Source organism: Mobula hypostoma, chromosome 6, assembly GCF_963921235.1.
Source record: "Mobula hypostoma chromosome 6, sMobHyp1.1, whole genome shotgun sequence".
NCBI lineage: Eukaryota > Metazoa > Chordata > Chondrichthyes > Myliobatiformes > Myliobatidae > Mobula > Mobula hypostoma.
This window is the reverse complement of record NC_086102.1, coordinates 102,229,572-102,301,660: the sequence shown is the minus strand read 5'-3', so window position 1 is coordinate 102,301,660 and position 72,089 is coordinate 102,229,572. Positions and strand designations below refer to the sequence as shown.

At 45.6% G+C, this 72,089-nt stretch overlaps 1 protein-coding gene across 1 annotated transcript; it reads left to right on the top strand.

Moving 5' to 3' along the window:
• Nucleotides 1-12,549: 12,549 nt before the first annotated feature.
• Nucleotides 12,550-66,838, top strand: LOC134348735 (cytochrome P450 27C1). Its single transcript, XM_063052538.1, has 10 exons — nucleotides 12,550-12,571; nucleotides 13,158-13,489; nucleotides 32,491-32,681; nucleotides 39,461-39,654; nucleotides 46,959-47,168; nucleotides 51,636-51,799; nucleotides 53,128-53,294; nucleotides 56,431-56,509; nucleotides 57,150-57,353; nucleotides 65,868-66,838. Exons 1-10 carry the CDS (start codon nucleotides 12,550-12,552, stop codon nucleotides 65,982-65,984), a joined length of 1,680 nt encoding a protein of 559 aa, XP_062908608.1. The 3' UTR covers nucleotides 65,985-66,838.
• The last annotated feature ends 5,251 nt before the right edge of the window (nucleotides 66,839-72,089 follow it).

Below are 72,089 nucleotides of genomic sequence, written 5' to 3'. Positions count from 1 at the left end.
TCAGGATGAGGCTTTTCATTCTAGGATGAGGGAGATGTCTTCCTTTTTTAAAGAAAGGGGCTTCCCTTCCTCCGCTATCAACTCTGCTCTTAAACGCATCTCCCCCATTTCATGTACATCTGCTCTCACTCCATCCTCCCGCCACCCCACTAGGAATAGGGTTCCCCTGGTCCTCACCTACCACCCCACCAGCCTCCGGGTCCAACATATTATTCTCCGTAATTTCCGCCACCTCCAACGGGATCCCACCACTAAGCACATCTTTCGCTCCCCCCACCTCTCTGCATTCCGCAGGGATCGCTCCCTACGCGACTCCCTTGTCCATTCGTCCCCCCCATCCCTCCCCACTGATCTCCCTCCTGGCACTTATCCTTGTAAGCGGAACAAGTGCTACACATGCCCTTACACTTCCTCCCTTACCACTATTCAGGGCCCCAAACAGTCCTTCCAGGTGAGGCAACACTCCACCTGTGAGTTGGCTGGGGTGATATACTGCGTCCGGTGCTCCCGATGTAGCCTTTTATATATTGGCGAGACCCAACGCAGACTGGGAGACCGCTTTGCTGAACACCTACGCTCTGTCCGCCAGAGAAAGCAGGATCTCCCAGTGACCACACATTCTAATTCCACATCCCATTCCCATTCTGACATGTCTATCCACGGCCTCCTCTACTGTAAAGATGTAGCCACACTCAGGTTGGAGGAACAACACCTTATATTCCGTCTGGGTAGCCTCCAACCTGATGGCATGAACATCGACTTCTCTAACTTCCGCTAATGCCCCACCTCCCCCTCATACCCCATCTGTTGCTTATTTTTATACACACATTCTTTCTCTCACTCTCCTTTTTCTCCCTCTGTCCCTCTGAATATACCCCTTGCCCATCCTCTGGGTCCCCCCTCCGCCTTGTCTTTCTTCCCGGACCTCCTGTCCCATGATCCTCTCGTATCCCCTTTTGCCTATCACCTGTCCAGCTCTTGGCTCCATCCCTCCTCCTCCTGTCTTCTCCTATCATTTTGGATCTCCCCCTCCCCCTTCAACTTTCAAATCTCTTGCTCACTCTTCCTTCAGTTAGTCCTGACGAAGGGTCTCGGCCTGAAACGTCGACTGTACCTCTTCCTAGAGATGCTGCCTGGCCTGCTGCGTTCACCAGCAACTTTTATGTGTGTTAATTTATACAAGAATTGATTTGGAATCATCGAATTCCATCTGGTACTTTAGAAATCTGTATGGTCCATTTCTATATTTCTCTCCAAAAAAGAAATTGAAAATCCGTTAAGATGGTGGCACACTTGGTCACATAACCTCCCCATGTCCCACAAATGGTGCAAATGTTCATCTTAAACACTTTCCTTGTGATTGAAAACCCTGTTGGACATTGGTAATCCAAAATACTGCAAATCTGGTTCCTTGGTTCATTAGCGAGAGTGACAGTGGGGGAGTTGTGGGTTCTTGGTTGTTGCACAGACCAGCCTTCATGCCACGGCGTTTCCTGTCAGGTCACCTGGGGAATGAAGTACCAGAGCACCTGGGGAATGGGAGAGAACTGGGGTGCTGTGGGAGAACTGGAATGTGTGCTAGGGTAGGGGCTAACCCGTACCGGTAGCTCTCCTGCTGGTGCTGCTCTCTTGTATTCATTCCCGGAAGACAAGCTGATCGCCTTCATCTGCAGCTGACCCAGCGTGAGATGAGGAACTACTGCATCTTTGTCCTTACAGAAACGTGGCTCCAGGACAACATCCCATGCACCCTCAATGGTCAGGCCATTATGTTGTGACTGCATGTGTTATCATAACTGTATGTGCTGTGTGTGACTGCATTACAGTGTTTTGCACCTTGGCCACAAAGAAACAATGTTTCATGCAGCTGTATAAATGTGTATGGTTGAATTACAATCCAACTTGAATTCTGGATAAGGAAATTCTTGTTCATCTCTGTTCTAAAGGGACGTCCTTGTATTCTCAGAGTTACTCATTTAAGAATGGGAAGAGGCAATTGTGTTTTACTCAACAGATCATGAGCCTTTGGAGCTCTCAAAGAACAGTGGAAGAAGATTCCTTCAATATTTTTAAGATGAGGAAGAAACTTTCTTTTAATAAGCAAAGGGTCCTCTGCCTATGACCATAAGAAACTACAGAGTTGTAGGCACAGTAAAGACCATAAGACCATAAGACATAGAAGCAGAATTAGGCTATTCGGCCCAGTGACATTCTCCACTATACCATCATGACTGATTTATTATCCCTCTCAACCCACTCTCTTGTCTTCTTCCCGTAACCTTTTTATGCCCTTACTAATCAAGCACCTATGAATCTTCACTTTAAATATATCAAACGACTTGGCCTCCACAGCTGCCGGTGGCAATGAATTTCACAGATTCACCACTCTCTGGCTAAGGAAATTCCTCCTCATCTGTTCTGTGAGTCTCTCTCACAATAGGAAGAATCCTCTCCCATCCTCTCTATCCAGGCCTTTCAATCTGCAATGTTTCAATGAGATCACCCCTCATTCTTTTAAATTCCAGTGAGTACAGGCCCAGAGCCATTAAGCACTCCTCAAACGTCAACCATTTCATTTCTAGAATCACTCTTGTCAGCCTCCTCTGGGCCCTCTCCAATGTCAGCACATCTCTTCTCAGATAAGGGTCCCAAAACTGCCGCAATAATCCAAGTGCAATCTGACCAATGGCTTATAAAGCCTCACTATTACATCCTTGTTTTAATTTTCTAATCTACTTGAAATGAATGCCTATATTGCATTTGCCTTCCTTACCACTGGCTCAACCTGCAAGTTAACCTCTAAGGAATCCTGCACAAGGACTCCCAAGTCCTTTTGAACCTTGATTTTTGAATTTTTTCCCCATTTTGAAAATAACCTATGCCTTTATTCCCTTCCACAAAGTGCCTGACCAGACTCTTCCATACACTATATCCATCTGCCACTTCTCTTCCATTCTCCCAATCTGTCTAAATCCTTCTGTAAGCCTCTCTGCTTCCTCAACACTACCTGCCCGTCCATCTATGTTCATATCTTCCACAAATTTGGCCACAAAGCCATCAATTCCACCATCCAAATCAATGGCATATAATGTGGAAAGAAACCATAAAGCAGCCAACATAATCAAAGAGACCTCCCACCCTGGATGTTCCTTCTTCTCCCTCCCATCGAGCAGGAGATACGAAAGCCTGAAATTACATACCACCAGGCTCAGGGGCTCCTATTATCCCACCTTTTTAAGTAGAACAATTCCCTAGTACGTTTAGATAGACTCTTAACCTCACAGTCTACCTTGTTATGACCTTGCACCTTATACCTCCCTGCACTGCACTTTCTCTGTAGATAGAATAACATAGAATAGAATAGAGAGTTTTTGTCATTGCTTAAGACAATGAGATTGTGGTGCTACTCCAGTCCATAAAAACAGATATTTACAATGCATTCTGGTACAACTTAATTAAAAAAAACAATTCCCGTATTTACATGCAACAAGTGACTATGATAATCCATAATACTCAAAGGCCATTGGCAAACCGAGGTGTAGCATTATTCAGCTGCACAAATACCCTTAGGTAGAAACTGTTTTTCAGTCGAGCTGTCTTAGCTAAGAATCTTCTGTATCTCCCACCAGATGGCAGGAGATTGAACAGATTGAACTGGGATGGGAAGGGTCTTTAATGATGTTACAAGCCTGTCATAGGCATCGAGAGTTGTAGATTGTCACCAAGTCCAGGAGTCGAGTTCCAGTGATGTGCTGAGCTGTCCAAATCACCCATTAGATTGTTTTGTGATCCGACTCACTGCAGCTAGAGTATCACGCTGTCATTGCATATGCCAGTATGCTTTCTATCGCACATCAATATAAGTTGGCCAACAATTTTTGAGGCAGATTAGCTTTCCTTAAGCCCCCCAGGTAGTATAGTTACTGTTCTATCATCCCTTCTACCGAGGTTGTATTCATGGACAAAGAGAGCTCCTTGGTGATGTTCATCCCCAAAAACATGAAACTGGAGACCCTTTCCACTACTTCACCATTTATGAATAGTGGGACTTGTTTGGGACCTATTGCCTTCTGGAAGTCAATTATCATTTCTCTTGTCTTCTTGATGTTGAGTGATAGGTTGTGATTCCTGCACCAATAGGACAGTTTCAGCACCTCCTCCCTATAAGCAGATTTATTATTGTTTGTGATAAGGCCAATCGCAGTTGTGTTACACTTTATTCAGCACCTTGATATTGTTTTACCTTGTACTACCTCAACTTCAGCACCTAAAAGCCTGGAACAAAAGCACCAAAGAGTCTTACAGAAGATTCTGAGGATCAGCTGGAAGGACAAACTCACTAACACCAGCATACTGGAGTAGGCCTACATGAGAAGCATCCCCACTATGATAAGACAACACCAACTCCAATGGATAAATCATGTAATTTGGATACCTATCTCTCATCTCCCCAAACCAAGCCTTCACTCCCAGTTGAAGGAAGGTCAGTGAGCCTTGGTGAGCAAAGGAAACTCTTCAAAGATAACATCAAATTCAGCCTGAAGAAATTCAACATTACATCTAAAACTGAGAAGATATTACATTCAATAGATACACCTGGAAGAAGTCTATTCAAGAGGGAGCTGTGAGAATGACCTTCACTCTAGCAAAGAGAACAAGCAGCAGCTGTAAAGGAGAGACTGAACAACCAAAAGACCCAGCCACTACCACAGCCACCATCTTCTCCTGCCCACACTGCACCAGAATATGTGGATCTCAGATAAACCTCTATAAGCCACCAGAGGGCCCACCAATAGACAACTCCTGAGAAGAACATCACACTCAACTTGAGTGATGGCACTATTACTATCTCAATGCACTGTATAATGATTTGATCTGTATGAAGAGCATGTATGACAGACTTTACACTGTAGCTCAGCACATGGTAATAATAAACCAATGGACTATTATGAGCCCAGTTTCATAGAGCATACACAACCCTCTCAGCCCAGCGTTCCTTCCACCCACAAAGCAACCTAATCCTCTGTGGTGTTGGGGCAACCTGACAGTCCATGGAGTGTGGGAGGAAACCCAGACAAAAATGCAGATTGGGGTTGAACCCCCGTCTCAGCCACAGAATCAGACCAACATCCATTCCAACCATCTCATCTAGTCCCATTTGTCCACGATTGACACATATCCTTCCAACTTTTCCTATCTATGGACCTGCCTAAATGGCTTTTAACTGTTATTGTCTCAACCACTACCTCCAGTGGTTCGTTCCCCATACACACAGCCTTCTGAGTGAAGCGGTTCCCCTTTCAGTTCATTTACAAATCTTTCTCCTCTCATCTTAAACCTCTGCCCTCCAGTTTTAACTTCCTGTTGCCCAGAAAAGAAACTGTGTGCACTCCCCCAAGATGGGGGGCGGGGGGGTGTGCAGCAGTTCTACCGACTACACCTCACCATTTGGTCTCAACACGTCCAATGAGATAAGTATTGCCAGTCACTTTGGAGACAAAGCCTCTACCTACCTGGATTTGTCCATCACCTTCATCCCTTCTTCGTCCACCAATTATCTCAGGCCCCTGTCTCACCCGGCAACTACCTCCTCTTTATACTGGCCATCTCCCCTCCTCACTTAGCCCTGATGCATTGTCTCGAATGCAAATATTGATAACATGAATGTTTAATTCCGACTCTTCTTTTATTGTTGTTTAGCATTTCCTTTTGGACTTCCTCGGTCAGCACTACGAAGCTTCGTACTGTTTATTGTTTTTGCACTTGTTCCTGTATTTGTATTGGTATTGATTACCATCTACACAGAGTTTGTAGTTGTGTTGATCGTTACCACATCCAGTACTTGTCGTTGTATTGATCGTTACCACGTACAGTGTTTGTAGTTGGATTGATCGTTGCCACATACAGTGTTTGTTGTTGTATTGATCATTACCACATACAGTGTTTGCAGTTGGATTGATCATTACCACGTACAGTGCTTGTATTTGTATTGATTATTGCCATGTACAGTGTTTGTAGTTGGATTGATTATTACCTTTGCCAGAAAAGCAAGCGGACATGGTCAAGAGGTTCAGTTGTTGTGCAAACCAAATCTCAGAATGGGGAGGAAATGTGATCTAAGTGACTTTGATTGTGGAATGATTGTTGGTGCCAGACAGGGTGGTTTGAGTATCTCAGAAACTACTGATCTCTTGGGATTTTAACACACAACAGTCTCTAGAGTTTACAGAGAGCTGTGCAAAAAACAAAAGCAGTTCTGTAAGCAAAATGCCTTGTTAATGAGAGAGGTCAGAGGAGAATGGTCAGACTGGTTCAAGCTGACTGGAAGGTGACAGTAATTCAAATAACCAAGCTTTACAACAGCACTGTGCAGAAAGGCATCTCTGAATGCACAACATGTCGAACCTTGAAGTAGTGCGGTGGCTCAGAAGAGCAAATAGGTGAAGAGGATTGCAGTGTCAACAGGAGATTCCATAGTCAGAGGAACAGAGATGAGGTTCTGTGAGCACGATAGAAACACCTGGATGGTACGATGCCTCTCTAGTGCCCAGATCAGGTCCATGGCATTCTCAAGGGCAAGGATGAGCAGCCATAAGTCTTGGTACATATTGGCACCAATATCATCTGTAGACAAGGTGAGCAGGTCCTGAACAGAGATTTCAGGGAACCAGGTCAAAAGCTGACAAACAAGAACTCCCGGGTAGTAATCTCTGGATAGCTGCCCATTCCACATGCCAGTGAGGGTAAGAATACTGTTACGTACACTGTAACTGGGTTGCCAAACCAGCAGAAATGGACCACTTAGTTGGAGTCTGGATTACTGGAACTAAGGAAGTTTTATTAAAGAAATAAGTAACACAGTACTCTAATCATAAGGATATAAATGCGACGGGTTAGCAATGATAAAACACACATGTCCACAGAACTAGGATAATAGGATCAATCAAGCTCTATCGCAGTCTAGGGGTAAAATGATCAGTCTCAAGTGACGCAGAGTTCAGTTCAGCTCAGTACAGTTCGCAGTAATCGCTGTTGTGCCATTGGAGAGAGAGAGAGAAAGAAAGGGAGAGCGAATGATGATATGCAAATCGAATTCAGACAGACCTTGATGTTCCTCCGCAGTTAGCTTTCGGGCGAGCCCTTTTTAATGTCTTCTGAGGTCACCGACTGTGACCCCTCCGTTCCGGATATGATCGTTCTTCTGCGGTGAACCCGGCACCCAGGCAAGGGTGGACACACACACCAGGTTCCCGCCGATCGTACCTTTTCACCCTGTGCGTTTATGGTCGGTCCCGCGACCAGACCTCCAAACTCCTACCAACTTGTGGGGGCACACCGCACTTCCAGGGTCTCGTTATCTCGTGATCTCGTGGTGTCTGTCTTGCCTTAGCGAACCTGTTCCTTTTATCCCCCTGCTGGGGTATCGCCTGTCCATCAAACTTCAAACAGTTCAGGTTCAAAGCAACCAGTCTGTCAATACTCAGAACTGTGTCTCTTTTCGTTAATCTCTCTCGCCTCTCATTAACATTTTGAACGTTTCTCTATTTGTCTCTCTTATCTCTCTCATCCACATCAATCTTCTGATAACTTGGTTTTTCGTCACAATATGATGAATTGGAAGGTGAATGCATGGCTGTGGAACTGGTGCAGGGGGCAGGGGTTCATTGGGATCTCTTCTGGGAAAGGTATGACCTCTACTAAAAGGATGGGTTACTCCTGAACCCAAGGGGATCCAATATCCTTCCAGGCAGGTTGGTACAATTGTTCAACTAGGTTTAAACTCATTTGGCAGAGGGATGAGTGACAGTGCTAAAGATGAAGTGGTTGGTTTATAAACAGAGGCAGTGTGTAGTGAAACTCCCAGCAATAACAGGCTGATGATAGGACAAAATTGCAGCCATCAAGATGAATTACAATATAAAAGGTGGACAAAGTCAAAAAGGGTGAATATAGGACCAAAAGTGTTATATTTGAATGTGCGCAGTATATGGACAAAATCAAAAAGGGTGGATATAGGGCCGAAAGTGTTATATTTGAATATGCGTAGTATATGGAATAAGGCAGAAGAACTTAAGATATAGGAGCAGAATTAGGCTATTTGGCCCATCAAGTCTGCTCCACCATTTCATCATGGCTGATCCAGTTTTCCTCAATCCCAGTTTCCTGCTTTCTCCCCGTATCCCTTCATGCTCTGACCAATCAAGAATCTATCAACCTGTGCCTTCAATATACATAAAGGCTTGGCCTCCACAGCTGCCTGTGGTAAAGAATTCCACAGATTCACCACCCTCACATCATAGGAAACATCCTCTCCACATCCACTCTATCAAGGCTTTCACTATTCAATAAGTTTCAATGAAGTCACCCCTCATTCTTCTGAATTCCAGTGAATACAGGACCAGAGCCATCAAACATTCTTCATATGACAAGCCATTCAAACCTGAAATCATTTTTGTGAACCTCCTTTGAACCTTCTCCAGTTTCAGCTCATCCTTTCTAAGATAAGGAGCCTAGAACAGCTCACAATACTCCAACTGAGGCCTCACTAGTGCTTTATAAAGTCTCATCATTACTTCCTTGCTTTTATATTCTAGTCCTTTTGAAATGAATGCTAACATTGCATTTGCCTTCCTCACCATAAAATCAATCTGCAAATTAACCTTAAGGGAATCCTGCACAAGGACTCCCAAATCCCATTGCACCTCAGTATTTTGTATTTTCTCTCCATTTAGAAAACAGTCAACACTTTCATCACTTCTACCAAAATGCATGACCATACACTTCCCGACACTGTATTCCATCTGTCACTTCTTTGCCCAATCTCTGAATCTGTCTGAGCACTTCTGTAGTCTCTCCACTTCCTCAAAACTATATGCCCCCCACCTATCTTCATATCATTTGTAACAAAGCCATCAATTCCATCATCCAAATCACTGATATATAATGTAAAAGAATTGGGCCCGACACAGACTCCTGTGGATTACCACTGGTCACTGGCAACCAGCCAGAAAAAGCTCCCTTTGTTCCCACTCTTTACCTCCTGCCAATCAGCCACTGCTTTATCCATGCTAAAATCTTTCCTGTAATACCATGGGTTGTAGTTTGTTAAACAGCCTCATCTGTGTCGCCTTGTCAAGGTCCTTCTGAAACTCCAAGTACACAACATCAACCAATTCTCTTTTGTCTATCCTGCTTGTTATTTCTTCAAAGAATTTCAACAGATTTGTCAGGCAAGATTTTCCCTTCAGGAAACCGTGCTGACTACAGCCTATTTTATTATGTGCCTCCAAGTACCCTGAGACCTCATCCTTAATAATCGACTTCAACATCTTCCCAACCACCGAGGTCAGACTAACTGGCCTATAGTTTCCTTTCTTCTGCCTCTCTCCCTTCTTGAAGAGTGGAGTGATATTTGCAATTTTCCAGTCTTCCAGAATCATTACAGCATTGAGAAATTCTTGAAAAATCATTACTAATGCCTCCACAATCTCTTAAGCCACCTCTTTCAGAACACTGGGGTGGACACCATCATGTCCAGGTGACTTATCTACCTTCAGACTTTTCAGTTTCCCAAGAACCTTCTCTCTAGGAATGGTAACTTCACACACTTCATGACTGCTGACACCTGGAAACTTCCACCACACTGCTAGTGTCTTCTATGATGAAGACTGATGCAAAAGCTGTGTAACTTGCAGCACAGTTACAGATTAGCATGTATGATGTCGTAGGCATCATTGAAACATGGCTGAAAGAAGATTATAACTAGGAGCTTAATGTCCATGGATACACATTGCATTGAAAGGACAGGGAGCAAAACAGAGGGAGTTGCTCCATTGGTAAAAGATGAAATCAAATCTTTAGAACGTGGTGACTGTGGGTCGGCATGTACAGAATTGAATCACTGTGGATAGAGCTAAGGATCTGCGCATTTAAAAAGACCTTGATGGGTGTTATATACAGACCCCCAAACAGTAGTAAGGATGGGAGATAGAAAATGCATGACAAAAGGGCAATGTTATGATAGTCATGGGGAACTTCAATATGCAGGTAGATTGGGAAAATCAGGTGGGTTCTTGATTCCAAGAGGGGCAATTTCTAGAGCACCTACGACATGACTTCTTAGAACAGCTTGTGGTTGAGCCCACGAGAGGATCAGCTATTCTGGATTGCATGTTATGCAATGAACCTGAATTATTTAGAGAGCTTAAGGTAAAAGAACCCTTTGGGGAAAATGATCAAAATATGATCAAATTCATCCTGAAATTTGAGAAGGAGAAACTAAAGTCAGATGTATCAGTATTACAGCAGTATTAAGCGAATTACAGAGGCATGAGAGAGGAGTTGGCCAGTATTGATTGGAAAAGAACACTGGCAGGGATGATGGCAGAGCAGCAATGGCTGGAATTTCTGGAAGCAATTTGGAAGGCACAGGATATACAGTATACATCTCAAGGAGCAAGAAGTAGTCTAAAGGAAAGATAACACAACAGTGGCTAACAAGAGAAGTCAAAGCAAACATAAAAGCCAAAGAGAGGACATATAATAGAGCAAAAATTAGTGGGAAGCTTTTAAAAACCAACAGAAGGCAACTTAAAAAGTCACTAAGAAGGTCAAGATGGAATGCAAAAGTAAGCTAGCTGATAATATTAAAGAGGATATCAGAAGTTTCTTCATATACATAAAGAGTAAAAGAGAGGTGAGAGTAGATATTGAACCACTGGAAAAAGATGCTCAAGAGGTAGTAATGGGGGAAACAGAAATGTCAGATGAACTGAGTAAGTATTTTGCATCAGCCTTCACTGAGAAAGACAGAAGCAGTATGCTGTAAGTTCATGAGTGTCGGGGACAAAAGTGTGTGTAGTTGCTTATTACTAAGGAGAAGGTGCTTAGCCTGAAAGATCTGAAGGTAGATAAGTCACCCAGAGCAGATGAACCTTAGGGTTCTGAAAGAGGTGGCTTAAGATATTGTGGAGGCATTAGTAATGATCTTTCAAGAATCACTAGATTCTGGCATGGTTCTGGAAGATTGGAAAATTGCAAATGTCACTACACTCTTCAAGAAGGGAGAGAGGCAGAAGACAGGAAATTATAAGCCAGCTAGTTTGACCTCAGTGGTTGGAAAGATGTTGGAATCAATTGTTAAGGATGTGGTTTCAGGGTACTCTGAGTCACAGGATAAAATAGGTTGCAGTCAGCATGCTTTCCTCAAGGAAAAATTTTGCCTGACAAATCTGTTGGAATTCTTTGAAGAAATATCAAGCAGGACAGACTAAGGAGAATCAGTTCATGTTGTGTACTTGGATCTTCAGAAGGATTTTCAAGGTGCCACATGAGGCTGCTTAACAAGCTACAAGCCCATGCTATGACAGGAAAGATTCAAACACGGATAAAGCAGTGGCTGATTGGCAAGAGGCAAAGAGTGGGAATAAAGGCAGCCTTTTCTGGTTAGCTTCTGGTGACTAGTGGTGCTCCACAGGGGTCTGTGTTGGGACCACCTCTTTTTACACTATTTTTCAATGATTTTGATGGCTTTGTGGCAAAGTTTGCAGATACTAAGATAGGTGGAGGGGAGGGTAGTTTTCAGAAAGTAGAGAGGCTACAGAAGGACTTTGATAGATTGGGAGAATAAGCAAAGAAATGGCAGATGGAATAGAGTGTTGGGAAGTGTATGGTCGTGCATTGTGGTAGAAGAAAGCGTTCACTGTTTTCTAAATTGAGATAAAGAATGAAAATGTCTGGTGAGAGACTCTAAGGCCAGAGGTCACAGCCTCAGAATAGAGGGGTGTCCTTTTAGAATGGCGATGAAGAAGAATTTATTTAGCCAGAGAGTGTTGAATCTGTGGAATTCGTTGGCATGGGCAGCTGTGGAGGCCAAGTATTTATGTATACTTAAGGCAGAAGCTGACAGATTCTTGATTGGTCAGGACATGAAGGGATATGGGGAAAAAGCAGGAGACTGGGGCTGAGGAAAATTGCTCAGCCATGATGGAACGGCGGAGTATATTCGATGGGCCAAATGGCCTAACTCTGATTTTATAACGTATAGTCTTCTAGACGGGCTGCAGTAGCAGAAAACCATGAACAGACACTCAGTGGCTACTTTACTCGGCAAAGGAGTATACCTCTGTCAAATCGACTCTCACCCTCCTTCACTCCAGTGAGAAAAGCCCGAAATCTATTAATAAAAAACTAATGCTATATCTGATATCTGAAATTCCTTTGCCTCCAACAGATGCCGCTCGACAGGTTGAGTTCTTTCAGAAGCTTGCATTACCGATTCTCGTTTCAAAAACCTTGCAGCAGCGTCACAGATTCAGACGCATACGACATAAATTAAACTTAAATTACAAACGTTTGTATATGACACTGAAGATAAAGTGCGTGCAGACCAAGTCATTTGTACTAAGAGAAACACAACCAGAGACAAGTCTATTGGTGTCCATTGAAAATCAAACCAGCAGTCTTTCTCTGCACCTATGCTGCCTGAACCGCCGAGCTCCTCCAGCTCCTTTGTGTGTTAATTCCTGCCTGTAGCAGCGAGAAGAGGATATGGCCCGGAAAACAATGATAGGTAACATAATCACGAGGAATTCTGCAGATGCTGGAAATTCAAGCAATACACATCAAAGTTGCTGGTGAACGCAAAGATGCTGCCTGGCCTGCTGCGTTCACCAGCAACTTTGATGTGTGTTGCATAGGTAACACAATGCTATCCTGATGAAATCTTGGCACGAAACGTCAACTTTTATTCCCTCCACAGAGCTGCTGAGTTCCTGCAGATTTTGTGTGTGTTTCTCTGGATTTCCAGCATCTGCAGAATCTCTTGTGTTATTAATGATAAGGTGCCACTTTCATGAAGTAGCTCCTCCTGTAGGTGCTGTCCACCTTTCCGAAAAAGTGTAAACGCTCCGTTGCGCTTTAGCGCCAGGAGATCCTTTGCGGGAAGCTGGGAGAGTAGGTTTCTTTCTGGGGGACCAGGAGCCTTTGACAGTGCCGCACTACCTTAGCGGGGCAATTTCTTGCTCAACGCCGATGAGTTGGGATTGGAACCCACCACGTTCTGACGGAGAAACGGGAGGACCACCCATTGTCCGGCTCCCCTCACGTGGGCCAGGCCCGGCTCTCTAATAAATGAACGAAGGGACTTGTTTTGAGAGGAGAGGAGAGGAAGGAAGAGAGGAGTTGTTGGCAGCAAGGAAGAGTGATGACTCGGTCCGGTATCTGGTTCATCCTAAGGAGAATAATGGCTTTGACTCGGCTCCCCGGTGTAGCCAAATCCTCTCGGAGAGGGGCCTCGCCCAACGGGGCAGTGGAGTCGAAGAACACAAAAGATGCCGAAGGTTCTGAGACCTGCGCAGGCTGCTCGGCGCCATCCGGAACCAGAGCGCTGCGGGTCAGAGGTTTGTCCGAAATGCCTGGACCCAGCACGCTTCGTAACCTGGTCGAGTTGTTCTGGGGAGACGGCTTTAGTAGAATACACGACATTCAAGTGAGTCAGAAAGTGTGCGAGTTGTGTGAGTAATCAATCTTAGTACTTTTGTGCGCCTTATTTAACCCACCCAGTGGACCTCTGTCGCGAGAAACATTAACCGGGAGAAATTATACGTGTGCTCTCTGTGTGGACGCTTCGAACACTTCGAACTTTGTCGGGACAAAGAGACTTGCAGGAACACAGGTTCGAGTCTTTTAACCACATCGCTGTTCCGCGGTAATTTTTAAACATTCCCTCACCATTGGTTTGCTTTAGTTTGGGAAAAAAAAGTTTTAAGAACCATTTGAACGCTGTGCATGAAGTTGCCCCCCCGCCCCCTGGGATTGAGTGAGTGAGGATTGGGTTACTTCTGCAATCTAGCGCAACACTTCCCGCAGCTTCCTGAAGCTCATGTATTTTTAATTAGTTCTTCAGTCTTCGATTCTTGATTTTGTGTGTGTGTGTGTGTTTCCATCAGCACTTTACCTTTTCCACCATCACCTCCCAGCTTCTCATTTCACCACCCCTCCCCCTCCACCACCCCCACTCCCCCTCCCCCTCACCTGGTTTCACCCATCACCTTCCACCTCCCTTCCAGCCCCCCCCATCCCCCCATCTTCTTATCCTGGCCTCCTCCCGCTTCCTTTCCAGCCCTGATGAAGGGTCTTGCCTGAAATGTTGACTGTTTAGTCCTTTCCATAGATGCTGCCTGACCTGCTGAGTTCGTGCAGGGTGTTGTGTGTGTTAGTTACCCTTTGCCTTCCCTCCCCAGTTCATTTGCAGACTTACACTGTTGGTTCCACTTCTAAGTTTTGCTGACAAGTTCACTCAGCACTGCAGACTTGTTCTTACATAGGATCACGCCATAGACCCTATGAGCCCTTTGGCCCATCTAGTGCATGCCAGACCATTGATCTGCCTAATCCCATTGACCCACACTTGGACCATAACCCTTCATAACCCTCCCATTCATGTACCTATCCAAGTTTCTCTCAATTTTGCAATCAAACCCAGTTCCATGCTCTCACCACACCACCCTTTGAATGAAGTTCCCCTCATGTTCTCCTTGAACATTTCACCTTTAACCCTTAACCCATGATCTCTGATTCGAGTTTCATTCAACTTCAGTGGACAAAGCCTGTTTGCATTTACCATATCTATTCCCCTTATAATTTTGTATCCCTAAAATGTTGATTTAAGGGATTGAATTTAATTGCAAGTTCCTTGCCTTGTTCTACCGCCACAGAAAGCCTCTGGCTTTCTCACTCCAGCAGACCTCAACAGGCTCCCACCTCTGAACAACAAAGGTGATCTTTGAACAAGAGCTTCAATGTGTGCTCCAGATCTTATGGAGGTCTGTAGAGTCGTTGAGCAATGCAGCATGTAGGCGCAATCCGTGGAAGTACGTTTGGGACAGAGATGAGGAGTTTCTTTAGCCAGAGAGTGGTAAATCTGTGGAATTCATTGTCACAGACAACTGTGGAGGCCAAGTCATCGGGTGTACAGTCGGCCTTCCTTATCCGCGGGTTCCGCATGTGCGGATTCAAACAGCCGCTGATCAGGAAAACCCGGAAGTTCTGTCTCCAGTACTCATTGCTTGAGCATTTTTTCTAGTCATTATTCCCTAAACAATACAGTATAACAACTATTTACATCGTATTAGGTATTATAAGTAATCTAGAGATGATTTAAAGTATATAGGAGATGTGCGTAGGTATATGCAAATACTATGCCATTTTATATAATGGACATGAGCATCCTCGTTTTTTGGTATCCGCAGGGGGTTCCGGAACCAATCTCCCACGGATAAGGAGGACCGGCTGTATTTAAAGCGGAGGCTAAAAACCAAATCAGAATCAGGTTTATTATCACCGGCATGTGTCATGAAATTTGTTAGCTCAGCAGCAGTTCAATGCAATACACAATGTAGAAGAAAAAAATGAAATAAGAAAATCAATTACAGTAGACATATATTGAATAGATTAAAAATCGTGCAAAAAACAAATAATATATGTTAGAAAGTGAGGTAGAAATGGGTTCAATGTCCATTTAGGAATTGGATGGCGGAGGGGAAGAAGCTGTTCCTGAATCGCTGAGTGTGTGCCTTCAGGCTTCTGTACCTCCTACCTGATGGTAACAGTGAGAAAAGGGCATGCCCTGGGTGCTGGAGGTCCTTAATAATGGACGCTACCTTTCTGAGACACCGCTCCCTGAAGATGTTCTGGGTACTTTGTAGGCTAGTACCCAAGATGGAGCTGACTAGATTTACAACCTTTTGCACCAGACAGTGATGCAGCCTGTCAGAATGTTCTCCACGGTACAACTATAGAAGTTTTTGAGTGTATTTGTTGACACACCAAATCTCTTCAAACTCCTAAAGAAGTATAGTCGCTGTCTTGCATTCTTTGTAGCTGCATCGATATGTTGGGACCAGATTAGGTCCTGAGATTTTGACACCCGGGAACTGGAAGCTGCTCACTCTCTCCACTTCTGATCCCTCTATGAGGATTGGTATGTGTTCCTTCATCTTACCCTTCCTGAAGTCCACAATCAGCTCTTTCGTCTTACTGATACTGAGTGCCAGGTTGTTGCTGCGGCACCATTACACTAGTTGGCATATCTCACTCCTGTACGCCCTCTCGTCACCACCTGCGATTCTACCAACAATGGTTGTATCGTCATTAAATTTATAGATGGTATTTGAGCTATGTCTAGCCACACAGTCATGATTATAGAGAGAGTAGAGCAGTGGGCTAAGCACACACTTCTGTGGTGCATCAGCGAGGAGGAGATGTTATCACCAATCCGCGCAGATTGTGATCTTCCAGTTAGAAAATCGAGGATCCAATTACAGAGGGAGGTACGGATGCCCAGGTTCTACAACTTCTCAATCAGGATTGTGGGAATGATGGTGTTAAATATTGAGCTATAGATGAACAGCATCCGGATGTAGGTGTTTGTATTGTCTAAGGTCGTGTGGAGAGCCATTGAGATTGAATCTGCCATTGACCTATTGTGGCTATAGGCAAATTGCAATGAAGCAAGAGTTCAGTCCAGTCATAACCAACCTCTCAAAGCATTTCATCACTGTAGATGTGAATGCTACCGGGCAATAGTCATTAAGGCAACACACGCAAAAAATGCTGGTGAATGCAGCAGGCCAGGCAGCATCTGTAGGAAGAGGTACAGTCGACATTTTGGGCTAAGACCCTTCATCAGGACTAACTGAAAGATTCAAAGATTCAAAAGATTCAAAAAAAACTTTGTCATTCTAACCGTACATCAGCTCTGCAGGGCAGAATGAGACAGCGTTTCTCAGGGGCAGTGCAATCATAACATAACAAATGCAACACTAAATAATAAACATAACAATAAATAGTAAAACACAACAGCCACGTGTCAGTTAAATCAGTTATAAGTGTCCAGTGCAAGTTAAAAGTGTCCAAAGCAGAGTCAGGTGGAGCAGCTATTTAGCAGTCTGACTGCCTGTGGGAGGAAGCTGTTTAGTAGCCTTGTGATTTTAGTCTTGATGCTCCTGTAACATTTGCCTGATGGCAGAAGAACGAACAATTCATGGGGAGGGTGTGAGGGGTCTTTAATGATATACTGTGTTTTCTGGAGGCATCGACTCTGAAAGAGGTCTTGGACAGAAGGTAGGGAGACCCCAATAACCTTCTCTGCTCCCCTAACCACCCTCTGCAAGGCTTTTTTGTCGACAGCACTGCAGCTGGAGTACCAGGTTGTGATGCAAAAGGTCAGCACACTCTCAACCACGCCTCTGTAGAATGTAGTTAAGATGTAAGTGGGGAGTGATGCTTGTTTAAGCTTCCTCAGAAAGTGCAATCTCTGCTGGGCCCATTTCACAATCCCAGGTGAGATTGCCCGAGATCTGCACCCCAAGGAACTTGATGTTTCCACTCTCTCCACTGTGGAGCCGCTGATGCTGAGGGGTGTGTACTCAGGCTGAGACCGTCTGAAATCAATGATCATCTCCTTGGTTTTGGTGACATTAAGCATCAAGTTGTTATCCCTGCACCAGCTCTCCAAGTGTTTGACCTCCTCCCTGTACATTGTTTCATCTTTTCTGCTGATGAGCCCCACCACTGGTATCATCTGCAAATTTAATGATCAGGTTCTCCTTGAATCTGGCTGCACAGTCATGTGTTAGCAGTGTAAACAGCAATGGGCTAAGGACTCAGCCTTGTGGGGATCCAGTGCTCAGTGTGATGGAGTCAGAGATGATCCTGCCAACACGGACTGACTGTGGTCTCTCTGTCAAGAAATCCAGAATCCAGCGACACATGGCAGTGTTAAGGCCAAGCAGCGACAGTTTGATGGTATTGAATGCTGAACTGAAATCAATGTACAGGATTCTGGCATGTGTCTTTGTTGTCCAAGTGAGAGAGAACTGTGTGCAGTGTGGTGGATATTGCGTCCTCCGTAGAGTGATTTGGACGATAAGCAAACTGTAGAGGATCCAGTGATGAGGGGAGGCTGGCTCTGATATGAGGCTTGACAAGCCGTTCAAAACATTTCATCACTATGGGGGTCAGTGCAACGGGATGGTAATCGTTCAGACAGGCTACAACTGATTTCTTTGCTACAGGGATGATTGTGGAGGTTTTGAAGCATCTGGGGACAATAGCTTGACTAAGGGAGATGTTGAAAATGTCTGTCAGGACATCTGCTAATACATCAGCACATTCCTTGAGCACACGTCCAGGGATGTTGTTGGGACCTCCCGCTTTTTGTGAAAGAAGAGATAGTAAGAGATTTGAAAGTGGGGGGGGGAGATCCGAACTGATAGGAGAGAACAGGAGGGGGAGGGATGGAGCTAAGAGCTGGAAAGTTGTTTGGCAAAAGGGATACCAGGCTGGAGAAGGGAGAAGATCATGGGACGGGAGGCCTAGGGAGAAAGAAAGGGGGAGGGAAGCATCAGAGGAAGATATAGTGAGAGGGACAGATGGAGAAAAAAGAGAGAAAGAAGGAGGGGGGATAATAAATAAATAAATAAATAAATAAATAAGGGATGGGGTAAGAAGGGGAGGAGGGGCATTAACGGAAGTTCGAGAAGTCAATGTTCATGCCATCAGGATGGAGGCTACCCAGACGGAATGTAAGGTGTTGTTCCTCCAACCTGAGTGTGGCTTCATCTTTACAGTAGAGGAGGCCGTGGATAGACATATCAGAATGGGAATGGGACGTGGAATTAAAATGTGTGGCCACTGGGAGATCCTGCTTTCTCTGGCGGACAGAGCGTAGGTGTTCAGCGAAACAGTCTCCCAGACTGCATCGGGTCTCACCAATATATAGAAAGAAACACACACGGTTGTATACAGACTCCTTACAGACAGCAGCAGGAATGAGCTCAGGTCACTCATGCAGAAATAACATTACGCTAACCACACGGTCATCTGTGCATGGAGCCAAAAGAAGTCGGGGGCGGGGTTTAAGGTGGGTTCTTTTGCATCTGTAGTTATTCATAAGACAGACATAGAGTCTATAGGAGTGAGGAAAACCAGCAGCAAGGTGATGGACCCTATACAGATTACAGAGGAGGACGTGCTTGCTGCGTTGAGGCAAATTAGCGTGGATAAACTCCGAGGACCTGATAAGGTCAGACCTTTTGGGAAGCTAGTGAAATTTCAGGTGCTCCAGCAGAGGTCTTTAGAAAGTCCTTAGCCATGGGTGAGTTGTTGGAGAATTGGAGGACAGCTAATGTTGGTTTGTTCTTTAAGAAAGACTCTAAAAATATGCTGGGAAATAAAAGGCCAGTGAGCCTGATGTCAGTAGAAGGAAAGTTGTTGGAAGGTTTTCTGATGTACCCGATATGTATTTGGATAGATGAGTACTGATTAGACGTAGTCAACATGGCTTTGTGCATGGTAGGTCGTGTCGATCGAATCTTAGAGTTTTTCGTGAAGATTACTTTTTATTGTATTTGAGATGGAGTGTGGAACAAGCTCTTCCAGCCTAATGAGTCTGCACTGCCTAGAAACTCACCCATTTACCACCAACCTAATAGAAACATAGAAACATAGAAAATAGGTGCAGGAGTAGGCCATTCGGCCCTTCGAGCCTGCACCGCCATTTATTATGATCATGGCTGATCCTCCAACTCAGAACCCCGCCCCAGCCTTCCCTCCATACCCCCTGACCCCGTAGCCACAAGGTCCATATCTAACTCCCTCTTAAATATAGCCAATGAACTGGCCTCAACTGTTTCCTGTGGCAGAGAATTCCACAGATTCACCACTCTCTGTATGAAGAAGTTTTTCCTAATCTCGGTCCTAAAAGGCTTCCCCTCTATCCTCAAACTGTGGCCCCTCATTCTGGACTTCCCCAATATCGGGAACAATCTTCCTGCATCTAGCCTGTCCAATCCCTTTAGGATTTTATACGTTTCAATCAGATCCCCCCTCAATCTTCTAAATTCCAACGAGTACAAGCCCAGTTCATCCAGTCTTTCTTCATATGAAAGTCCTGCCATCCCAGGAATCAATCTGGTGAACCTTCTTTGTACTCCCTGTATGGCAAAGATGTCTTTCCTCAGATTAGGGGACCAAAACTGCACACAATACTCCAGGTGTGGTCTCACCAAGGCCTTGTACAGCTGCAGTAGTACCTCCCTGCTCCTGTACTCGAATCCTCTCGCTATAAATGCCAGCATACCATTCGCCTTTTTCACCGCCTGCTGTACCTGCATGCCCACTTTCAATGACTGGTGTATAATGACACCCAGCTCTCCTTGCACCTCCCCTTTTCCTAATCGGCCACCATTCAGATAATAATCTGTTTTCCTATTTTTGCCACCAAAGTGGATAACTTCACATTTATCCACATTAAATTGCATCTGCCATGAATTTGCCCACTCACCCAACCTATCCAAGTCACCCTGCATCCTCTTAGCATCCTCCTCACGCTAACACTGCCACCCAGCTTCGTGTCATCCACAAACTTGGAGATGCTGCATTTAATTCCCTCATCCAAGTCATTAATATATATTGTAAACAACTGGGGTCCCAGCACTGAGCCTTGCGGTACCCCACTAGTCACCGCCTGCCATTCTGAAAAAGTCCCGTTTATTCCCACTCTTTGCTTCCTGTCTGCTAACCAATTCTCCACCCACACCAATACCTTACCCCCAATACCGTGTGCTTTAAGTTTGCACACTAATCTCCTGTGTGGGACCTAGTCAAAAGCCTTTTGAAAATCCAAATATACCACATCCACTGGTTCTCCCCTATCCACTCTACTAGTTACATCCTCAAAAAATTCTATGAGATTCGTCAGACATGATTTTCCTTTCACAAATCCATGCTGACTTTGTCCGATCATTTCACCGCTTTCCAAATGTGCTGTTATCACATCCTTGATACCTGACTCCAGCAGTTTCCCCACCACCGACATTAGGCTAACCGGTCTATAATTCCCCGGATCACTGGACAATTTACAATTAACCTATTAACTCTACATCTTTGTACTGTGGGAGTAAACCTTACAGGTGGCTTTGGAATTGAACTCAGAAATCCATTGTCCCGAGCTGCTAACTGCATGGTGCCAGGAAAGTTGATGAACATTGGTCATTGTCCATTTGGACTCGAGCAAGGATTTTGACAAGGTTCCACATCAAAGGCTGATCAAGAAGGTTCAGTCAGTTGGCATTCAGAATGAGCTGGTAAGTTAATCCCTGGTCCATTTCCAACACCTCCCTCCCCTTTCTAGATCTTTCTGCCTCTATCTCTGGAGACAGCTTATCCACGGATGTCTACTATAAGCCTACTGACTCTCACAGCTATCTGGACTATTCCTCTTCTCACCCTGTCTCTTGCAAAAACGCCATCCCCTTCTCGCAATTCCTTCGTCTCCGCTGCATCTGCTCTCAGGATGAGGCTTTTCATTCTAGAATAAGGGAGGTGTCCTCCTTTTTTAAAGAAAGGGGCTTCCCTTCCTCCATCATCAACTCTGCTCTTAAACGCATCTCCCCCATTTCACATACATCTGCTCTCACTCCATCCTCCCGCCACCCCACTAGGAATAGGGTTCCCCTGGTCCTCACCTACCACCCCACCAGCCTCCGGGTCCAACATATTATTCTCCGTAACTTCCACCACCTCCAACGGGATCCCACCACTAAGCACATCTTTCCCTCCCCCCGTCTCTCTGCTTTCCGCAGGGATCGCTCCCTACATGACTCCCTTGTCCATTTGTCCCCCCCATCCCTCCCCGCTGATCTCCCTCCTGGCGCTTATCCTTGTAAGCGGAACAAGTGCTACACATGCCCTTACACTTCCTCCCTTACCACCATTCAGGGCCCCAAACAGTCCTTCCAGGTGAGGCAACACTTCACCTGTGAGTCGGCTGGGGTGATATACTGCGTCCGGTGCTCTCGATGTGGCCTTTTATATATTGGCGAGACCCGACGCAGACTGGGAGACCACTTTGCTGAACACCTACGCTCTGTCCGCCAGAGAAAGCAGGATCTCCCAGTGGCCACACATTTTAATTCCATATCCCATTCCCATTCTGACATGTCTATCCACGGCCTCCTCTACTGTAAAGATGAAGCCACACTCAGGTTGGAGGAACAACACCTTATATTCCGTCTGGGTAGCCTCCAACCTGATGGCATGAACATCGACTTCTCTAACTTCTGCTAATGCCCCACCTCCCCCTCGTACCCCATCAGTTATTTATTTTTATACACATATTCTTTCTCTCTCTCTCCTTTTTCTCCCTCTGTCCCTCTGAATATACCCCTTGCCCATCCTCTGGGTACCCCCCCCCGCCTTGTCTTTCTTCCCGGACCTCCTGTCCCATGATCCTCTCATATCCCTTTTGCCAATCACCTGTCCAGCTCTTGGCTCCATCCCTCCCCCTCCTGTCTTCTCCTATCATTTTGGATCTCCCCCTCCCCCTCCAACTTTTAAATCTCTTATTCACTCTTCCTTCAGTTAGTCCTGACGAAGGGTCTCGGCCTGAAACGTCGACTGTACCGCTTCCTAGAGATGCTGCCTGGCCTGCTGCATTCACCAGGAACTTTGATGTGTGTTGTAAGTTGATTAGACATTGGTTTTGTGGGAGAAGTCAGAGAGTGGTTGTAGATGGTTGCCTCTCAGATTGGAGCCTGTGACTAATGGTGTGACACAGGGTCGGTGCTGGGTCCATTGTTGTCTATCATCTAGATCAATAATCTGGATGATAGTATGTTAAACTGGATCAGCAGATTTACGAATGACACCAAGATTGGAGGTGTAGTGGTTAGCAAGGAAGACAATCACAGCTTGTAGCAGGATCTGGGCAGGCTGGAAACCTGGGCTAAAAAATGTCAGATGGAATTTAATGTAGACAAGTGTGAGGTGTTTTGCACTTTGGGAGGACAAACCAGAGTAAGACCTAAACAGTGAATGGTGGGGCACTGAGGACTGTGGTAGAACAGAGGGATCTGGGAATACAGGTCCATAACTCCTTGAAATGGGTATCACAGGTAGGTAGGGTCATAAAGAGTGCTTTTGGCAAATTGGCCTGCATAAATCAAAGTACTAAGTACAGGAGATGGATATTGAAGTTGTTTCAGATATTTATGAGGCCATACTGTTGTGTGCAGTTCTGGTCACCAACCTACAGGAAAAATATCAATAAGTGTGTAAGAGTGCACAAGAAAATTAACAAGGATGTTGCTATGACAAGAATCTGAGTTATAGGGAAATGTTGAATAAGTTAAGACTTTATTCCCTGGAGTGTTGGAGATTGCAGAGAGATTTGATAGAGGTATACAAGATTATGAGGGGTATAGATAGGGTAAGTGCAAGCAGGCTTTTTCCACTGAGGTTGGGTAAGACTAGAACTAGAGGTCATAGGTTAGGGGTGAAACATGAAATGTTTACAAACATGAGACGGAACTTCTTCACTCAGAGGGTGGGACAAGATGCCAGTGGAAGTGGGGGATATGGTTTGGTTTCAACATTTAAGAGAAATTTGGGTAAGTAAATGGGTGGGAGGGTTAAGAAGGGCTATGGCAGGTAGATGGGACTAAGCAGAAAGCAAAGTTGGCATGGACTAGATGGACTGAAGGGCCAGTTTCTGTGCTGTAGTTGTCTTTGAGTAAGTGACTTCATTGCATTATCAACCTTAATTTACAAGCTCAGATATCTAAGGTGAGACTTGGCCATAGTCTTCTAAGGCATGGTAAAGGTGCTGCCCATTAAAGAACAAGAAAGTCTGGTAAAAATAATTGGGAATGGCAATGTAAGCCCTCTATTAAATCCCATTATCAAAGCAGTTCAACATCATTCATTTTCTTGCATCGAAGGAAATAGAAGGTTTTGGGCTTAATGCAAGTAAACGTGATAAATGTACACTCAGTGGCCATTTTATTAGTCACCTCATTAATGCAAATATCTAATCAGCCAATCACTTGGCAGCAACTCATTATGTAAAAGCATGTAGATTGTTGGTGCCAGATGGGGTGGTTTGAGTATTTCAGAAACTGCTGATCTCCTGGAATTTCATTTCATGCACAACCTCCCATCATCCTCAACATCGGTGCCCCCCACCCCCACTCCCCCCCGGATGTGTGCTGAGCCCACTGCTGTACACTGCTGCACGGTCAAACACCCGAGCAGTCTCATCATCAAGTTCACCGATGTGTGCTGAGCCCACTGCTGTACACTGTGCTCACACCAAATTCCCGGGAATGCACATCACACACAACCTCTCACGGTCCCAGAACACATCCCATACAGTCAGGAAAACTCACCAACACCTCTGCTTTCTGAGGAGGCTGAAGAGAGCTGGACCTTGCATGTCCATACTTATGTCATTCTACAGATGTGTAGTGGAGAGCACCCTAACAAGCTTCATCACTGCTTGGTATGGAAATTGTACTGTTGCGGACAGGAAGGCCCCACAATGGGTAGTCAAAGCTGCCCAACACATCACCAACACCAGTCTGCTCGCCAACAAGGACAAACAGTATATACAGAAAGGTGTCAGAAAAGGGCCAGTGTCATCATATACATGAATATAGTTAAATGACAAGAAGTTTGACTTTACTTGAAGGATCCCACCCACCCTGTTTGTCCCACTCCCATCAGGGAGGAGGCTACGTAGCATCCACACCAGGATCCCCAGTCTCAAAAACAGTTGCTTTCCCCAAGCAGTAAGGCTGATCAACTCCTCCACCCACTAGCTCCACCACTACTTTATTATTTCTCATCAGTCACCTTACGTGTAGCCTAGAGATACCTCATGGGCATATAATCAATCCATGTATGTAAGCTATCAGATGTATTTATATTTTTGTGTATTTTTTAGAAAGTAGTTATTGTGTTCTTTATCTTTTGTGTTGCCTCAGATCCAGAGTAACAATTATTTCATTCTCCTTTACACTAGTGTACAGAAAATTACATTAATCTTGAATCTTGAACTTTGAATCGTGTTAACAGTCTGTAGAGTTTACAGAGAACAGTGTGAAAAACAAAAAATATCCAGTGAGTGGCAGTTCTGTGGGTGAAAACACCTTATTAATGAGAGGGGTCAGAGGAGAATGGCCAGACTGGTTCAAGCTGACAGGAAGGTGACAGTAACTCAAACAACCACGTGTTACAACCGTGGTGTGCAGAAGAGTGTCTCTGGACACACAACACTTTAAGGTGGGTGAGTTGTAGCAGCAGAAGATCACGAACATACACTCAGTGGCCACTTCATAAGCCAGAAGAGGTTCCTAATAAACTGGTCACTGATTGTAAATAGATTAACGGTCAGCATGGATCTGATGGGCCAAAAGGCCTGATTCTGTGGTGGACAACTCTATGTGCAAACATTTCCACAGAGATGACCAAAAAAATGTATGTTGGAGTTAAATAACATGTTTGTGAGGCCATGCTTGGAATACTGTGTTCAGTTTAGGTTGGTATCTGTGGAAAAGACACCTTTAATCTGTACAAAGTGCAAAAGAGATTAATGGGGACGTTGTTGGGATTCAAGGGTTTGAGTTACAGAGAGAAGTTAAGCAGGAGCAGGACAGGTCTCTGGCACTGAGCCTGGTTCTGTGGTGCAGAAGGGAAAGAGGAAAATGAGGAATCCGGTAGTCATAGGGGATCCCATAGTGAGGGGAACAGACCGGAGGTTCTGTCAGTCTGATACAGGTACCCGCATGGTGTGTTGTCTCCCGGGTGCCAGGGTACGGGATGTCTCAGATCAGGTGCAGAGTATTCTGAAGGGAGAGGGTGAACAGCCAGAAGTCTTGGTACACATTAGTACCAATGACATAAGTAGAAAAAGAGAGGAGGTCCTGAAGAGAGAATTCAGGGAGTTGGGTAGGAAGTTGAAAAGCAGGACCTCCAGGTTAGCAATCTCAGGATTGCTGCCTGTGCCACGTGCTAACGAGTGCAAGAATAGCATGATCAGGCATAGTAATGCTGAGAGACTGGTGTAGGGGGCAGGGCTTCGGGTTCCTGGATCACTGGGGCATCTTCTGGGGGAGGTACGACCTGTACAAAAAGGACACGTTACACCTGAACCCAAAGGGGTCCAATATTCTAGCAGGCAGGTTTAATAGAGCTGTTAGAGAGGGTTTAATCTAATTTGGCAGGGGGATGGGAACCGGAGTGATAGGGCTGAGGAAGGGGAAAACAGAAATAAATCAAAGATAGTGACAGAGATGATAGAAAGGACAGGCAGGAGATGAGGCATAATCACAGCTGGTGGGATGCGTTACAGGGCAATAGATGCGTGGTGCAGTTAAAACAGAAAGCAACAAATACTGGACTGAGAGTGTCGTATTTGTATGCACACAGCATAAGAAATAAAATGGACGATCTTGAAATTCAGCTACAGATTGGCGAGTATGATGTGGCCATCTCTGCAACTTGGCTAAAGGATGACTGCCATTGGGAGTTGAATGTGCTAGGATATATGGTGTATCGGAAAGATAGGTTAGTAGACAGAGGGGGTGGTGTGGCCCTGTGTATAAGAAATAATGTTAAATCATTAGAAAGAGATGACATAGGATCAGAAGGTAGAGAGCCTCTATGGGTTGAGTTAAGAAATGGCAAGGGTAAAGGGACCCTAATGGCAGTTGTATACAGGCCTCCAAACAGCAGCCAGAATGTGGATTACAAATTACAGCAGGAGATAGAAAAGGCATGTCAGAAAGGCAATGTCATGATAATCATTGGGGATTTTAACATGAAAGTGGATTGGGAAAACCTGGTCAGTACTGGACCTCAAGAAAGAGAATTTGTAGGGTATCTAAGGGATGGCTTTTCAGAACAGCTTGTTGTTGAGCCCACTAGGGGATCAGCTGTGCTGGATTGGGTGTTACGCAATGATCCGGAGGTGATAAAAGAGCTTAAGGTAAAGGAACCCTTAGGGAACAGTGATCACAATATGATCGAGTTCACTTTGCAATTTAAGAAGAAGAAACTAAATTCCAATGTGTCAGTATTTCAGTGGAATAAAGGAAATTACAATGGCATGAGAGGGGAACTAGCCAAGGTTGACTGGAAAGGAACACTAACAGGAAGGACAGCAGAGCAGCAATGGCTGGGGTTTCTGTGAAAAATGAGGGAAGTGCAAGACAGGTATATTCCAAATAAGAAGAAATTTGCGAATGAAAGGACACTACCGTGGCTGACAAGTGAAGCCAGAGTAAAAGCAAAAGAGAGGGCATACAAGGAAGCCAAAGCTAGTGGGAAGATAGAGAATTGGGAAGTTTTTAAAACTTGCAGAAGGAAGCTAAGAATGTCATTAGGAAGGAAAAGATGAATTATGAAAGGAAGTTGGTGACTAATATCAAAGAAGATACTGAAAGCTTTTTTATAAAGTGTGCAAGAGAGTTGAGGGAAGATATAGAACCAATAGAAAATGATGCTGGAGATATTGTAATGAGAGATGCAGAGATGGCAGAGGAACTGAATGCGTATTTTGCATCAGTCTTCACAGTGGAAGACATCTGCAGTGTACAGGACATTCAAGAGTGTCAGGGAAGTGAAGTTGGTGCAGTGAAAATTACGACTGAGAAGGTGCTCAGGAAGCTTAATGGTCTGAGGGTGGATAAATCTCCTGGACCTGATGGAATGCACCCTCGGGTTCTGAAGGAAGTAGCTGGAGAGATTGCAAGATTGTGAAAACATTAACAATGATCTTTCTCTTTTCTTTTTAAATTTATTTTTATTTGGATAAGGAATTCACAAATATCATGTACTTTTTTCACACATATAACCTTTTCCATTTTTTTATATGTATAAAACTATAATTATTTATACATTCTTAAGTACACATTGAGATGATATAAAAGCAAATTAGACACTTAAATAGATAATTATGTACTGTGGTAATTCTGATCTATTAGGCTAAGTAATGGTATTAGTTGTTAAGAAAAATGGTAATAGTTTCCATATAACTCTTCTGGACCATTTCCACTGGTCCAAAATGTTGTATGTAAGCCTATGTAACAACCATTGTAGGTGTTTATATCCTAACTTGTTCATGCTTGCTCCTGCCCGCAGACATAATTATCCAATCCCTACGTACTTATTTACTTAATTTTTTCATTTTTTATCCCTTTCCCAAATCTTTCCCTTTACTTGTGTTAATTCTCTATTTTCCAAAAGAAAACAAAAAAAAAAGACATTTAGACTAGGGGTGCTTACGTTAGCAATATTACTGTGTTGATGAGAAGAGCTGTATAAATCATTAGGAGAGTCATCTAAAGTCTGCTCGCATTGGAGTTATATATTCAATCCATTTATTCCAGATTTGATAAAATTTTTCTTTTTGAATTCTCAGGGAGTAAGTCAACTTTTCCATTTTAAATATTTCCAAGATAATTTCGTGCCAATCTTCTAATGAAGGTGGTATTGGATTTAGCCACTTTCTAGTGATTGATTTCTTACTTGCCGCTAAGAGGGCCTGCAGCAACTTTATATCTTCCTTCTGTTCAAGAAACAATACATGCCCCAAATAGAGCGTCTCAAAGTTCAGAGGTATCTGGGACCTAAGTACCTTAACTAATGTTCTATGAATATCTTCCCAATATAGACTTAATTTAGGGCAATCCCAGAAAATATGAAAATGATTTGCCTCCTTGGAGCCGCACCTTCTCCAACACGTCACGTTTGTATCTTTATATTTTTCCTGATATGGGTCTTGAAGTATCTTATAATGTTTTTCCAACAATGTTCTCTCCAAGTCAAAGAATTAGTCGAGGACCATTGAAAGCTGCAGATTTTCCCCCAAGCCGCCTCTGAAAGTACCAACCCCGCTTCTTTCTCCCACTTCTCTTTGCAAATGTTACTCCGCTATTTAAGAAGGGTGAGAGGCAGCAGAAAGAAAACTATAGACCTGTTAGCCTGACATCAATGGTTGGGAAGTTGTTGGATTCGATTGTTAGGGATGAGATTACAGAGTACCTGGAGGCACATGACAAGATAGGCCAAAGCCAGCATGGTTTCCTGAAAGGAAAATCCTGCCTGACTAACCTACTGCAATTTTTTGTGGAAATTACAAGCAGGGCAGACAAAGGAGATGCAGTAGATGTGGTGTACTTGGATCTTCAGAAGTCCTTTGACAAGGTGCTGCACATGAGGCCGCTTAGTAATATAAGATCCCATGGAATTACAGGGCAGTTACTAGCATGGGTGAAGCATTAGCTGATCAGCAGAAAACATAGAGTGGGAATAAAGGGATCCTATTCAGGCTGACTGCTGGTTACCAGTGGAGTTCCAAAGGGGTCGGTGTTGGGACCACTGCTTTTTACGATGTATATCAATGATTGGAACTATGGTATGAATGAATCTGATGCTAAATTTGCCGATGATACCAAGATAGGTGGAGGAGCAGGTAGTGTTGAGGAAACAGAGCTCCTGCAGAGAGACTTAGGTAGTTTAGGGGAATGGGCAAAGAAGTGGCAAATGAAATACATGTTGGAAAGTGTATGGTCACACACTTTGGTGAAAGAAATAAATGGGCAGACTATTATCTAGATGGGAAGAGAATTCAAAATGCAGAGATGCAAAGAGACTTGGGAGTCCTTGTGAAGGATGCCCAGGTTAACCTCCAGGTTGGGTCGGTGGTGAAGAAGGGCGAATGCAATGTTGGCATTCATTTCTGGAGGTATAGAATATAAGTGCAGGGATGAGATGTTGAGGCTCTATAAGGCACTCGTGAGACCACACTTGGAGTATTGCGTGCAGTTTTGGGCTCCTTATTCCAGAAAGGATATACTGAGATTGGAGAGGGTTCAGAGAAGATTCTCGAGAATGATTCCAGGAATGAAAATGTTGTTGTATGAGGAACATCTGGCAGCTCTTGGGCTGTATATCCTGGAGTTCAGGAGAATGAAGGGGGATCTCATAGAAACGTTCCAAATGTTAAAAGGCCTGAACAGGTTAGATTTGGCGAAGTTATTTCCCGTGGTAGGGGAGTCTAGGACATGAGGGCATGACTTCAGATTGAACGACGTCCGATTAGAACAGAGATGTGGAGAAATTACTTTAGTCAGAGGGAAATAAATCTGTGGAATTTATTGCCACAACCGGCTGTCGAAGCCAAGTCATTGGGTGCATTTAAGGCAGGGATAGATAGGTTCTTGCTTAGCCAGGGCATCATAGGGTATGAGGAGAAGGCAGTGTAGAGGGGATGACTGGAAGAATTGGATCAGTTCATGATTGAATGATGGAGTAGACTCGATGAGCCGAATGGTCTACTTCTGCTCCCATATCTTATGGTCTTATAAGGAACTAAAGGGGGAAATTATGAAAGCCAGGAGGAGTCATGAAAAGTCCTTGGGAAGTGAGATTAAGGTGAATCCCAAAGCATTCTATACAGACATCAAGAGCAAGAGGATAACTAGGGAGAGGGTGGGACCACTCAAAGATAAAGGAGGGTAACAATTGCTTGGATGCAGAGAATATCAATGAGGTACTAAATGAGTATTTAGCTTCAGTATTTACCAATGAAAAGGTTATGGAGGATGAGGAGATCAGTGCTGAGTGTATAAATACATTAGGGCATTTAGAGGTCAAGGAGGAGGAGGTGTTGGGTCTCCTCGTGAGTATTAAGATGGATAATTTCCTAGAGCCTGATAGGATTTGCCCCAGGTTATGGAAGGAGGCAAGAGTTGAGATTGTTGGGCCCTTGACCAGTATCTTCATGTCCTCTCTAGCCGCAGGAGAGGTCCCAAGGGACTGGCAAATGGCTGATGTTATATCTCTATTTAAGAAGGGAGCAAGGAAGACTCCTGGAAACTATAGACCTTGCTGGCCTCGTCTTCTGCCTAGTCCCAAATACTCACACCCAAACCGTATCCCTCCAATCCCTTCTCATCCGTGTATCAATTCAAACTTCTCTGAAATGTTGCAATTGAAGCTGCATCTACTTCCACTGGGAGCTCGTTACACGCTTGCATCACCCTCTGAAGTAATTTCTCCACATCTCTGTTCTAAATGAAGAAGATCCCCCTCAGGCTCCCATTAAATATTTCACTTTCATCTCTAACCAGTTACCCCTAGTTCTAGTCTCACACAACCTTAGTGCAAAAAGCCTGCTGGCATTTACCCTATCTTTACCCTTCATAGTTTTGTATACCTCTGCATTCCAAGGAAGAGAGAAAAAGCTGAAAGGTGATCTGTGGGCCAGGTTTTTTTACACAGAGAGCATTGGGTATCTGGAACAGGCTGCCTAGGATGGTGGTGGAAGCAGATACAATAGTGACCTCTAGGAGGCTTCTAGATAGACCCATGAATATACAGGAAATGGAGGGATATGTCCTGGTGAACCTTCTCTGCACCCTCCTGTAAAGGATGGACAAAGAATGTTTGGTCATAGACACCTCTCTGTTAACTTTAGGAGAGTCCTCTTCAAAGGCACTGTGAGAGTCTCCTCACCAGAAGGACTTTAGATAGAGGAGCTTGGGCGGGTACATGGATTAGAGGTGTTTGAAGGGATATGGTCTGGGTGCAGTTCGATGGGTCAAGGCAGAAGACCGGGTCAGTATGGAAATAATTTTGTAATGTCAGATGGTTATGACTGAGGAAGAACAGAGAGCACTGAAGAATTATGATTCGGGGATGAGGTGTTTTATTTGGATAATGCAAGAGGGAAGGAAGTGGTGGAGTGCAGGTGAGGTACAGGTATCTGGGACTCCTAGCAAGTTAGAATATGAATACTTGGAATACTGTAAGTAGTTCTGGTCGCCCCCATTATAGAAAGGATGTGGCAAGCTTTAGAGAGGGTGCAGAGGAGATTTACCAGGATGCAGCCTGGATTGGAAGGCACGTCTTATGAAGATAGGTTGAGCAAACTAATGCTTTTCTCCTGGAGCGAAGGAGAATGAGAAGTGACTTGAAAGCGGTGCACAAGGTAAGAGACACAGAGCAAGTGGACAGCCAGAGACTTCGTCCCAGGGTGGAAATGGCTAATAAGATGGACATAATTTTAAGGTGATTGGAAAAGGAGGGTGTCAGAGGTAATTTTATACAGATAGTGGTGGGTGCATAGAAGGCCCTGGCAGGGATGATGATAGAGGCAGAAGCATTGAGGACATATAAGAAACTCTTAAATAGGCCATGTATGGTAGAAGAATGGAGGACTACCTAGGACAGAAGGGTTAGATTGATTGTAGAGCAGGCTAAAAGTTCTGCATAACGTCATGAGCTTGAAGGGCCTGTAATGTTATTCCTTTCCACAGATACTGCCTGACCTGCTGAGTTCCTCCAGCATTTCAGACATGGGAGCAGAATTAGGCCATTCAGCCCATCGAGTCCATTCTGCCATTTCATCATGGCTGACCTCAGATCCCATTCAACCCTATACACCTGACCTCTCACCGTATTCCTTGATGCTCCAACCAGTCAAGAATCTTTGTGTGTGTGTTGCTTTGTACTGTGCTGTGTTTAATGTCTCTTCTAAGAACCGAAGTTTTCTTTAAGGTCAAGTTTGCAAAGACTAGGCCTACAGATGACAGAAGTCTCTTACTAACCTTGCAATGATTAAATCCTTTTTTTGTGTTGTAGCTCCAGCACACACAGCAGTATGGCAAGATCTTTAAGTCACACTTTGGACCTCAGTTTGTAGTCTCCATCGCTGATCAGGACATGGTGGCCCAGGTGCTGAGGGCTGAGGGAAGAGCCCCTCAGAGGGCCAACATGGAGTCGTGGCAGGAGTACAGACAACTTCGGAAAAGGGCCGTGGGACTGATATCTGCGTAAGTAGAGACTGAGTGCCTATGGATTGTTTGAGTAAGCTTTGGAACTAAGTCTTATGGTCTTTGAAGTTTAGCAGTTAAGTTGAAATGATGCCATTTGTGAAATTAAAAGAAAACAAACTTCTGGGCAAGCTGAGTGGGTCGGGCAGCATCTGTGGAGGGAATCGGACCGTTAATATTTCCAGTCAAGACCATCCACCTGACTTCTCACCCTGAAACATTGATTGTCCATTTTCCTCCACAGGTGCTGCCTTCAAGATTGAAAATTAAAATTTACTCACCACGTGTACATCGAAACATAGAGTGAAATGTATCATTTGTGTTAACAATCAACGCACCCGAGGGTGTGCTGGGGGCAGCCCGCAACTGTCACCAACGAAGTATGCCTGCCGGGCTGGGCAGAACAACACAGAACACAACAAGTGACATAACAGTAACAGCAAAACAAGTTCCATTCATCCCTCCCACCAACCCCTCCCCACCCCACGCACACACATACCGCCCTCCAACCCCACGACAGGCCTTGTTTGGCCTCCAGCCCCCAGCAAACTCTGACTCAGGCTTGCTGACAATGTGCTGTGCCTTCTGCTGTGGATTTGCAGACTCTGGCCCTAGCCGTCGGGCCCTGACTTACAGACTAACCATCGACTCTCGAGCCTCAATCGTCCGCATTGACTCCAGGACCTGCTGGTCACCAAACTCTGGGCTCACCAATGTCTGGACCCTGCCCACCACCCCCCCCCCGCCAAATCTAGGCCTCAAATTCTGGTCTTACAGATTTGCAAACCCAGAGGGTCATCGGGACCTGCTTGGAACTCCTGCTCCAGAACTTGTTGACCCTATTGTGGCTCTGGATTCCTGCATCTGCAGTCCTTTTGTCTGCATTCGCAATAATGCAATTTTTTTTCATGTGTGTTTTTGTTTCCTGTTGCAGTGGTTAAGAACGTATAACAGTACAGTAGGAGAATAGGCCCTTCAGCCCATGATGTTGTGCCAATATGACTGAACCAGGGACACCTAATCCCATCTGCCTGCATGTCATGCATATCCTTCCATTCTCTGTTTACTCATGTGTCTGTCTAATATCCTCAAATGCCTCTATCAAATTTGCCTCAGCACTATCACTCTCTGTGTAAAAACAACACATGCCCCTCCCATTTCCATTGAACTTACCCCCCTCTCACCCTGAATACTGACCCACTAGGATTAGATGTTTCAACTCTTTGAGAAAGATACAAGCTCCCAATGCCTCTCATAATCTTATAACTTGGGCATTGTTTAATCAGTGCAGTTTGTGGATTAGACTCGTTGTTTTCAGAGGACTCTGCAGTTCATGTTTTATGTGTTTCTGCTTGCTCCCTGTTTTTTATTGCTATTTTGCGTGAAGATGTTGAACGGCCTGCAGTCAATGGACGACACGGCGCTAAATTGAACTGAACTAAACATTCCTTGATTGTTGTTTTTTGCTTGTATTTTGCTGTTTGCATGATTTGTTCTTTTTTTGCACATTGGGTGTTTGATATTTTCTTTGAGCAGGTTCCATGGTGTTTCGTTGTTTCGTGGCTGTCTGTGGGAAGATGAATCTCATACTTTGAATCTTGGAGTAAACGTCTGCCAGGTCTCTAGAGTAAACAATCCTGCTAGCTGTGACTTTTGCTTCTGCTCCTGAGACCTTTGGGATCAAGGTCTGCTCCAGGGACCAGAGCGCAAAATGAGTTGGCATGCTTAGCACTGGTACAAAGTTAGTGGTGCATTTGTTTCAGGGGAGATTATAAACTGAGAGTTCCTACCTGTTCCCTTTTCTAAATACAAGTGATTTAAACCACTTGGGAAAGAGCAGGGGAGATCTGATGAGATCTGGTACGTTGCCAAAGACTAGCCAGTTTCTACAGTGGAGAGCGTTCTGACTGGCTGCACCACTGTCTGATATAGAGGCTCCAATGCACTGGACACTCAGCAGGCTCCATCACCAGTACAATCCTCCCCAGATAGAGGACATCTTCAAAAAGTGGTGCCTCCAGAGGAACATCCATCACTTGTCCCTCACCATCCAGGATATGCCCTCTTCTCACGACTATTTTGCTGGGGGCTGGAAACTGGAGCCCCAGGTCAGTGGTAAGAAGGGTTGGACCAGGAGGTAGATATCAGAGGAAGTATTAAAAGGCAAAATTGAAATAACAGGCATGATGAGTCAGATAGTTTGAAGTGTGTATATTTTAATGCTAGGAGTATTATGGATAAGGGTGATGAACTTAGTGCATGGAACTACGATGCTGTAGCCATTACTGAAACTTGGTTGAGAAAGGGTCAGGAATAGGTGATTAATGTTCCAGGTTTTCGAAAGGATAGAGGAGGAGGCAAAAGAGGAGGAGGGTGTTGCACTACGAATCAGGGACAACATCACAACAGCCCTGAGGGCAGACATAATGGAGGGGTCAGACACTGAGTCCATTTGGGTGGAACTCAGGAATAGGAAGGGGGCAATCACACTGATGGGATTGTACTGCAGACCCCCTAATAGCAATCAGGGCATTGAGGAACAGATATGTAATCAGATTAAGGAACTGTGTACAAATAAGAGGGTTATTGTCATGGGGTATTTCAACTTCTCTCATATAAACTGGGTCCTTCTTAGTGTAAGGGGTTTGAGTGGTGCAGAATTTGTTAAATGTATCGAGGAAGGTTTACTAAATCAGTATGTGGATGGTCCAATAAGAGGAGGGGCCACACTGGACCTGGAGTTGGATAATGAGCCTGGTCAGGTGACTGACCTTTCAGTGGGTGAGTAGTTAGGGGACTGTGACCACAACTCCTTATCTTTCAGGATAGCTATAGATAAGGAGAAGTATGGTCCTTGTGGGAGAGTTTTAAATTCGAGTAGGACAAATAACGTGGGCATTTGGCAGGAACTAAGAAGCATTAATTGGGAACAGTTTTTTTTGTAGAAAGTCCACATCAGACATGTGGAGGGTGTTTAAAGATCAATTGCACAGAGTACAGGAAAGGTATTTTCCTGTTAGAAGGAAGGACAGGGATGGAAAGATAATAAAACCTTGGATGTCCAGAGAGGTGATGAATTTAGCCAAGAAGGAAAATGGAAAAGTAGTTAAAGCTTTGGAAGTCAGGATCAAACAAAGCCCATGAGTATAAAGAAACCAGAAAGGATCTAAAGAAGGAAATTATGAAAGCCAGCAGGGGCCATGAAAATTCCTTGGCAAGTAGGATTAAGGTGAATCCTGAGGCATTCCATACATACCTCAAGAGCAAGAGGATAACTAGGGAGAGGTGGGACCACTCAAGGGAAAAGTGGGTAGCATTTGCTTGGAAGCAGAGAATGTGAGTGAGGCACTAAATGAGTACTTTGCTTCAGTATTTATCAAAGAAAAGGATATGGAGGACTAGGAGATCAGTGCTGAGTGTATAGGTCCATGAGAGGTCAAGGAGGAGGTTGGGCCTCCAAGTGAGTACTGAGGTGGATACGTCCCCAAGGCCTGATGAGATTTACCTCAGATTATTGAGGGAGGCCTTGGATGTTTAAGAAGGGAACAAGGGAAAATCCTAGGAACTATAGACCGATGAGTCTCACATCAGTTGTAGGGGAAATTGCTGGAGAAAATTCTTAGGGAGGGGATATATAAGCATTTGGAGGCCCATGGCCTAATTGGGGAGAGCCAGCATGGCTTTGTGCTTGGCATGTTTTGCCTTACCAACTTAATTGCTTTTTTTTGACAAGGTAAAGGGAGAGATTGATGAGGATAGGGCAGTGGATGTTGTCTACATAGATTGTGGTAAGGTGTTTGACAAAGTCCCCATGGGAGGCCAATCCAGAAGATTAAGATGCACAGGGTCCGTGATAAATTGGCTGTCTGGATTCAGAACGGTCTTGTTCAGTTGAACATATGAGCAGATGGAGTTTAACCCAGATAAGTGTGAGGTGTTGCACCTCGGCAGGGCAAACTCACAGTGACAGTATATTGTTAAGGGCAAGATCCTTTACAGTGTTGTTGAGCAGAGAGATCTCGGGATCCAAATTCATAGCTCCTTGGAAGTGGCTACACAGGTCGATAAGGTGGTTAACAAGTCCATAAGACATAGGAGCAGAATTAGGCCATTCAGCCTATTGAGTCTGCTCCACCATTCCATCATGGCTGATCCCAGATCCCACTCATCCCCATACACCTGCCTTCACACCATATCCTTTGATGTCCTGACTGACCAGGAAACAATCAACTTCCACCTTCAATATATACACTGACTTGGCCTCCACCGCAGTTTGTGGCACAGCATTCCACAGATTCACTACTCTCTGGCTGAAAGAAATCTTCCTTACCTCTGTTCTAAAGGGTCGTCCCTCAATTTAGAGGCTGTGCCCTCCAGTTCTGGATACCCCAACCAAGGGAAACATCCTCTCCACATCCACCCTATCTAGTCCTTTCAACATTCGGTAGGTTTCAATGAGATCCTCTCTGCATTCTTCTAAATTCCAGTGAGTACAGACCCAAAGCTGCCAAATGCTCCTCGTATGTTAACCCCTTCATTGCTGGAATCATCTTCGTGAACCTCCTCTGGATTCTCTCCAATGACAACACATCCTTTCTGAGTATGGGGCCCAAAACTGTCAACAATACTCCAAGTGCGGCTGACTAGTGCCCTATAAAAGATCAGCATTATCTCCTTGTTTTTATATTCTATTCCCCTTGAAATAAATGCCAACATTGCATTTCCTTCTTTACCACAGACTCAACTTGTAAATTAACCTTCTGGGAGTCTTCTACAAATCCCTTTGCACCTCCAATGTTTGAACCTTCTCCCCATTTAGATAACGCTGATTAAAATTCATTTGGATGTCTGTGGTGTGGATGCGAATCAGGAGGTGTGAAAGTTGTATATAGTTTCAAAGAAAGCATTGTCCATACATTGTAAATATGGAGTTGTCCTTTGATGTTTGGCACATAAAATATCTAGCCCCATGTTGGGCCAGCAAGACCTTTCAACCGAAAGCCTCTCCGTATGATGCCTGCTGTACCTTGTTTTGTTGAATAAAGAAGCTGCCTTGTATCTACCAGTAATTTTCCCCGGTGACTTAATTCACGCAGCACATTTTACCTTTTACCAAAATGCATTATCAGACATTTCCCAACACTGTAATCCATCTGCCATTTTTTTGCCCATTTTTCCAATTTGTCTAAGTCCTACTGCAATCGCATTCCTTCCTCAGCACTACCTACCCCTCCACCTATCTTTGTATCATCTGCAAACTTTGCCACAAAGCCATCGATTCCAACATCCAAATCATTGACAAACAATGTGAAAAGTAGTGGTCCTAATACTGACCCTTGAGGAAAACCACTAGTCATTGACAGTCAACTGGATAAGGCCCCTTTTATTCCCACTCGCTGCCTCCTGCCCGTCAGCCATTCCTCTATCCATGCCAGTATCTCTCCTGTAATGTCATAGCATTTTATCTTGTTAAGCAGCCTCATGTGTGGCACCTTATCAAACGCCTTATGACTTTGACTTATTTAACATTAGTCTCCAAGTACCCCGAAACCTCACCCTTAACACTTTCAACACTTTCCCAACCACTGAGGTTAGACTAACAGGCCTATAATTTCCTCCCTTTTGCTTTCCTCCCTTCTTAAAGAGTGAAGTGACATTTGCAATCTTCCAGTCATCCACTGGGACCATGCCAGAATCAAGTGATTCTTGAAAGATCATGACCAGTGCATCCGTTATCTCTTCAGCAACCTCTCTCAGGACTCTGGGATGTAATCCATCTGGTCCAGGTGACTTATCCACTTTAAAACTTGAGCCTGCCTAGCACCTTTTCCTTTGTAAAGCAGTGGCAGGAAAACAGGCACAGAATTAAGATTAAGATTAGCTTTATTTGTCGCACGGACATCGAAGCGTACAGTGAAATGTGTCACTTTCAGATTGTGCTGGGGCCAATTTGCAAGTGTCGCCATGCTTCCAGCACCAGTGTAGGTCGTCCACAGCTTGCTAATCCTAACCCGTACGTCTTTGGAATGCGAGAGAAAACTGGAGCTCCCGGAGGAAACCCACTGGGCAGGAAGAGAATGCAGAAACTCCTTGAAGACAACAGCAGGAACCGAACACTGATCAGTTATCCCTGGCACTGAAACTCTAAACATCAGAATGTGAAAGAAATATGATCTAAGTGACCTTGACTGCGGGATGATTGTTGGTGCCAGAAAGGGTGGTTATCTTGGAAACTGCTGACCTCCTGGGATTTTCACATTAGAACTGGCTACAGATTACAGAGAATGGTGCAAAAACCAAAAAAAAATCCAGTGAGCGGCAGTTCTGTGGGTGAAAACGTCTTGTAATGAGAGAGGTCAGAGGAGAATGGCCAGACTGGTTCCAGCTGACGGGAAGGCGACAGTAACTCAAATAACCACACGTTACAACAGTGGTGTGCAGAAGAGCATCTCTGAACGCACAACACGTTGAAACTGAATGGATGGGCTATAGCAGCAGAAGACCACGAATGTACAGAAGTACACTCAGCAGCCATTTTAGGTACCTCCAGTAGCTAATATTAAAGTGGCTACTTAGTCTATGTACTCTGATAATAAATTTATTTTGACTTTGAATCTGATCTACTTCCCAGCCTAAGTCAAAGGACTGGGATCAGAAGGAATGTCCCAGAGTCACGGGACCACCAGTGTACACCATTGGCCCCCATGAGGAGTTGGCTTTAACGTAGAATTCTCTAATCTCTCTGACTCAGGTCACACTGGTACTGCTGTTTATTTCAGGGAGGGAGAAGAGTGGCTGAAAATGAGGAACGCCCTGAAGCAGCGGATCATGAAGCCCAAGGATGTGGCCACGTTCTCCCAGGGAGTGACGGACACTGTCGCTGACCTGATCACAAGGGTGAAGCACGTGAGGGACAGTAGCTCACAGACTGTGACCAACGTGAATAACTTGTTCTTCAGGTTCGCATTGGAAGGTGAGTTGCTTCATTAGAAAGCATCTCACATCCCCAGTCTGTTAACCCAACGCAACATAGTCATCCTAAGTGGAGGGCAGTTCCAGGGAAGCGTCAGTTTCCCATAGTCAGGAAGTAAGTGTTTTGTTATTCAATTAATGTACACGTACAGGACTAGATAAACAACTCCTCTGACTGAGCTCAGTGTTTTAGAGTCATGGAGTCACAAAGCACAGAAACAGGCACTTTCACCACACTGACTCTCAAGCACCCACTCATAGAGCATAGAATCGTACAGCCTGTGATGTTGTGCTGAGATTTTAATCTGCTCCATGATCAATCTAATGCTTCCCTCCTGCATAACTCCGTATTTCTTTCATCCAGATGCTTATCTAAGACTCTCTTAAATGTACCCATCCCAGCAGCACACCCCATGTACCCACCATTCGGTGTTTTTAAAAAAAAACTACCACTGACATTTCCCCTATAATTTCCTCCTATCACTTTAAAGTTCGCCATTTTCTCCCTGGGTAAAAAGTGTTGCTGTCAACATGATCTACAGTATGTCTCTTATCTTCATTAACACCTCTATCAAGTCAACTCTCATTCTTCTTCACTCCAAAGAGAAAAGTTCTCTAATCCAGGCAGCATCCTGGTAAATCTCCTCTGCACCCTCTCGAAAGTGTCCACATTCTTCCCATAATGAGGCAACCAGAACTGAGCACCACACTCCAATGTGATCCAACCAGAGTTTTATAGAACTGAGCAGGCCTTCAGCATCCATGCTAACCATCAAGGGCCTATTTTCTCCAGATTCCAGCATCTGCAGTCTCTTGTGTGCTCAGTTACAGTGAACTCATTTTATGTCCCCATTTCCTGCCACCTCTACCACACAAGGGCACTCTAGAGCCGAGTTACGGCAGCCAACTAACTCACCAAACTGGCAAGTCTGGAAATGAAGTCCTGAAGGTCAAGTCTGTAAGTCCTGGCTGGAGACTGAAGGCTGGAGTCCCAATATCTAAGTGTCTGGAGCCAAGATCTGGAGATCTAGCAGCAGCCTGTCCTGGGTTGGAGCTCTGTGTATGAGAGAGGGTCGGGGTGGGGAGGGCAGGAAGGATGCTGCTTTTATTTCGTTCTGTCAAGCCTTGTGGGCATGCCGTGTTGGTGCCAGGATGTGTGACGACACTTGAGGGCTGCAGCCACCACATTGGCTGTTAACACAAATGACGTTTCGATGTACCTGGGTCTGAATCTTAACCTGACCTGGCCCGCATGGCTTTGGGATGTGGAGGAAGCCAGGTTATCCGGAGGAAACCTGTACACACCCACAGCAGCATTACCAGAGGCCCAGGTCCCTGGAGCTGGGGAACAGCATTACCAGAGGCCCAGGTCCCTGGAGCTGGGGAACAGCATGACCAGAGGCCCAGGTCCCTGGAGCTGGGGAACAGCATTACCAGAGGCCCAGGTCCCTGGAGCTGGGGAACAGCATTACCAGAGGCCCAGGTCCCTGGAGCTGGGGAACAGCATTACCAGAGGCCCAGGTCCCTGGAGCTGGGGAACAGCATTACCAGAGGCCCAGGTCCCTGGAGCTGGGGAACAGCATTACCAGAGGCCCAGGTCCCTGGAGCTGGGGAACAGCAGCTCCACTGTCTCCAACATCACCTCCCAAGATGTTGTTTGACCAATGGTTGGTGAGGGTAGAGTCCTTACTATTTATTGGTTTATTATTGTCGAGAGTACCAAGTTAGAGTGAAAAGCTTGTCCTGCATCCTGTTGATACAGATCAGATCATTACACAGTGTATCAGACATTCCACCCTGCAAAAACCAATTTCAGGGAGGTAGCACCATCAATTTGCGGGTCACTTCTGGGAGAGGTGGGATGTTTGCAATAGAGTAGCTCCTTAGCAGCTGGCCAGCGAGTTTAAATAATGTTAGCTATGCTAATGAATGAATGACACTTGTTAAACTCACCTTTTACATTTTAACCCACCATGGGCAATAGAAAAGTCACTGTAGCAAACAGTGCAGTGAGCAACACTGTCATTATTTCTGACCTCTATTAGGCAGGGGTACACTTTAGTGTAGTCTGGGATGATGTACGTTTTATATTTTTTTTGGAACACTCTGCCACTGACTTTTTTTGGAACTCTCTCGCTTGCTCTCTCTCTCTCGTGGTCACTCTCATTCGCACTCGCTCTCTTGTGCTTGCTTTCTCGTTCTCGCTCTCGCGCTCTCTCTCGTGGTCGCTCTCGCGCTTGCTTTCTTGCTGTTGCTCTCTCTCTCGCACTTGCTTTCTCGCTCTCTCTCGCTCTCTCTCTTGTGGTCGCTGTCACTCGTGCTCACTCTCTCGCGCTTGCTTTCTCGCTCTCTCTCACTCACGCTCGCTCTCTCTCGTCGCTCTCTCTCTCTCGCGCTCACTCGCGCTCGCTCTCTCGCGCTTGCTTTCTCGCTCGCGCTCTCTCACGCACTCTCGCTCTCGTTGCTCTCACTCGCGCTCGCTCTCTCGCTCTCTCACGCGCTCTCGCTCTCTCGTCGCTCTCTCTCTCACGCGCTGTCACTCTCTCGTGGTCGCTCTCACTCGCGCTCGCTCTGTCTCGTCGCTCTCTCTCGTCGCACTCACTCGCGCTCGCTCTCTCTCGTCGCTCTCTCTCTCTCGTCGCACTCTCTCACGCTTGCTTTCTCGCTCGCGCTCTCGCTCTCTCGTGGTCGCTCTCACTCGCTCTCGCTCTCTCTCTCTCTCACACGCTCTCGCTCTCTCGTGGTCGCTCTCACTCGCGCTCGCTCTCTCTCTCTCTCGTCGCACTCACTCGCGCTCGCTCTCTCTCGTCGCTCTCTCTCTCTCGTCGCACTCACTCGTGCTCGCTCTCTCGCACTTGCTTTCTCGCTCGCGCTCTCTCTTTCACGCACTCTCGCTCTCTCATGGTCGCTCTCACTCGCGCTCGCTCTCTCGTGGTCGCTCTCACTCGCGCTCGCTCTCTCTCTCTCACGCGCTCTCGCTCTCTCGTGGTCGCTCTCACTCGCGCTCACTCTCTCGCTCTCTCTCACGCGCTCTCGCTCTCTCGTGGTCGCTCTCACTCACGCTCGCTCTCTCGCTCTCTCTCTCACGCGCTCTCGCTCTCTCGTGGTCGCTCTCACTCGCGCTCGCTCTCTCACTCTCTGTCACTCGCGCTCGCTCTCTCTCATCGCTCTCTCTCTCTCTCACGCGCTCTCGCTCTCTTGTGGTCGCTCTCACTCGCGCTTGCTTTCTCGTCGCTCTCACTCGCACTCGCTCTCTCACTCTCTCATCGCTCTCGCTCTCTCGTGGTCGCTCTCACTCGCGCTCGCTCTCTCGCTCTCTCTCTCACGCACTCTCGCTCTCTCATGGTCGCTCTCACTCGCGCTCGCTCTCTCTCGTCGCTCTCTCTCTCTCACGCACTCTCGCTCTCTCGTGGTCGCTCTCACTCGCGCTCGCTGTCTCGCGCTTGCTTTCTCGCTCTTGCGCTTGCTCTCTCGCTCTCGTCGCTCTCACTCGCGCTCGCTCTCTCGCTCTCTCGTCGCTCTGTCTCTCTCACGCACTCTCGCTCTCTCGTGGTCGCTCTCACTCGCACTCGCTCTCTCGCGCTTGCTTTCTCGCTCTCTCTCTCTCTCTCTCTCTCTCAAAAAAATTGATTTCCGGGATATTGTATATAATTTGCGGGCATCGGGGAGCCACTATTAATATGCAGGAGACTCCCGGAACTTCCGGGAGAGGTGGGATGTCTGGTGTATTGAGATAGAACAAGGGAAAACAATAACACAGTAACAGTCACAGAGAAAGTGCGTGCAGAAAGTGTAAAATCAGATTGTGGGATGCAGATTCAACAGTGGGATAGAAGCTGTCCTTGAGCCTGTTGGTCCATCCTTTCAGGCTTCAGCATTTTGGTTTTTATTCCAGAGATTTTGTGAGCCTGGATTTATGTTCCCTGGCTATTGTTCTGGGACTTGGGCACTGCCCTGGCCTAATATGGAAAAGTAACAAGAGCCTTGATGAATTTATGAGGGGTACTGTAATACGAAGGCAGGAAGATCGTACTAAAACTGTTGTAGAGAGTTGACAAGGTACTAGGTTTATAAAGGGAGCTTTTGGCATATTGGCTTTCATGTTTGTTTATAATACATAATTGTTTGTATATTGTGAGCATTGTGTACAGGAGCTGAGATGTTATGTTGAAGTTGGTGAGGACAGATTTGGAACACTGAAAACATAAATAGGTGAGCTTTATCTGTCACAGTGAAATATGTCATTGGTGTCAACGAACAACACAGTCCAAGCATGTGGCGGGGAAGCCGTAAATGGCTCCAGGCTTTTGGCACCAATGCAGCATGCCCACAACGTATTACCCATGTGTCTTTGGAATGTGTGAGGAAACCGGAGCACCCAGATAAAACCCATGCAGTCATGGGGCCACACAAACCTGTTAATTCAGCTGTTCCAGTCACCTACCTACAAGACAGATATCAATAAGATCAAAAAGAATTCAGAGAAAGTTCACAAGGATGTTGCCGGGACTTGAGTTAGGGGAAAAGGTTCTTCCCTGGAATAAGAGGGGATTTGATAGAGGTATTTAAAATTATGATGGGTATAGATGGGGTAAATGCAAGCAAGCTTTTTTTCCTCAGGAACAGTCACTTTATTTATTTAGAGATACAGCATGGATCAGGCCCTCTGGCCCTTCAAGCTATTCCACCCAGGAACCCCCAATTTAACCCTAGCTTTCTTACGATGATCTATTAGCCTGTATGTCTTTGCTCTGGGGGAAATTCCACGTGGAGTACGAACAAACTCCTTACAGGGAACGCTGGGATTGAACTCCAAACTCCGATGCCTTTAGTGTAATAACATCACATTAACCGCTATGCTGCCACGCATCCGACTGCTTTCTCCAAGCAGTAAGGCTGATCAACACCTCCACCCACTAACCCACCCCTCCACTCCCCCAACCACCTCTTTATCATATCCTGTCAGTCACTTTATGCACAGACTCTCCTGTACCTAGTGTCACTTTATGGACAATCGATCTATGTATATTAACTATTTTACGTAGGGTCCATGGAGTTGATGCCACTTTGCTTCATTTCTATAGACACCGTACCATCTCCTGAGTAAATACAGATGCAAAAAATTCATTTAAGATCTCTCCCAGCTGTTTGGCTCCACACATGGATTACCATTCTGATCTTCCAGAGCATCAATTTTGCCCCTTGCAATCCTTTTGCTCTTAACATATCTGTAGAATTCCTAAAGATTCTCCTTCACCTTGTCTGATAGAACAACCTCATGCCTTCTTTTAGCCCTCCTGATTTCTTCCTTAAGTGTTCTCTTGCATTTCTTACAGGCATGTACAAGCTTTGTATTTTCAAATTTTCACTTTTGAAGGCCTCCCACTTACCAAGTACACCGCCAGAAAACAACCTGCCCCAATCCACTCTTGCTAGATCATTTCTGATACCATTAAAATTGTCCTTTCTCCAATTTAGAATCTCAACTCACAGACCAGACCTATCTTTATGCATATTTACTTTGAAACTAACAGCATTGTGATCATGACATGTAAAGCATTTCCCTACACAAACTTCTGCCACCTACCCTGTCTCATTCCCTAAGAGCAGATCAAATATTGCACACTCTGTCCTTGAGGCTTCTACATACTGATTAAGGAAACTTTCCTGAACACATTTGACAAACTCTATCCCATCTCGTCCTTTGACAGTATGGGAGTCCCAGTCAATATGTAGAAAGTTAAAATCACCTGCTATCACAACCTTATGTTTCTTACAACAGTCTGCGATCTCATGATAAATTTGTTCGTCTTAATCCCGTGGTCTATAATATAGCCATTAACGTGGTCATACCTTTCTTATTCCTCAGTTCCATACATAAAGCCTCACTAGAAGAGTTCTCCAGCCTGCCCTGACTGAGCACTGCCTTGATGTTTTCCCTGCCCAATAACACCCCCCATCATAACTCTGGTATCTGATTTCTGACACACCTAACCACCTCAGAGTCATCAGAGAACTTCTGCAAGTGAGAAGACTCAGATTTGTACTGAAAGTCTGAGGTGTTCAGTGTGAACAGAAACAGAGACAGGACAGTCGCTTGTGGAGGACCAGTGTCACTCACCACCATCTCAGACAGAGAACTACACAGCCGCCCCTCCTCCGCTGTCACAAGGATCGTTACAGAAAATCTTTCTGACCAAATGCAATGAGCATATACAACAGTTCATCTCTGTGCAACAGGAGAACACACATCATAGTACCATATTCTGTTTTATTATTTTGTATATTATTATTGCACGTTGGTAGATTATTATTGTGTATTTTATTATAACCATATAACAATTACAGCTTGGAAACAGGCCATCTCGGCCCTTCTAGTCCATGCTGAACTCTTACCTTCACCTAGTCCCACCAACCTGCACTCAGCCCATAACCCTCCATTCCTTTCCTGTCCATATATCTATCCAATTTAACTTTAAACGACAACATCGAACCTGCCTCAACCACTTCTGCTGGAAGCTCGTTCCACACAGCTATTATTCTGTACTTTATTAGTTAAGTCTACACACTGCTAAGTGTTTTTAAATGTTACTGCGGGTACAAAAGAATTTTCCACTTGGATCAATAAAGTACTTAATATTATTGAATTATTATTAATCCCTCCCGCTCTGTCACATCTAAAACAATGGAAACCCCAGAACATTGAGCTGCCAGTCCTGACCCTCTTGCATCCAAGTCTCACCAACGGCTACAATATAGTAATTCCATGTGTGGATCCATGCCCTGAGCTCATCTGCCTTTCCTATGATACTTCTTGCGTTGGAATACAGGCAGCTCGGGATACTAGCTGCACTATGCTCAACCTTTTGATTCCTACCTTTGTCTGAGGACTTACCAACGTTTTTCTCCACTATCTGTTCTGGCACTCTGGTTCCCATCTCCTGCAGCTCTAGCTTAACAACGCCACCCCCCCCCCCGCCCCAATCCCATGCAGAATTAACAAAGCTTCCCGCTAGGAATGAGATGTGGGCTTTGTTGCCACACGGAAGAGAAGTTTGGATATGTACATGGGTGGGAGGGCTATGGTGGGCTGTGGTCTGGGTTATCTGCAGAAGGATGGGACGAGGTTGGAAACCGACTAGACAGGAGATAGTGCCTGTTTCTGTGCTGTGGTGCTCTATGACTGTGAGGATGCCAGTGTGAGTGACCCACCTCCTGGCTTTACACCACGTGGCTGACTGTGATGGTGGCTGTCGCTTCCCATCTGTGTGCTGCTGATAACAATATTGTCCTCTTCACCTGCAGGTGTTGCCACCATCCTTTTCGAAGCTCGCCTCGGCTGTCTAGAGAACGAGATCTGCCAGGAGACCAAGCAGTACATGGAATCTCTAGAGCTCATGTTCAGCATGTTTAAGACCACCATGTATGCAGGGGCCATTCCCAAGTGGCTCCGCCCTCTCTTCCCAAAGCCTTGGAATGAGTTCTGTCGGTCCTGGGATGGACTTTTCCGATTCAGTAAGCGTCGTGTCCTTGTGAACGTGTGGTTGTTTTCCGATTCAGTTAGCATTATAGACATAGAAAGACATAGAAAATAGGTGCAGGAGTAGGCCATTCAGCCCTTCGAGCCTGCACCGCCATTTATTATGATCATGGCTGATCATCCAACTCAGAACCCCGCCCCAGCCTTCCCTCCATACCCCCTGACCCCCGTAGCCACAAGGGCCATATCTAACTCCCTCTTAAATATAGCCAATGAACTGGCCTCAACTGTTTCCTGTGGCAGAGAATTCCACAGATTCACCACTCTCTGTGTGAAGAAGTTTTTCCTAATCTCGGTCCTAAAAGGCTTCCCCTCTATTCCCAAACTGTGACCCCTCGTTCTGGACTTCCCCAACATCGGGAACAATCTTCCTGCATCTAGCCTGTCCAATCCCTTTAGGATCTTATACGTTTCAATCAGATCCCCCCTCAATCTTCTAAATTCCAACGAGTACAAGCCCAATTCATCCAGTCTTTCTTCATATGAGAGTCCCGCCATCCCAGGAATCAATCTGGTGAACCTTCTTTGTACTCCCTCTATGGCAAAGATGTCTTTCCTCAGATTAGGGGACCAAAACTGCACACAATACTCCAGGTGTGGTCTCACCAAGGCCTTGTACAACTGCAGTAGTACCTCCCTGCTCCTGTACTCGAATCCTCTCGCTATAAATGCCAGCATACCATTCGCCTTTTTCACCGCCTGCTGTACCTGCATGCCCACTTTCAATGACTGGTGTATAATGACACCCAGGTCTCGTTGCACCTCCCCTTTTCCTAAGTCCTTATTATGTCCTTATTATGTCCTTATAAACGTGTATCTTTTTTCCTGATTCAGTTAGCATCGTGTCCTTGTGAATGTGTGGCTTGTTTTCCTCCCTCAACGTCTGTTCCCGATGTTTTCCCATTGTGTAGGGTATAAATGCTGGGAAAAATGTTTTCTGCAGCAGCATTACAAACAGGTCAAACATAAATTGCATAAGCTTATATGACCATAAATGATACATAACTTATAGAACATAGAAAACCTACAGCACAATACAGGTCTTTCAGCCCACAATGCTTTGCTGAACATGTACTTTAGGAATTACCTATAGGGTAATTACCCATAGCCCTCTATTTTACTGGGCTCCATGTACCTATCCAAAAGTCTCTTAAGTCTGCCTCCACCAGTATCGTCATCAGCCCATTCCACGCACTCACCACTCTCTGCATTTAAAAAAACTTACCCCTGACATCTCATCTGTACCTACTCTCAAGCACCTCAAAATTGTGCCTCCTCGTGTTAGCTATTCCAGCCTGGGGAAAAGCCTCTGACTATGCACACAATCAATGCCTCTCATCATCTTATACACCTTATGACAAATTAAACTTATGACATTAGCGGAAGTTGGGAGAAATACAGTCTAAAGTTTTTCAGGTCACTTCCAGAACCTGATGGTGGTGGGGAAGAAGCTGCTGTTGAACCTCGAGATGTGGGTCTTCATGCCCCAGTACCCCCTGCCCAATGGTGGCATCGAGAAGAGGGCATGGCCCACATGGTGGGGGTTCCTGATGATGGATGTTGCCTTCCTGAGACACTGCATCTTGCAGGCTGTCCTCAATGGTGGGGAGAGATATTTTTTGTTGGGGTGTGGAAGAAAGCACCAAGAATTGGATCTACTCTGGAAAGCTGGAGGTTGTATTAATTTGTGGTTAGCATGAGACGGAATACAGAGGCAGTGCCTCAAGAAGGTGGCATTCATTATGAAGGACCCTCGCTATCCAGGACATGCCCTCTTCTCATTACTGCCCTCAGGAAGGAGGTACAGGAGCCTGAGGATGCACACTCAGTGTTAAGAGCTGCTCTTCTCCTTCGCCAGCAGATTTCATCATGGTCCATGAACACTACCCCACTATTAGTCCTTTGCACTATTTATTTATTTGTTTGTTTGTTTGTTTATTTTGTGGCTTATGGTAATTTTTATGTCTTGCTCTGTACTGTTACTGCAAAGCAACCAATTACACAATATATGTCAGTGATGATGAACTCAATTCCGATTCCGAATTGTCCAAACAAGAAGGGGCAAACTTTTGGACTCATTGCCCTACTCTCCTGTCCATGAGGCTCTTTAATGTTCCAGAGGTTTATAGATCCATGGGAACACAACTGCCCAAAGATTTCACTCCAAGTCCCATGCCTTCATGGTTTGGAAAGTAACATCAGCAGTCCTCCTTTCCTATTGGGTCTGAATTGGAATTGGTTTATGATTCCTGCGTTCTGCGATACAGTGAAAAGCTTGTCTTGCATATTTCACTCAAAATGCTGGAGGAACTGAGCAGGTCAGGCAGCATCTATGGACATGAATAAACAGTCAATGTTTCGGGCCAAGACCCTTCTTCAGGATAAGAAAGAAGGGGAAAGATGCCGGAACAAAAAAATAGGAGAGGGAAAGGAGGCTAGCTGGGGGGTGATAGCTACAGTCGGGTGGGTGGGAAAGGTAAAGGGCTGGAGAGGAAGGAATCTAATAGGAGAGAAGAGTGGACAATAGGAGAAAGGGAAAGAGGAGGGGACCCACGTGGATGTGATAGGCAGGTGAGAAGAGGTTAAAGACCAGAGTAGGGAATAAAAGAAGAGGGGAGGGGAGGGATTTTTTGCCATCAGGTTGGAGGCTACCCAGATGGAATATGAGGTGTTGCTCCTCCACCTTGAGGGTGGCTTCATCATGTCACAAGGGGAGGCCGTGGACTGATATGTCGGAATGGGAATAGGAATAGGAATTAAAATGATTGGCCACTGGGAAGTTCTGATTTTGGCAGATAGCATGGAGGTGTTCGACGAAGCGGTCCTCTGAATTACGACAGGTCTCACCAATGTAGAGGAGGCTGCACTGGACACAATAGATTCACAGGTGAGGTGTTGCCTCCTGATGTGTCTTCATCCATATTAGTGAGACCCGTTGTAGATTAGGGTCCAGTTTAACCATCTGCCACAAGCAGAGCTTCCCTCTGGCCAAACACTTCCATTCCAGTTCCCATTCCTGTTCTGACACGCTGGCCCAGGGTGAAGGAACAACACCTTACAGTCTGTCTGTTCCCCCACCCCCCATGCTTCCTCCAATCCCCACTCTCACCTATCACCTCTTCCAATGGTGATACAGCAGAAGGGGCCCTTTGAGCCTTTGAGCCGAGCCACCCAACTCTCCCCCAATTTAATCCTAACACATTCACAGGACAGTTTACAATGACCAATTAACCTACCAACCAGTATGTCTTTGGACTGTGGGAGGAAACCGCAGCTCCTGGAGGAAACCCATGTGGTCGTGGGGAGAACATACAAACTCCTGACAGACAGTGGCAGGAACTGACCACTACACTGCCGTGCCAACCCAACTGCCTACCTTCTCACCTCCCTATTACTTCCCCATGGGTCCCCTCCTCCTATTGTCCACTCTCCTCTCCTATCAGATTCCTTCCTCTCCAGCCCCTGACCTTTCCCACCCATCTATCACCTCCCCTCCCCCCACCTTTTCATTCTGCCATCTTCCCCCTTCCTTTCCAGTCCTGAAGTGTCCACTCTTTACTCCAGCACCCTCTTTGTCTGTGAGTTTGACTGTGAAGTTGGGATTGGTGCAGAGAGAGTGGAGGGCAGTACGTTCAGAGGGAGTAAGGTTCGGGGAGGAGAGAGGGGTGCTGAGGTTGGTTGATGTCTTGTCGGTAATTTGAGGTGAAAAGATACACAGCAGGCAGAGAACCTGGGCAGTGTGTTCAAGAAGAGGAGGAGGATTCAAGATGAGAGAAGGGGTCATCAGCATAGTGTGTGGAATTCTTGCCAAAGAAGTGGGCTCGGAGACAGAGGTGACAGAAGATGACCTCAGCGTTGTGGCAGGCCTAGAACTCGCTGAGGTACGGCCAAAGGGAGACAAAGGTAAAACACTTGCTGAGGCCAAAACAGAGCTTCAAAGAGGGGTAGGTCAGAGGGGATGGTGAAGACACGGCAAGGATTAGATGGCTGTGGGCCTGTACTTGCTGGAATTTAGAAAAATGATGGGGGGATCTCATTGAAACTTACTGCATATTGAAAGGCCGAGATAGAGTAAACATGCAGAGGATGTTTCCTATAGTGGGGAAGTCCAGGACCAGAGGGCACAGCCTCAGAGTAGAAGGATGACCCTTTAAAACAGAGATGAGGAGGAATTTTTTTTAGCCAGAGGAATTCATTGCCACAACGAGCGGTGAACGTCAAGTTATTGGGTATACTTAAAGTGGAGATTGATATCTTCTTTATTAGTGGGGGTTCAAAGGTTACAGTGTGAAGGCAGGAGTTTGGAGTTGAGAGGGATAATAAAAACAAACATGATGGAATGGCGAGCAGACTCGATGGGCCGAGTGGCCTAATTCTGCTCCTATGTTTTATGGTCTTATGTTGACTGCCTCTTTTCCAACCTCCCCGTCACATCTAACCAGGTGAGATCCACGTTAATAGAAAGCTGGCTGAGATTGCACGAGAGCTGAAACAGGGAGAGGAGGTCCAGGGTGGACTGCTGACCCAGCTACTGGTCAGTCAGGAGATGACGCTGGAGGAGATCTACGCCAACATGACTGAGCTGCTGCTGGCGGGCGTAGATACAGTAAGTCTGAGCAGGCCTTGCTTTGTGTAGCACCTGTTACATCCACAGTGCTGCGGTAGCGTAGCGGTTAGCATGATGCTATTGCAGTTGGAGGTGTTCAATTCCAGTGTGGTCTGTGAGGAGCTTGTATGGTGACCGCATGGGTTTCCTCTGGGTGCTCTGGTTTCCTCCCACAGTCCAAAGACAAACCAGTTAGTAGGCCAATTGGTCATTATAAGTTGTCCTGTGATTAGGCCAGGGTTCAGTCAGTGGGTTGCTGGCCAGCTTGGCTCATTCAGCCAGGAAGGCCTCTTCCCTGCTGTGTCTCTAAATATATACAGTGAATGCTAAACTGCTTTTACCATCAGCAAGTGCCACCTTACAGAATCTTATAATGACACAAAGGAGGAAATCTTACTGTGATGATGTAAAGTAACACAGTAGCAACCCACACAAAGCCAGCGCAGTTAGTGTAGTGGTTAACATAGCGCTTTACTGCAGCCACGATCGGGGTTCAGTTTCATTCGCTGTCTGTAAGGACAGTGCTCTCTCAGTGACCACGTGGGATGTCTCCAGGTGCTCCAGTTTCTTCCCATCTTCCAAAGGTATATGGTTGGTAAGTTGTGGGCATGCTGTGTTGGCACCAGAAGCATGGCAACACAGATTTGGACTGCGCTGGGCGTTGGCACAAATGAGGCAGTTCACATTTTGCATGTGACAAATAAAGCTAATCCTTAAAGCACTGGAGGAAACCAGCTTGGTAAATCAGTTTATTATTGTCACACGTGCCAAGGTACAGTGCAAAGATGGTCTTGCATACTGTCTATACAGATCAAATCATGTACATTGAGCAAGAGCAAGGCAAAATAAAAACATTGCAGAATTAAGTGTAAAAGATATCAAAAAGTTGCACTGCAGGTAAATGATAAAGTGCAAGATCATAATATAGTAGATTGTGAGGCCAAGAATGCATCTTATCATACAAGAGTCTGGTAACAGTGGGATAGAAATTGTCATTGAGCCTGGTATATATTGTCACATGCACGGTGTAGCATTTGGCTTAATGGCTTATAGCACCAATGACCCGGCTTCAATTCCTGCCACTGTTTATAAGGAGATGTGGCCACGTGGGTTTCTTCCCAGTGCTCTGGTCTCCTCCCACAACCCAAGGACCTGTGAGTTGGTAGGCTAATTGGTCGCAAGAGTCCAATTTGGGTGGCAGGGGCTCATTGGGCAGAAAGGCCTTTATCTCTAAATCTCTAATTACCGTCCATACCAATGGAGGTAGAAAGGAGAGAAACACTTCTGTCCTGTCTTGTGTCTTGTTGATGTGTGGTTGTTCCCTGCAGACTTCCTTTACTTTGTCGTGGTGCACATATTTACTGGCCAGCTATCCGGCCATCCAGAGATCGGTGTCTGAAGAAATCCTCCGGAACCTGGGACAGGATATGACTCCAACAGTCCAGGACCTGTCCAAATTGCCTCTGGTCCGCTGTGTCCTTAAGGAAACACTGAGGTAAAACCATCACTTTGTGGCAGCTTAGCAGTCAACCTATCTCTTTACAGCCTGCAATCACAAACCAGCATTCAATTCCAGCTGCTGCCTGTAAGGACTTCTATGTTCTCCCCATGACCGAGTGGGTTTCCTCTGGGTGCTCTGGTTTCCTCCCACATTCCTAAACAAACACGGGTTGGGATTAGGGTTAGCTGTGGGCCTGCTATGCTGGCGACACCAGCGGGCTGCCCCCAAAGTAATCCTCAGATGGTGTTAGTTATCGATGACCATGATGCATTTCGCTGTATGTTTCGCTGTTTCTATGTACTTGTCACAATCTCTCTAACCTCCCTTTCTTGTGGTTTTATTCCTCACTGGTGGTGGAGGGGCTGCAGGGATTAAGCTGTTTCAGCAGGGACTGGGAGAGTCATTACTTTACCCAAAGAAACATGTGCATTTGAGTAAAATTTAAAGGTTGGCTTTATTTACCTCATGTTCATCAAAACACTTGGTGAAATGCATGGTTTGCGTCAACAGTCCAAGGACCATGCTGGGAACAGCCCGCAGGTGCTGCCCCTGCTTCTGGTACCAATGTAGCGTTGCCACAACTTACTAACCTATGTGTGTGAGGAATGTGGGAGGAAACCAGAGCACCCAGAGGTAACGGGGAGAGCGTACAACCTCCTTACAGACAGCGGCAGGAATCTAACCCCAGTCAGTGGCACAGTGGTTTCATTTCTCCGACGTGCATTGGCTACTCTTCTCCCATTCTAATGCAACCCCCTTCCCTCTCTTTCTCACCCCGCCAGAAACTCACCCCACATTGCATGTGTACTGAGATATGGTGCACTGAGGAAAGGCAAGGTGAAATGATAACAGGCTGCAGCACAGAGTGTAACGAAGGGCTGTACAGGTAGACAAGATCAAGAGCCTGCCTCACTGTGCTAGGGATTGCGCAGTGAGGAAGATTCGGTCCTTGGGCCTGGGGGTACGTGCTTTCAGGCTTTTGTATCTTTCAGTGGGTGGGTGGGGGGAGAAGTCAGAATGTCTGTGGTGGGTGGTGTCTTTGATCTTGCTGGCTGCTTCCCTGAGGCAGAGTCCATGGAGTGGAGGCTGGGTTCAAAAAGATCATTTATAATCAAACTATGTATACATTATACAGCTTTCAGATTCTTCTCCTTACAGGCAGCCGCAAAAAAAGAAACCCAAAATAATCCATCAAACAAAACTGTCAAACACCCAATGTGCAGAGAGAAAAAAACAATAAAAGCAAGCAAGTAGCGTTCAGAACTGAAGTGCACAGACACAAAGCTATAGCCTCAGTTCAGGCAGAGCCAAGAAAACATTGCAGAGCAGTGAGCTGAACCAGACCGTCCCTCATCTCCACCCTGACACCCTGACCTTCTCATCTGCTGAGGTGCTTAAATCGTTTACCAGACGTTGGGTTCTGTCACAACGATATGCTCTGGGACGTGGACCCCACTGCAGCAATTCAGCTTGTAGCTGAACTTTCCAATTCAGCCCGGTGCTAAATAGATTGAAACTCAGAGCTATTGTTTGTAGTGATTCTTTACCAGAAAAAAATGTTGTTGAGAAAGTATTTAGATGTTTCCTTTGTTTGCCAGTGAAAAATAGTCGCTGATCTTCACCAGCGCCATCTTAAATTGGAACTTTCCATGATATGCTGAACTGTGTCTACAGTTCTCTACTGTTTTGTGTGGTCTCAAACAGAACCGTGTTTACGATTCTCTACAGAACCATGTCTACAATTCTCTACAGAAGCATGTCTATGATTCTCTACAGAGCCATGTGTACAATTCTCTACAGAACTGTGTCTACGATTCTCTACAGAACCGTGTCTGCAATTCTCTACAGAACCGTGTCTGCAATCCTCTACAGAACCGTGTCCGCGATCCTCTACGGGCCCGTGTCCGCGATCCTCTACGGGCCCGTGTCTGCAATCCTCTACAGAACCGTGTCCGCGATCCTCTACGGGCCCGTGTCCGCGATCCTCTACGGGCCCGTGTCTGCGATCCTCTACGGGCCTGTGTCCGCGATCCTCTACGGGCCTGTGTCCGCGATCCTCTACGGGCCCGTGTCCGCGATCCTCTACGGGCCCGTGTCCGCGATCCTCTACGGGCCCGTGTTTGCGATCCTCTACAGAACCGTGTCCGCGATCCTCTACGGGCCCGTGAGTAGAATTCTCTACAGAGCTGTGTTGTAGGAGCTTACATCGCCAATAGCCTGTCCAGGTTTAACCATGACCAAGAAAGTTCACCAGTGCGAACATCAACATCCTCAGGAGGCTTAAGAATTTTGACATGTCCCCTTTAACCCTTACCAGTAGGAAGCATCCTATCCAAATGCATCATGGTTTGGTCTGGCAGTTGCTCTGTTGGAGACTGTAAGAAACTACAGAGAGTTAGAGACATAGCTCGGCACATCACGGAAAGCAACTTCGCTCCATGGATTATGTCTGTACTTCCTACTGCCTCAGAAAGCAGCCAATATAATCAAAGACTCTACCCATCCCGGATATTCTCTCTTCTCCTCCTCCAATTAGGCAGAAGATATAAAATCCTTAAAGTTCCTACCACCAGGCTGAAGGACAGCGTGTACCTACTCTTATAAGACTACTAAATGGTATCTAGTACAATAAAATGGATTCTTCACCTCACAATGTACCTTGTTACGGCCTTGCATCTTACTGTCTGTTTGATCTGCACTTTCTCTAACTATGAACCTTCATTGGTTGATAGGTTCTTAATTAATCAGCATGTCTAAGGTTACAGGAAGAAGGCAGGAGAATAGGGTTGAAAGGGATAATAACTCAGCCATGATGGAATTGCGGAGAAGACTCAATGGGCTGAATGGCCTAATTCTGTTCCTATGTCTTATGCTCTTCATTCCATAGTTTCTCCCAATGCCCTTAATGGAATGATTTGTATCAACTGCATGTAAAACAAAAGTTTTTCACTGTATGTTGGTACATCTAACACTCGCAAACCAACTTACCCATTTACCTACAATCTGGTTGCTCTACAGGTACCTCATCCAACAGAGGCCCTAGTTTAAGTCAACCTTTGACTAGCTTGGAATCTTAAATTGTAAACCCAAATGACTTAAACATAAAATTCCTTCTTGTTCTCCCAAACAGGATGTTTCCTGTTCTCCCTGGAAATGGTCGAATCACCCAAGAGGACATGGTTGTTGGAGGATATTTCATCCCAAGCGGAGTGAGATCTTTATTTACTTTTCCAAACAAAACCGATTATTCTCTCTGCTGGCTGGGAGGCGGGGTGTGGCTGGCAGGAATGGGACTTGTTTTTCTGTTGTTGTTTGCTCTTTCTGTATTGCTCTACCGAGCATTTGGGCATGCTATGTTGGCGCCGAAATGAGTGGTGACACTTGCTGTGCATCCCTATATGTGTTGGTCAAAAGACTCATTTCACTGAATGTTTCAATGTGCACGTGATAAATAAAATGAGTCTGACAAGGGAGTGATGAGAAAGGAGTCTGCGATGATTCGTGGACTGAGGAAGTTGAAGCCCAATGCCCAAAGTCTGGAGATCTGTCCCAGGGTCGGGGGACTGTCCGTGTGTATGGATAGGGGAGTGTGGGGGGGAGGTAAGGGACTTGTTTTGCTGTTGTCCAGTTGCTTGTTGTGTTCTGCATTGCTTTGCTGAGCATTGCTATGTCAGCACCAAAAGGGGGCGACATTTACAGGCTGCCCACAGCACACTTTCAGTTGTGTTAACGCAAATGATGCATTTCTGTAAATCTGATGTACCTGTGATAAATTTAAATCCTGAATCTTGACCTCATTTCCCCCCCCCCACCCTCTCTCTCTCTCTCTCTCTCTCTCTGCACCCACAGACCCAGCTTGCTCTCTGCCACTATTCCACATCACACGATGGTGAGGTTTTCAACAGTCCGGGAGAGTTCCTGCCCCAGCGTTGGCTGCGGAAGGCCAACACGGACCGGGTGGATAACTTTGCAGCCATCCCATTCGGTTATGGAGTGAGGAGCTGCGTGGGGCGCAGGATCGCAGAGCTGCAAATCCAGCTTGCACTTACACAGGCAGGTCTCCCTGATCATGGACGTGGGCTGTCACTGGCAGGTTTTCCCCGATCACGGACGTGGGCTGTCACTGTCACTGGCAGGTTTTCCCGATCACGGATTTGGGCTGTCACTGTTTCACTGGCAAGTCACCCTGATAACGGATTTGGGCTGTCACTGTCACTGGCAGGTTTTCCCAATCACGGATGTGAACTGTCACTGTGTCACTGGCAGTCTCCCTGATCGCGGATGTGGGTTGTTACTGTGTCACTGGCAGTCTCCCTGATCGCGGATGTGGGTTGTTACTGTGTCACTGACAGGTCTCCCTGATCACGGACGTGGGCTGTCACTGTCACTGGCAGGTTTTCCCAATCACAGATGTGGGTTGTCACTGGCAGGTATTCCCGATCACGGGTGTGAGCTGTCACTGTGTCACTGGCAGTCTTCCTGATCGCGGATGTGGGTTGTTACTGTGTTACTGACAGGTCTCCCTGATCACAGACGTGGGCTGTCACTGTCACTGACAGGTCTCCCTGATCACGGACGTGGGCTGTCACTGTGTCACTGACAGGTCTCCCTGATCACAGACGTGGGCTGTCACTGTGTCACTGACAGGTCTCCCTGATCACAGACGTGGGCTGTCACTGTCACTGACAGGTCTCCCTGATCACGGACGTGGGCTGTCACTGTGTCACTGACAGGTCTCCCTGATCACAGACGTGGGCTGTCACTGTCACTGGCAGGTCTCCCTGATCACAGACGTGGGCTGTCACTGTCACTGACAGGTCTCCCTGATCACGGACGTGGGTTGTTACTGTGTCACTGACAGGTCTCCCTGATCACGGACGTGGGCTGTCACTTGCTTCCCATACCAGCATTGGTGGTTCTTTTTGCCACGTGTACCAAGATGCAGTGAAAAGCTCATGTCTGCTTGAGAACCGTACAAGGATCCAAGTACATTGAGGTAGTACAAAGTAAACTGATGATGCCTGGATTAGAGAGCGTGTCTTATGACAACAGGTTGAGTGAGCTCAGGCTTTTCTCTTTGGAACGAAGGACAACAAGAGGTGACTTTGACAGAGCGGTGGGTGTGTGGAGCGCTGCCAAGGGTGGTGGGAGAGGCAGATACACAAGAGACCCTTCAACAGGCACAGAGGTGATAGAAAATGGAGGGTTGTGTGGGAAGGAAGGGTTAGACTGAACTTGGAGTAGGTTAAAAGGCCAGCATGACATCGCAGGCTGAAGGGCCTGGACTGTGCAGCACTCTCCTATGTTCTTTGAGAAAAAGGAAATGAAAACCATTTAGCATAGATTGATTATTGAAATTTTGGTACTTTATGTATTCTATTGCAAAATGTCGTATTTGTCAGTCATGTATTGCTACAAGGTAAGAGGAGAAGGTGATTTGGTCCTTTGAGCCTGCATTGCCGTTAAATGTGATGATAGTTGATAGAAAAATGCGGGCTACATGGGTGGGAAAGGTTAGACTGATCTTGGAATGGTTAAAAGGAGAGCACAACATCGTGGACCGAAGGGCCTGTACTGTTCTACACATGTTCTGTGTTCTGTGTCGGGCTGCCCCGAGGATGGATTGACCTTAAGGTAGATAATAGAGTTGGCACAACATCGTGGGCGAAGGCAAACAAATGTAGTGCGAGGGGCACCTGGAGATAGGGTGGAAGATCAGGTTAGAGTCTATTCTCCAGTGTTTGAGAGGTCCCTTCGTGGTTCCTACTCTCATGCTCCGGTGGGTGGAGGGAACTGACCAGGGTGGTGGGGGGAATGGCCAGGGTGGGGGGAAATGACCAGGGTGTGGGGGAATGACCAGGGTGGGGGAAAGTCCAGTTTGGGGGAACTGACCAGGGTGGGTGGTGTGACCTTGATGATGTTGGCTGCTTTCCTGAGCAGCAGGAAGTGTAGATAGTCAGTGGAAGGAAACACAGTTTGTGTGATAGATTGGACAACATTCAAAACTCTCTGAAATTTCTCATAGTCTTCGGCAGGATGTTTGTCATACTGAGCTGTGGCATTAGGAGAAAACGGTCCAGCTGATCCACTTTATCCTTGATGTGTCGGTGTCTGGGTGCCCATTGGGGCAGTACAGTAGCATGATAGTCAGTGTGTCACTTTAAACGCCTGTGTTTGGAGTTCAGTCCTGCCACTGTCTTTCAGGAGTTTGTAGGTTCTCCCCGTGACCATGTGGCTTTCAAATTCAGTTGTCATTCAGCCATACACATGTATAAAGCTAAACAGAACTGTGTTCCTCTGGGGCCTACATGCAAAGTGCCGTTCACACAGTCCCACACAGCATATATAGTCATAAAAAATACTTGCACAAGTCCCTGATGATCGATGTCGTCCTGGATCTTTGTTTCTGCAAGAACAAGCACAGCAGTTCCATACCAACAGATAGAGGTGAATCAGCTTGTCTTGCAAGGGGTGAACACCGGAGAGCAACACGGATGGACCCAGCCAGGCCCAACCCAGCACGGATTCCAGCACTCCTGCTGTGCCTCTAATCTCTCCCACACTGCCTTCCTGGGTGTCTGTATCAGGCTGTAATGGTGTGTAACAGGCAGGCCGCCTCCCTGGGTGGCTGCAACACTGTGTAACAGGCATGCCCCCTCTCTAGGTGGCTGTAACAGTGTGTAACAGGCATGCCCCCTCTCTAGGTGGCTGTAACAGTGTGTAACAGGCATGCCTCCTCTCTAGGTGGCTGTAACGGTGTGTAACAGGCATGCCCCCTCTCTAGGTGGCTGTAACGGTGTGTAACAGGCATGCCCCCTCTCTAGGTGGCTGTAACAGTGTGTAACAGGCATGCCACCTCTCTGGGTGGCTGTAACGGTGTGTAACAGGCAGGCTGCCTCCCTGGGTGGCTGTAACAGGCAGGCCACCTCCCTGGGTGGCTGTAACAGTGTGTAACAGGCAGTCTGCCTCCCCGGGTGGCTGTCTGAAGGCCTGAAGGCTTGATCCCAGCAATAACCCAAGACCATGCTGCTTTTCCACGGTCGGTCTCACCAATGAACCTGACTTTCAGGATTTTATATTACCAATGTCCAACAAGGTCTTGTGATCGCACAACAAAACATTGAAGATAAATATTTGCACCTTTTGTTGAACCCAGAGAGACTGCTGTGACCAAGCACATCGCCATCTTACCGGAAGATGGTGAGTTGTGTTCACGTTACGTTGACCGGAAGTGTGGCAAGACTTGTGGGCTGCCCCTAGCTTATATTTGGGCTCTGTTCATTGTTGATACAAAGGACAGATTTCACTCTGATTCGATGTACATGTGACAAATAAAGCTAAACTCTTTCTTTCCTTAGAACTAACACTCTCTAAGCTGGGAACATCATGCTGAGACTCTTTTGCACACTCTGCAATGTCTTCACATCTTTCCTGTATCAGAATACAAGAGAGTTCTTGAAATGCAGCCCAGCTAAAGTTATTATCAAAGTACTAAATGTCACCATATGCCACCTGGAGATTCATTTTCTTGCAGGCATTCACAGTAGAACATAGGAATACAATAGAGTCAGTGAGAAACTATACACAAAGACTGACAATGTGCAAAAGAAAAACTGCAAATAAAAAAAGCTAATAATGATAATAAATAAATAAATAATACTGAGACCATGAGTTGTAGGGTCCTTGAAAGTGAGTCGATAGGTTGTAGAATCTGTTCAGTATGAGGTGAGTGAGTGAGCTCTGCATCACAGTTAATGTAAGTGCTCTTGGACAATAGTCACTGAGGAAAGTTAACATTCTCATCTTGGGCGCTGCTATGATTGAAGTCTACTTTAGGCAAGTAGGTACTTCAGACTGCCGAAGCAGGAGGTTAAACATGTCAGTATCCTGAAGGATGGTGTGACATTGGCCCCTGGGTCGAACATTTTATACAGCTGCTACAAAACAGGCCAACTTTTATCATTAATGCCCTGGCCAATGTGACAAGTACAGTGTACTCCTGCGCTTTTGTGCACCGCTTTCAATGAGCAATGGACTTGCATCCCCAGATCAGAATCAGGTTTAATACCTCTGGCATATGTCGTGCAACTTAAATTTGTGGCAGCAGTACGATCAATACATGAGAAATACAGAAAAGAAGAACTGATTTATAGTAAGTATATATGTATGTTAAAAGTTACATTAAAATAAATAGTGCAAAAACACAAATAGTGAAAAAATAGTAGTGAGGCAGTGTTCATGGGTTCAATGTTCATTCAGAAATCAGATGGCAGAGGGGAAGCGGCTGTTTCTGAATCAGTGAGTGTGTGTCTTCAGGCTCCTGTACCTCGCTCCAGATGGTAACAATGAGAAGAGGGCATGTCCTGGGTGATGGATGCCACCTTTCTGAGGCATCGCTCCTTGAAGATGTCTTGGATACTATGGGGGCTAGTACCCACGATGGAGCTCTCTGCAATTTATTTTGATCCTGTGCAGTAGCACCTCCCCCACCAATAGCAGATGGTGCAGCGGCCAGTCTGAATGCTCACTATGGTACAATGTAGAAGTGAACGTTTTCGAGTTTCCCTCTGCACATCAGTGTTCCTCACTGCCCTGGCATTTACTGAATACTTTTCTCTCACCTTTGACTTACAGCATCTCACATTTACCCACGTTATACTCATCTGCCATTTCTCCACCCATGTTTCCAACTGATCTGTACACTGCTGTATCCTTAAAGAAAGATCATAAAGGTGAGCTTTATTTGTCACGTGTACATGGAATATTGAAACATACAGTAAAATATCTCATTTGTGTCAATGACCCTCATTGTACGAAGATGTACTGGATGCAATCCATAAGTGTCCCCAGTGCAGCAGGCCCACAGCTCACTCATCATAATGGGACTGTACATCTTCAGAGGAAACCAGAGCACCCAGAGGAAACCCACATGGTCATGGAGAGAGAGTACAAACTTCTTACAAATAGTGGCGAGAATTGAACTCTGGTCTTACAGACAGTGCACCGTAAAGCATTACACTGACTGCTGTGCTACCAGGCCACAGGCTCAGCCTTTAGAGGAGGCTTACCAGGATGCTGCCCAGATTAGGAAGCATATCTTATGAGGATAGCTTAAGCGAGTATGAGCTTTTCTTGCTGGAGGGAAGGGTGTAAGGTGATGTGATAAAGGTAGCAGGGGCATATTTTTAGGGTGATTGGAGAAAAGTGTAGGCGGGGGTGATATCAGAGGTAAGTTCTCTAGACACAGGGAGTGGTGGGTGTGTGGAGCACACTACCAGCAGTGGTGATAGAGGAAGATATGTTAGGGTCATTTAAAAAACTCTTAGATAGGCACATGGATGAAAGAAAAGTGGAGGCTGTGTAGGAGGGAATGTTGAGATTGATCTTAGAGTAGGTTGAAAGGTCAGCACAGTATTGTGGGCCGAAGGGCCTGCGGTGTGCTATACTGTCCTGTTCTCATGTTTGTTCGATGCATTTTGAGCTACAACATGGAACCAGGCTCACACGGCCCAGTTTCACCAACGTGACTAATTAACCGACTGTCTCTGGGAGGTGCGAGGAAACCCACGCAGACACAGGGACAGCATACAAACTCTTTACAGGCAGCGGTGGGAGTGGAGCCCAGGTCGCTGACACTGTAACAGTGTTTCCCCATCCACTGCGCTACAGTGCTACCTGTATTCTATGCTCTTGGTTCTATAATCCACAACTCTGCAGATTTTCATGGCGTCTGCACATCTACATTTCTGTCCAAATGTCATTCACAACAGGTGTCCCAGCAGAACACCACCTGATCATAGACCTCCAGCCAGAATAACACCCCTCCATCACAATCCCCTGTCCTCGAAAATGTGGCCAGTTTTGTATTCAATCTCTGGACCCCATGTACTAAGATCCCTGCACTTCTCCAACTCTGCCCTCTGGTCTTCAGTCCCTGCGTTTCCCATGACACTGGCTACCTAGGTCTAAGTTCTGGAATTCCTTTGCCAAGCTTAACTCACTAGAGTGCACACTCCCTTTGTTCATATGCCTGCCTCGGATACCCAGGGCTCAGTGCCACTCACGGCTTTTCTGATGCACTGCAGAATGTTTTCACCAGACACTAGAATACTACAGCAAAGTGCAGGCCCTTCGGCCCTTGATGTTGTGCCCACCCATATATTCCTTAAAAAAAAGTACTAAACCCACACTACCCGGTAACCGTCTATTTTTCTTTCATCCATGTGCCTGACAATGAGGCTCGTAAATACCCCTAATGTTTTAGCCTCCACCACCATCCCTGGCAAATCATTCCAGACACCTCTGTGTAAAAAAACTTAAACCTGATGTCTCCCCTAAGCTTCCCTCCCTTAACTTTGTACATGTGCCCTCTGGTGTTTGCTATTCGTGCCCTGGGAAACATACTGGCTATCCACCCTATCTATGCCTCTCATAATCTTGTAGACCTCTATCAAGCCCCCTCTCATCCTTCTACGCTCCAAAGAGAAAAGTCCCAGTTCTGCTAACCTTGCCTCATAAGACTTGTCTTCCAATCCAGGCAACATCCTGATAAATCTCTGCATCCTCTCCATAGCTTCCACATCCTTCCTATGATGAAGTGACCAGAACTGAACACAACTGTGGTCTCACCAGAGATTTGTAGAGTTGCAACATGACCTTTCTACTCTTGAACTCAATCCCCCTATTAATGAAGCCTAGCACACCTTAATATTTTAACGTCATATGGAAAGGTTGAGTCAGTTTGAACTTTACTCAGTGGAGTGTAAGAGAAAAGGGGAGATTTAGTGGAGATGCACAGATTATGAGGTGTATGGATAGGGCAAATACAAGCAGGCTTTTTCCACTGAGGTTGGGCAAGATGAGAACTGCAGATCATAGGTAAAGGGGTGAAAGGTAAAAAATATTTAGACCATAAGACAGGGGAGCAGAATCAGGCCATTCAGCCCATCAAGTTTGCTATGCCATTCTATCATGGCTGATTTATGATCCCTCTCAGCCCCATTCTCCTGACTTAACCATATATAACCATATAACAATTACAGCACGGAAACAGGCCATCTCGGCCTTTCTAGTCCATGCCGAACTCTTACTCTCACCTAGTCCCACCGAACTGCACTCAGCCCATAACCCTCCATTCCTTTCCTGTCCATATATCTATCCAATTTAATTTTAAATGACAACATCGAACCTGCCTCAACCACTTCTGCTGGAAGCTCGTTCCACACAGCTACCACTCTCTGAGTAAAGAAGTTCCCCCTCATGTTACCCCTAAACTTTTGCCCTTTAACTCTCAAATCATGTCCTCTTGTTTGAATCTCCCCCATTCTCAATGGAAAAAGCCCATCCACATCAACTCTATCTATCCCCCTCATAATTTTAAACACCTCTATCAAGTCCCCCCGCAACCTTCTACGCTCCAAACAATAAAGACCTAACTTGTTCAACCTTCCTCTGTAACTTAGGAGATGAAACCCAGGTAACATTCTAGTAAATCTCCTCTGTACTCTCTCAATTTTATTGACATCTTTCCTATAATTCGGTGACCAGGACTGTACACAATAATCCAAATTTGGCCTCACCAATGCCTTATACAATTTCAACATTACATCCCAACTCCTATACTCAATACTCTGATTAATAATGGTCAGCATGCCAAAAGCTTTCTTCACCACCCTATCCACATGAGATTCCACCTTCAGGGAACTATGCACCATTATTCCAAGATCCCTCTGTTCTACTGCATTCTTCAATGCCCCACCATTTACCATGTATGTCCTATTTTGATTAGTCCTACCAAAATGTAGCAGCTCACATTTTTCAGCATTAAACTCCATCTGCCATATTTCAGCCCACTCTTCTAACTGGCCTAAATCTCTCTGCAAGCTTTGAAAACCTACTTCATTATCCACAATGCCATGTATCTGAGTATCATCTGCATACTTACTAATCCAATTTACCACCCCATCATCCAGATCATTAATATATATGACAAACAACATTGGACCCAGTACAGATCCCTGAGGCACACTGCCATGACTTCTCCCCATAACCTTTGACACCCTGATACATCAAGACCATATCAACTTCTGCTTTAAATATGCCCACTGACTTGTCCTCCACAGCCATCTATGGCAATGAATTGCACAGATTCACCACCCTCTGGCGAAAGAAATTTGAGGTATGCAAAGTTAAGAGGGGTATGGATAGGTCTTATTCAGGCTGGCTTTACCACTGAGGTTGACTGAAACTGGAAACTAGAGGTCATGAGTTAAAGGTGGAAGGTGAAATATATAAGGGGAACATGAGGGATCTTCTTCACTCAGAGGGTAGTGAGAATATGAAAGAAGCTGATAGTGGATGCCAGTTCAATTTCAGCATTTAAGAAGTTTGGGTAGGTATGTTGATAGGAGGGGAATGGAGGCTACGTCCAGGTGCAGGTAGAATAACAGCTTGGCATAGACCAGATGGACCTATTTCTATACTGCAGTGCTTTATGACTGATAAAGGCACGACGTAACTGTATTTTGTTACTGTTAATCTGAATCTATTCAAACTTTATCTTTTCAGCTCCTGCAAACATTTGAGATCCAAGTGGCTCCCAACACAGGCACTGTCCTAGCCAAGACCCGTGGCTTACTGTCTCCTAGCAAACCCATACACCTCAAATTTGTGGACCGGAAGTAGTGGACAGCAAAGGTTAAAGGTCACTGATCTGTGTGACATAAACCGGACCCCCTCAGAAACCATTGATAAGTGCTGTGGATGGATTTGCTTCATAATGCTCATGGTTTGCAAGGCAACTTATCCATATGAGGCATGGTGTAAGACTTTATTTAGTTCAGCTTTGTTTAACTTAACCCGTTCCATAGATCAGCGATTGGCCAGTGTTATGAGTCACCTTCTGGTGAACTGGCTGAGCTGAGAATAATTTTAACCCGTCGAAGAAGAGTCACAGAGTAAAACGTCATCTTTGGTCACTGTCCCTGTAAGCTCTAATCAAAGATTCTAAGATTTCAAAGTAAGTTAATTATCAAAGTAGGTATATCTCATTCTATATGACCCAGAGGTTCATTTTCTTGTGGGCATTCACAGTAGAACAAAGAAATACGGCAGAATCAATGTAAAAATACACACAAAGATGGAAAAGCAACCATTGTGCAAAAGACCACAAATTGTACAAATACAAAAAGAGAAAAGAATTACAGTGAGTAATATTGAGAGCGTGTAATGACCTCCTGCCCTTTCATAAGATCTTTAGTGCACAGAAAGAGGTCATGAACTCACTCCATGCCCAAGTTGTGGAACAAGCTATTCAGTCCTGTTGTTGCTCTTTCCCTCTCATCCTCAATGCTGGTGACCTGGATCAATTCCGGCCACTGCCTATAAGTTGTTTATATGCTCTCCCCGTGACGGCGTGGGTTTTGTCTGGGTGCTCCCATTTCCTCCCACATCCAAAAGGTTTTTGTTAATTGGTCACACAGGTGTAACTGGGTGGTGTGAGCTCATTGGGTTGGAAGGACCATGCTGTATCCCTAAAAAAAAATAAAATACCTGATCAGTTCCCTTTGGAAATCCCTGAGTGTTTATTTCCAGAGTTCCAGGTAACTGGTATAAAAGAAATTCCTCTTTGCATCAAATTGTATCTTTCTCCCATCTTTGCCCCTCGTCCTTAAAACAGTCACTGCAGGGAGGAAGCAACAGTAAGTCTGTGCTGGAGAAAATCAGCAGGTCAAGACACATCTGTGTGGATTGGGGGAGGTGGTAGCGGTCAGCGTATCACTGTACAGTGCCAGCAAGCTGTTCAAATCCTGCCGTTGTTTGTAAGTTCTCCTTTCAACTGCCTGAGTTTTCTGTGGAAGCTCTGGTTTCCTCCCACATTTCAAAGATTTACTGGTGAGGGTGACTGGCATCTTGGAGCTAGAAGCCCAGCAAAACTCTTGCTGATTTAATTTGTAAACAAAGCAACGTGCATGTGACGAATAAAGCTAATCTTTACTTAGTCTTTCAATTGAGGTTTCAGATTGGCACAGGAAGTGTGGTGACACTTGTCAGGCTCTCCAGCACAATTCTTACTGATTTGATTTGATGCATATGACACATTGCATCATATCACATTGCTTCCTGGATGTGGAAGAACTTCCAAAGCCAAGATTGGACTCATAAGCCGCTTGAGAGCCCATAAGTAGACCAACAGAACGAAGACCATCATCCTCGACCTCGAGGGATAGCCACAATGACAATGTTTCAATGCACGTGTGACAAATAAAGCTAACCTTTCTTTATTTAATCTTTCTGTAGAGGTTTCAGCTTGAAACTGTGCAAAAGGACAGAATTTAATGTGACATTGATAAACTAATTCACTGCTTTATGAAAGCATTGACAATACCTTTACCACCACAGCATGCATGACCCACTGAGTCCCTGCAGCAGACTGCTGCTCCAGCTTGCTGTTGGGATGGGTGGAAATGTCAAATATTAGAGTGCATCGTTGCAGTCATAGTCATAGTCATACTTTATTGATCCTGAGAGAAATTAGTTTTCATTACAGTTACACCATAAATAATTAAGTAGCAATAAAACCATAGATAATTAAATAGTAATATGTAAATTATGCCAGGAAATAAGTCCAGGACCAGCCTACCGGCTCAGAGTGTCTGACCCTCCAAGGGAGAAGTTGTAAAGTTCGATGGCCACAGGCAGGAATGACTTCCTTTGACGCTCTGTGCTGCATCTCGGAGGAATGAGTCTCTGGCTGAATGTACTCCTGTGCCCACCCAATACGTTATAGAAACATAGAAAATAGGTGCAGGAGTAGGCCATTCGGCCCTTCGAGCCTGCACCACCATTTATTATGATCATGGCTGATCATCCAACTCAGAACCCCGCCCCAGCCTTCCCTCCATACCCCCTGACCCCCGTAGCCACAAGGGCCATATCTAACTCCCTCTTAAACATAGCCAATGAACTGGCCTCAACTGTTTCCTGTGGCAGAGAATTCCACGGATTCACCACTCTCTGTGTGAAGAAGTTTTTCCTAATCTCGGTCCTAAAAGGCTTCCCCTCTATCCTCAAACTGTGACCCCTCGTTCTGGACTTCCCCAACATCGGGAACAATCTTCCTGCATCTAGCCTGTCCAATCCCTTTAGGATCTTATACGTTTCAATCAGATACCCCCTCAATCTTCTAAATTCCAACGAGTACAAGCCCAGTTCATCCAGTCTTTCTTCATATGAAAGTCCTGCCATCCCAGGAATCAATCTGGTGAACCTTCTTTGTATTCCCTGTATGGCAAAGATGTCTTTCCTCAGATTAGGGGACCAAAACTGCACACAATACTCCAGGTGTGGTCTCACCATGGCCTTGTACAACTGCAGTAGTACCTCCCTGCTCCTGTACTCGAATCCTCTCGCTATAAATGCCAGCATACCATTTGCCTTTTTCACCGCCTGCTGTACCTGCATGCCCACTTTCAATGACTGGTGTATAATGACACCCAGGTCTCGTTGCACCTCCCCTTTTCCTAATCGGCCACCATTCAGATAATAATCTGTTTTCCTGTTTTTGCCACCAAAGTGGATAACTTCACATTTATCCACATTAAATTGCATCTGCCATGAGTTTTCCCACTCACCCAACCTATCCAAGTCACCCTGCATCCTCCTCACTGCTAACACTGCCACCCAGCTTCGTGTCATCCGCAAACTTGGAGATGCTGCATTTAATTCCCTCATCCAAGTCATTAATATATATTGTAAACAACTGGGGTCCCAGCACTGAGCCTTGCGGTACCCCACTAGTCACCCCCTGCCATTCTGAAAAGGTCCCGTTTATTCCCACTCTTTGCTTCCTGTCTGCTAACCAATTCTCCACCCACACCAATACCTTACCCCCAATACCGTGTGCTTTAAGTTTGCACACTAATCTCCTGTGTGGGACCTTGTCAAAAGCCTTTTGAAAATCCAAATATACCACATCCACTGGTTCTCCCCTATCCACTCTACTAGTTACATCCTCAAAAAATTCTATGAGATTCGTCAGACATGATTTTCCTTTCACAAATCCATGCTGACTTTGTCCGATCATTTCACCGCTTTCCAAATGTGGTGTTATCACATCCTTGATAACTGACTCCAGCAGTTTCCCCACCACCGACGTTAGGCTAACCGGTCTATAATTCCCCGGTTTCTCTCTCCCTCCTTTTTTAAAAAGTGGGGTTACATTAGCCACCCTCTAATCCTCAGGAACGAGTCCAGAATCTAACGAGTTTTGAAAAATTATCACTAATGCATCCACAATTTCTTGGGCTACTTCCTTAAGCACTCTAGGATGCAGACCATCTGGCCCTGGGGATTTATCTGCCTTCAATCCCTTCAATTTACCTAACACCACTTCCCTACTAACATGTATTTCACTCAGTTCCTCCATCTCACTGGACCCTCTGTCCCTTACTATTTCTGGAAGATTATTTATGTCCTCCTTAGTGAAGACAGAACCAAAGTAATTATTCAATTGGTCTGCCATGTCCTTGCTCCCCATAATCAATTCACCTGCTTCTGTCTGCAGGGGACCTACATTTGTCTTTACCAGTCTTTTCCTTTTTACATATCTATAAAAGCTTTTACAGTCCGTTTTTATGTTCCCTGCCAGTTTTCTCTCATCTTTTTTCCCCTTCCTAATTAAGCCCTTTGTCCTCCTCTGCTGAACTCTGAATTTCTCCCAGTCCTCAGGTGAGCCACTTTCTCTGGCTAATTTGTATGCTACTTCTTTGGAATCGATACTATCCCTAATTTCTCTTGTCAGCCACGGGTGCACTACCTTCCCTGATTTATTCTTTTGCCAAACTGGGATGAACAATTGTTGTAGTTCATCCATGCAACCTTTAAATGCTTGCCATTGCATATCCACCGTCAATCCTTTAAGTGTCATTTGCCAGTCTATCTTAGCTAATTCACGTCTCATACCTTCAAAGTTACCCCTCTTTAAGTATTTAAGTCTTTATGTAGTGGATGGGAGACATTGTCCAAGATGGCATGCAACTTGGACAGCATCCTCTTTTCAGACACCACCATGAGAGAGTCCAGTTCCATCCCCACAACATCACTGGCCTTACGGATGAGTTTGTTGATTCTGTTGGTGTCTGCTGCCCCAGCACACAACAGAAACATGATCGCACTGGCCACCACAGACTCATAGAACATCCTCAGCATCGTTCGGCAGATGTTAAAGGACTTCAGTCTCCTCAGGAAATAGAGACGGCTCTGACCCTTCTTGTAGACAGCCTCAGTGTTCTTTGATCAGTCCAGTTTATTGTCAATTTGTATCCCCAGGTATTTGTAATCCTCCCCCATGTCCACACTGACCCCCTGGATGGAAACAGGGGTCACCGGTACCTTAGCTCTCCTCGAGTCTACCACTTTAGTCCTTAGTCTTTTTCACATTAAGCTGCAGATAATTCTGCTCACACCATGTGACAAAGTTTTCTACCTACCATTTTAATGTGGGAAGGAGAAAATATAATGGAGATCTGTGAGGCAAATCATAAACAAGAGATTCTGCAGATGCTGGAAATCCAGAGCAACACACACAAAATGCTGGAGGAACTCACCAAGTCAGGCAGCATCCATAGAGGGGAATAAACTGTTGGCATTTCAGGCCGAGACCCTGTGTCAGGACTGGTGAAGGAAAGTTCCCTACGTAGATGCTGCATGACCCGCTGAGTTCCTCTATATTTTGTGTTGCTTCATTCCATTTGCCCCTTTGCCTACCTCCATCTGTCATCCACCTACCTCTGTCTCCTTTTCTGCCCATCAATCTTTACCCTCTCCTCAATCCACCAATCACCTACTAGCTCCTACCCCAAACCCTCCCTCTCCTCTCTACATTTACCGTCACCTCTCTCCACCCTCATTTCCAATGCGGGGTCTTGACCTGATTATCTGCTCCAGCCAAACCACCCCCCCCCCACCCCCGCCACTTCAACCAGAGGCACCAGACCCTCGGAGTTCCTCTGGTGGCTGTTTCTTGGTCTGTAACACTGCAGTCACTGGCGAGTACGAACAAAATGGCCTCTCACATTGTTTTGTGACAGAAGCATTTTGTGGAGGAAAGTCATTTTCTTCCATGTCCTGTTTGGGATCTGTGGTTGCAATAAACAAAGGTGACTGCTGGCTGGCAGACAAGCCCATAATCTGGCGCAAGTGGCCCAGCGTGAACTCAGGGTAGGTTCAAACACTGTTGAAATCACACATGTTGGCTGAAACAAATTTTTAACTCATTTCATGACCAGAACCATTAGCATACCTTGCTGATCAGGCTGGAACGTACCTCTGTGAGATGGCAGCTGTTATTAATTATGAGAGTGACATTGTTAATTCAGAAACAAAGGTTCTGAACTTAAAGAGGAGTAACTTTGAAGGTATGAGACGTGAATTAGCAAATGACACAAAGGATTGACAGTGGATATGCAATGGCAAGCATTTAAGGATCGCATGGATGAACTACAACAATTGTTCATCCCAGTTTGGCAAAAGAATAAATCAAGGAAGGTAGTGCACCCGTGGCTGACAAGAGAAATTAGGGATAGTATCAATTCCAAAGAAGTAGCATACAAATTAGCCAGAGAAAGTGGCTCACCTGAGGACTGGGAGAAATTCAGAGTTCAGCAGAGGAGGACAAAGGGCTTAATTAGGAAGGGGAAAAAAGATGAGAGAAAACTGGCAGGGAACATAAAAACGGACTGTAAAAGCTTTTATAGATATGTAAAAAGGAAAAGACTGGTAAAGACAAAT

Excerpts from the sequence above, each read along its gene's own strand:
- LOC134348735 (XM_063052538.1), top strand. The coding sequence starts at position 12,550 with ATGGCCCGGAAAACAATGATAG. Across the intron at positions 32,682-39,460 it reads GCCGTGGGACTGATATCTGC|GGAGGGAGAAGAGTGGCTGA; the intron begins GTAAGTAGAGAC and ends TGTTTATTTCAG. Across the intron at positions 57,354-65,867 it reads TCCAGCTTGCACTTACACAG|CTCCTGCAAACATTTGAGAT; the intron begins GCAGGTCTCCCT and ends TTATCTTTTCAG.